Raw genomic sequence first — 70,389 nt, 5'->3', positions numbered from 1 at the left:
CTGCAGACGACTGTGGGACCTCTGGAGATGGCGATGCAAAGAAGGATTTCACATAAAACCAAGAAAATTATGGACAACCCTGACCATGTCTTCAGCCAAAAGGCTTGACTTGGACCACTACATGAGATCCTTCCTGCCCAGAGCCATCACCATCTACAGTAACTCCTTGAAAGAAATTGAATTAATATGAGCTACGACAACATTTGAGTCCAGTGTGAGGGCTTGCACAGAACCCATGAAGCAAGAAAAGATGTCTGCTGCTGCCAGACAGGAGGAAGCTTGTTTCAACAGGGAGGGCTTCATCCCTGGCCCTCAGTGGTGGGACAGGGGGGGATCATCTGTTGTGTCAACACACTGTCACCTCATCTATCCTCTGAACATCGGACTCGGAGCGCAGAGCAGCGCAGAGAGCTGGACTCCAAGTACCCAGCTTCACTCTGCCAACTGTGCTGAGGAAGCAGCTGGTATCTCTGTGCCAGCTTCCTGTAGTTAGATGAATCCACGCTGGCATGGAGGGGCAGCGGATGGGCAAAATCTGCAGACCGTGATTAGTAGCCATAACTTTGGGGAACCAGTTACTGAATGCAGATTAGCGACGTGAGTTTGTTTCTTTTTACAAGCAACACTGATTGCCTTTCCATTACAAACGTGCGCAAAACGTTGTTGATGTTGGGCCAGTGTTGAAAAAAGCCACAATTGCCGTGTTTCCATTACACAACAAATGCAGTTAAAATCACACATGAATAAGTCTGTTCACTCGATAAGCCATTAAAGAAATATGCCACGCCATCATCCACTGGATCTGTTTGCCATTTTCCTTTCAACTTCACAGTTCTCATCTGTTTTTTGTTGGACAATCACATCAGATACAGATAAAGTACATTGAAGTTTGTTGTTTATTTTTCTTAAATGACAGCATAAAATCCAGGGATAAAACCCTAAAGAAAAGGGTGTATTTGACTACATTTACCTGCAGCCTGTCTGCACCTGCTGCACCGTCTCTATGAAACCCGTATCAAAGCATGCCTCAAAAGATGGGCGACATTTGACCTCCAGTGGTCAACAGACAGAGGGGTGCCTGTGACATCAGAGGACTTCAGCCTCAGCTGCTGCTGAGCGGGGTCACACCCTCCCGTCTCCCTCCACCCCTGGAAATAGACCCTGTTGCTAAAGACGTTACATAAGTGCTGCTTTGTTGAGTGGATGATTAATGGGCTCAGAAGCCCCGAGATTTGTTTAATCTATTTCAGTGTGTCTGTTCCTGCTTGCATGAGACGTATTCTAGGAAGGAAGTGGATGTTCCATCGCTTCGCTGATGCTAGTGGCTATATTTCCATCCGTCTCTCTCAGGCGGACGGCAGCACGGATCTGTAGATAAGCAAACCGAAATGTAGAGAAATAAACACAACGCTGTTTGATTTGCCTGCACGGAAGACATGAAGGTCCGGCTGCAACAGGCTGTGTAATCCGAAACGTGACAAAAGATGGGCAGGTAGAGGGATTACGAGTTCACTAAAATGCCACATTAGTGAATTCAAATTTTTTTATATTTTCACAAAGAAGCATTGTTAATTTTAATGCCGGTTTCTCAATTGGGAAAACTCAAAATGACGTTTTGCCTCCCAATCAGCTGATTGGGTTTCAAATAAAATCCCCAAAACTATGAAACCTGAAAAAACACAAGAATCATCAGTGACATAAAATTATGCAAATTAGAATTACAAAAATCAATTTGGTTATGGAAACAGGTCAGTTTTGGATAAAAAAACAAACTAATTTTCATAAATTTTTGTAGTACAATAATGAGGTGAGTTTTTGTGGCCATAACCAAATTAGTGTTTAGTGTATCAGTGCTCACAGAAAGTCGTCTGCTTTTATACAAGCTCACTGCAAAATTATAATATATATATGTTTATGGATATTACTGCTAACAATGTCACAGCGCCACAGAACCTTTAAAACCAAAACGTCCCTTTAAGATGAGTGACATCATCTGGAATTTTCATTAAGAAAAAAACTCCAAGATAATTAGGGCCACAATATAAAAGCTGCCATGGCAACAGTGTATATAAAGAACTGGTGACTCATTTTTAGAAATTTCAAAAGTGAGACTAGATGTTTTCCTCATGGTTTATTTCCTTCCTGAAAAAAGAAACTTATTTCATCAGACTTTTTGACAGAGCAGGCCGATGGCATGAATGCAAAATAAATACAAGAGCCTCGTGTTGCTATGTTAAGAATATTTTATAGTTGAATATTTTTTTCTCTGGCAGGTGTTAGCTGTATTAGATACAGACACTGCTCTCCAGTTTTCCCTCCAGTCGGTGTGAGTCTCATCTTGATCCGTCCGGGTTAGCACAAATAGAATCTGAAACATTATATACATACGATACAAAAATAGATTTCACAAAAAGGATCATAAATCAACAGCAGGAAGCTTTATAAAATTACAAATATGTTTCTGTTACAAAAAGCCTTTTTTTTGCTTAAATTACTCTTCCAGCTCAAGTTTTGGATGAGAGAGTGGAGCCTGGGGTGTCCGTCAGGTTGATGTTAGCGATCCAAACTCGTTTTAGTTCCAGTTCTACAGAAAGCAGATTGAGAACGTCCCTGCAAGCACTTAGAGTCCAGAAAGTGTGTGTGGACCGGCTGCAGCAGCCTTCAGGGTTCTGCTGCTGTTCTCTGCAGCTGCATCTTGCTGGGCAGCTGACCAGGCGCGTTTTAACTGCTCAGCAGGGGTCCAGAAATCCACTCCCTCCCTCCGTCATGGCTACTCTCCAAGGTGACAGAGAGCTCCTGGGTCACATGCCTGGGGACAGACAGACGGACAGAGAGACACGATCAGGGATCTGAGACACCGGATCTATTCTCAGAGCGGCAGACGCTTGATTTAACAGGCTGGACGTCGTAAAGCCGTCGTTCTCTGGAGGCTGACTGCCGAGGTTATTATAGTTAACTACAGCTAACGAAATAATGAGGACTGAAATCGGGAAAACATGTTTGTTAGCTGAAGTAAATAAAAAATTGTGGATTCATGAAAAAATAATTACAGGATCAATATTGAAATATGCAGTATCGCATACCTCTAATGTCTACTGACTGGAAGGACGGACAGATTTTCCTGAATGTTCCATCTGCTCCCCTCTCTATTTTAACACAATGGTATGATTCCGTATCCTCACACGTGATTGGCCACAAGGCTGCCATGCTACCAATCACAACAAAGTTCTGCCGTGAGCAGGGCGGAGCCACTGAGAGTGAGAGCTGAGCAGTGAAAGAAAAACAAAGTTTACTCTTTGGCCTAACTCAGATTGTTTGGAACAACATTTTCGTTATTTGAATGAATATGAATACATTTGTGATTCAAATGACTCATTTTTAGAAATTTCAAAAGTTAGATGTTTTCCTTATAGTTTATTTCCTTCCTGAAAAAAGAAAACTGAACCCAAATTTGGATTTGTATATTTTAATTCCTTCTGTTGTAATTTGATGCTAGATTAAAAAAAGAAAAAGAAAAAAAACCTGAACATAAAATCACATAACCTGACCATGGTTATTATAGTTAAGTAAAACTATCAAAAGTAACAACAACTTCGAATTGCTTTCAGCAGCCAACAGGAAGGATGATGGTAGAAATGGAAAATTTATCTGTTTTTCTGGAAAATGTTGACAGTTTTTTGGAAAAATAACAGTTAAGATAAGGATCTACTTACAGTAAATCCACACAGAGACTGCCAGAAATGAGAATTGTGCTAATCATGCTAATTTCAAATGTTAGCTCTGTAATCAAGATGCCAATGTTCGGACCTAATAGTGAGATCCTGCTGAAATTCAGACTGTGTACTGCTAGTATTAATAATTCAAAATGGATCATGAGGAAAAGGCTGTTTGAGTTTCTTTATAGCTCCATATATAAAGTTGGTACCCACTGTTGATTTAAAAGGACATTGTTGAAAGAACTGAACATATTTTTTACATCTGACAAAAAATGTAAAAGGTTAGTTGTCTGTAATTTGTTTAGTAAAATGTCAAAAACATATGTTGTAATTTGTAGTTTCACTTTAAGATAGCTGGGTCTCATAAACCGATTTTACTGCAGTTATTGTGTTTCAGTGCTGCAGAGAATAACAGCTCTGCAACTGTTGTTTTATTTTACCATTAACATTTTATTGGTAAAGCAGTTTAAAATGTAACTTACTCAGAATGTTGTAAAAAGTTTAATGCTGTTATTTATAGATGAAGAGAAAACAAAATTTAGAAATCTAATATTGCTAGGTCAGAGCTTTATAACCTTAGGGACACAAGATGGAGTTACACGTGCAAACAAAAGTAGAAAAAGATCCAGGAAGCTGGAGTTGTCGCTGCTTCCTGCTAATTTCACAACGCTAGCAGTCGGGTGACAAGGTGAAAGGCGACCCTATGTCTGTGTCTGATGTAACCCAAGACGTCTGTACAGCATGCCCAAGGCCCTTCGTAATCCTGACACATCATTGTGTCTTGGAAAGCAGAGGGTAGGGCCTCCCGTGGCGCTCCGTGAGCGGTCGTTAGCATAGCTGACACGCAACTGAACGCCCACGCTAATCCCAAAGAGCGGCGGGCGCCGTGGCGCAGGGCGGCTTAATTACTCTGGTTCTGACAGACATCAACACTCACTCTCTAATGTCCGGTCCAGGTCAGCGATGAAGTCCTCCAGTTCTTTGGTGTCGCCCAGTTTGGCTGTGGTGGGGCAGGAGGGAGAACAGAAAGATGTGTGGCGTTAAAAGATGCTCCATTTATTTTCTGTGTGATTCATTACAGTGATGTTTATCTGATTGTAGAGCTTCTGAAATGTTCTAAATTGCCTCAAATTTGGATTTCTCTGGGTTTAATGAAGGGATATATGGAAGAATGAGAGGGCCAAACAAAGACCATGGCATAAATTATTTTAATATTACATCTCCATTGCTTTTGCTTTTTTCACTTAATTTAGCATTTTTTCAACATGGTATTCATGTCAAATGTTAACATTAATGGAACGATCCCATTCAGCCTTTAATTGTTTTTTTGTTTATTTTTTGACTTGTGTATCTGTGTGTGCACAAGCTAAGAAAAATATGAGAATAATAATATCTTGTCTTCTCTGTTCCTTCGCACTGTCGCCCTGTTTTTTGACATTTTGGATTTGCATTTTAACTTGAGGTGTCCTGACACATTATTTTTCACTTCTGATTTTTGCATTTTGAACTCGCTGATTCTTCCATTTATTCCTCTTTAAATCTTTGACATTGTTCTCCTTCCATAGAGAGAGGGGAACAGTGAATGCATTATAGGTGCTGAGCTCACGTTTGGGTGACATCAGAGGCGGGGAGGTTGTGGTGGGGGAGTTCAGCCTCTCGTCACTGAAGCTGAAGCTATTTCTGTTGAGCGAATCGGCACCTGTCAGGAAGACAAAAGACACACAGATTAACGTGACACCGACACGGCCGACTCTGATCTGTACCAGCGGAGCAGCTTCACTTCAGTCTGCATTCTCCGTTATTGACGGCCTTTATCTACTGCCTGTCATCTACATGCAGCGTGCGCACGTGGCCGGACTGTCTCCACAAAAGTACAGAAAAAAAAAAGTTTTTTCATGACAGAAAATCTGCAAAAGAAGATCTGTTTAACTGTTTGTTTGCTCTGCCTCGTTTACATTCATTTGGTAATCTACAAGTAGGCCTGGGTAGCTATGAGATACCTGTATTCAATAAAATCCCCATAGTTTCACAGTCTTACAGTAGACACACAAAAATGAAAACAGAAATATTTAAATTTAATACACGCACCTAAAGAAAAATACAAACTAAATTTAGAAGTAGTCATAAATAACTGAGTTATTTTTGAGAGTTTTTTTTATGCTTGCCAGCTTGAAGTAGCGTTCCTTTCCTTAGAGTAACTTTAGATCCAAACAGTTGAATTTGTTTCTCTTGTAAGTTAAAGTGAAATAAGTGAAAACTGTAGGAGCTTGCATTCTGCCAGCAGACAGACAGTGCACAGCAACACGTTGGGGAGAGATGATGCTGTTCAAAGATAAGAACATCTTCTCTTCTCATTAAAAACACTTCAAAGAGCAGAGGGACAGTAATTGTTTGCAGAGTTGACACCTTGCAATCAGAGATGAACCAATCAGGAGTTACCTAACCGATATCCAGTTGCAATTCCCCCCACCGACATGACAACTTTGTCTTTTTAACGATTGAAAGGGATAAGGGACTCATTGTGCTCCAGCATCTTTGTTTTCGGTTGGAGTAGTTTTAAACCAAACATTTATGCATAAAATCATACGCCTGCATAAGCTGCTTCAGTCTGACGGCTGTTGGTTGTTGTAAAATAAATCAAATTAATTATAAAGCCTCCAAAAACAAAACTGCCCTTCAGAAAAAGAGCTGGTTGAGACGAAAGAACCAAACTGAAGACTTTTGTCATCCAGTGTTTGGTAGAAAGAGAGAAGAGAAAAACCTATGAATTGTACAAATGGAAATTATTGAGCATGTTTTAATTACCATGCGGTTAACTGATTTACTGCTTATTGCGACAGGCCAATCGATAAGTCAAGCTGAACCTGCCTCGTTGCCATTCCTCCCCAGCTGCAAGTGAGAGGAGAAGACGAGGCAGAACTCTGCGCTCCAGACTGCAGCTTAGCAGCGAGTCAGATGTCAAGCACCTACTTACTCCCCACTCTGACCCGCCCCCAGCAGGAGACAGGGGTCACCACACACACACACACACACACACACGCACACGCACACACACACCCACACACACACACACACACACACACACACACACACACACACACACTCTCATAAACAGGGAGTTAGCATCAGTGTTTGACTTGAACTCTCCAGGCACCTCTCATATTCATCTCTGCATCGCTTCCGTCTTCAGTCCTTCTTTTTCACAGACACATCAACACGTCGGGGGAAGCAATGGGTGGGTTCTCTTCATCTATCTGCCCCTTCATCTGCACATCCATCCATCAGGCAGTGAGACAATAGGTCCTCCTTACACTGGACAGCTCTCTCTTCATTAGACTGCCCTGGAGAGGACAGGAATCTGATCCCTTCAGTAAATCCTGAGGTTCTTTAGCTCCAAAAAAAAAACAAAAAACGAGTTCAGACACCTTCCTCCTGAGCTTGTACCGCAGATATTATGCAACTGCAAGACTAAAAACAAATGAACCCAAAATGAAAGCTTGTTTGGATGATAACTGGTAGACTTTGAATATCTTCACGGTTTCCTCTACGTGTAACAGATCGTGACGCACTGCCACAGCTAAATAAAACCTTCATCTTTAATATATTAAAACAATGTAATCCATTTGTGGTAGATAGATATGCATATATATAGAAATGCACTTATGCTAACCATAATCCCCGTTTGAAATGAATTTAAGTATCATGAAAGACTAAAAAAGCAACCCTGCCGGCTCCTGCCTGTGTGCTGCGCTGCTTTCAGGAGTGAAGTAAAACTGGAGACGATGGTCTGAAGTAGAGGGAGAGAAAAGGCGAAAGACGGTATACCTACTGGAAGGCGAAGACATTTTTAGTTCAAGCCTATGAAAACGACCCTAATGTAAACGTGTTGCATTTGAACAGCAGGACATAACTTAATGTCAAGTAGGTTATCCGTTGAGACTCGATTAAATTTCCACCATCACCGTTTCAAAAAATCCCTGATCTTGAATATCCCAAAAGTCTTTTTTTCACATCCTTCATTGGAAGTCTAACGTGTGTGTGTGTGTGGGGGGGGGGCGGGGGGGGGGGGGATGGAGCATTTCCACATATGCAGGGCTGGAGGATACTTTTCTCTGTGTGTCAGCATTTGACTCTGACCCAGATGAGTATCTGGAGCCAGCTCCACAGCTGGGGTAGACAGAGTTTTTTTTTAAAAAACCACTCTATGGTCGAGTAATATCTGAATATGTGACAGTAATCTGTGGAGAAGAAGCAAGACTGGGGAAAGCTGTGCCCAAATTATGCTACGGTGGATCTAAGCTTTAGATTTGAGGGGGAAAAAATCTTCCACTGCTGTTTGTTGAACGGCAGACGTAAGCTAACCACGCTGCTGTTTAGGCACCTAATAGACGTCCACCAGGGGGCAGCAGACTTCATATCTGTAAAATGTTAACCTACTTTTACATTTACTCCAAATTTAGAACATCTTATTTTGTAATTTTTCAATTAGAATTGTGTTTAGAATTTAAAGTAATTAACTAATAGCTTCATTATGTATGTTAACAGTCACAAAGCAATATGTTTGAGGTGAAAGGATGTCCAAAAATGTCACAGTCTAACAATAATCAATAATCGGAGGAATGGAGTAATGTAGCAATAATTTATAAAATATGTATACATATGAATAATTTCTTAAATATCAGTTTAAGCAAATATTTCACTAATAAGATTATTAATTTTATTTTAAAAAAATATGTAATTATTTAGTAATTTATTGGTAACATGCAGCATCAGATGATTTATTTCATCTGTCAGACCCACCAATCAGAGCTCAGTGGGCGGGGCTACAGTTTCAGTTACTTCCTGGTGCACTGGAGCAAATGAGCTATAACACAACTGTAGAAATATTATCTTAACACTTATTACACAAACTTTTTTTATATATATTTTTTAGATGCTGTAATTTAATAATGCAAATGATACATGGCTTATATTTTATGAACTGTGAATAATTTTAATGCACTTATATTTTACACATTTATGTCTGTTTTGTTTTGTTTTTATGACCACACGTTTGCATGATTTATGTATTGCATTCTGACACGCTGCAGTGTTATTTATTAGGTATATGACGTTCCTGGTCATATTCTGTCATAGAGTGAGTTTAAACAACTTGTTATTGGCTAATTACTTACACACATCTTAAATCGCAACATATGCAGTCAGGGACGGTCAGTTAAAACAAAGAAAAATCATAAGAAAAAAAAGATTAAGTCAGTGACATAAAGACAGAAAAGGCCATATGGAAAGAAAAGCCGGTCAGGGAGGAAGCGGTAACACTCACTGTCGGTGTCGCTGATGCCGCTGTCGCTGACGCTCGCGCTGCTCCTCCTCTTCACCGTCTTCAGGTGCTCGTCGTACCTGAAGTGTCGCTTCTCCACGGGCGACGTGAAGTCTTCGATAACCGCGTCGAACTCGCACAGGACGTCGCTCAGGTCCTCCTCCTTGACGAACTTCGCTGCAAAACGGAGGAGGCAGCAGCTGTCACTTCTACAGTTTAGGTAATTATTATACATGAAACCCTCCGACCAGGTGACAGAGGAGCACGAAGCTAGAGGTTGTTTAGCTTTTATTATTACTATTTTTATTATTATTTTAAATAATAAAAATGGACCTACCTGGAGTCTTCAGTTTCGGGGACTTCATGATGCCACCAGTCGGGTTTTAGAATATCCGGAAACTTCCTAAAAACGTCCTTAAGATAAAATATCCCAGTCTGTCCCAGCGGGAAGCGGTGAAGCTCTGATGCTCTGCAAGTATACCCGCTCAGGCCGAGGACTGGCGCTTTTAAACGAGCCCGGCTCGGAGGGGGCGGCGCGTGCGTGCGTGCGTGCGTGTCTGCGTGTTCATGTTGGCGCGCGTGACTAATAAAACTTTTCCCGGTTAAACTGCACCGCCTCCCTGTGCTCCCCCCTCCCCCAAAAAGATGTTTGTAAACAACCGTGGTGTCAGCCGCCAAGAGGAGCAGTAATGCACATGTTTTTCTGATGAGGATCCAGTTGCTGTGTCACCGGGCAGACCATAATACCCAGTGACCACACGGATATACAAGAACCAGCATCATCTTCAGTCATATCTGGGGGGTTACTAAGGGATCAGGTGCTAATATCAAATGTTATAACCTGCTATTATTATCCTAGCTCGTCACGCCAGGGGGGAAGTAAAGGTAAAAACGAAGTACACTCCCTGCTGATTCCATCTAAGGGAGAAAGTAGCAGCCATGTGAAAACATCCCAATTTGTTTTGTTTTTACGTGTTCTATGAAATGTAGACCAAAAAGTTCTTTTAATACTAGGTTATGAGTCTGATTGATGGTTTCACAGTACAATTAGTTAAATTAACTACTTTGTCTAATGTTAAGATAATAAATTAGTATGTTGATAAGACTTAAATTTGTATGAGACTTGGGTTAAAGTGAACGCTTTTTATATTCTATATAAAAATATAAAAACGTAAAATAAATAGACAACATATTTTCTAATTACATTTTTACAGACAACCAACTGAACTTTTATAACTTTGTTTATACGTAGCCATGTATGTTAACTTTATGACCAATTTTCTGGTCAAAGAGTGATTGTTGAGCATAATACTAGCTTAGTAAAAGGCCAATTTTATGTCAACTAACATCAACAAACATCACTTAATTCACATTTTTTTGTCAGTAACAGTTCTCTACCTGTAGCAGAGACATGTCATACTGCAGACAGTTTGTAGAAAACTGAACAAATAAAAGGTTGAAGGCTAACAGCTAAGCTAGCTCAAGTGTTATGTTTTAGTTAATTTTAGCCAAAGAGAACAACTCAAATTCAATATTTTCTGAATACAATATGTTAATATGTGAACACTTTATCGAAGTGTGAGGCTGCATTCTCTGCCAATAAATGTCCATGTTATCATATGACATCATATTAGTTGAATTCTGTCAAAGATGTCACAGTAACAAATAGTTGAATTTCATTTTTCATGTGAAGATGCTGCCCTTGTAACCTTAGCATAATAAGACAGAAACCGTGTTAGTAAGAAAAGAGCGAGAAACTTAACTTATTTTTTAGTTGTTGTGAAGTATAAATACAAAAATGAGAATCTATTTGACTGTTTTTAATTGCGAGGATTAGATAAAATGGGTGGTTTCCTCAAACTAGCTGTTAGCCTTCCACCATGTTCTTCTATTTCCTTCAAATTCACAGCAATTTGACATCTGTCAAATAAAGATAAGAGAATGGTTATGACCTGACAGGACTTGAATTCAGAAAATCTAAGTAATTTGCGAGAAATAGAAAGCATAAAACTGTTTCCTCAGACAAACATGTTCTAAGTCTTGATGTTTTTGCAGAGTTCGTGCCTTCATTATCTCTGAGGTTGACGACAGGTTTATAATTATGAGACAGGTTTATGTACCTGGCAGGGTGTTTTGGCCAAATCTTCCAAGCAAAACCAAGCTTATACTGCCATCTGCCGGTAGAACATCAAAGCTGACAAGACCAGCAACTAAAGGACAACTTCCGAACCAAACCTGAAAATTTTAGACACAACTTCGAAGTCGAATAGTTTAAATCGAAGTTAGTCGAAGTCTGAGGTGAAATGCTGGACGCACTTAAGTCCAATGGACGGGCGTAAAAACTTTGAGACCAGTACTCATTTTACAAGCTCGTCACAATGTCTTCCGAGTTTGTTTTCATCCTCAGTTTTCTCCTACAATTTGCTAACACTCAGAGATTACTTAGTTATTTCTTAAGATGCCAACCGTGATGCGCTCCAAGTTCAGGGCTTATTCGAGTTTCACTTTGATTGACCAGTGAGGATGTCACCAAATACACAAAGCCAGTAATCATATTTATTAAAACACAATAAATTACACATCTACTTACATATGTACATTACTTCAGTTCCATTTCCTATTGCATTTGTAAGCCTAAAAATGTTATATATATTGCAAACACACAAAAAAGTGGTGTCTAATTTGTGTTATAGCTCACGAGGGAAAAAAAGACGTAACATTTACACTGACATCTAGTGGTCAGAAGAGAGATTGCAAATAACTCCCAGTCACGCTTTCTAACGAAAAATGATATAGAAGTTGGTTAAATAAAATGTAAATTATAAAAATATCTTGAAAAAGTTGTATCTGTTGTCACATGTTTATATCAGATTTATACTTTTACATTTGCTTCTCTTTCTCTATTTATTTTTATTTGAAGAAGTCAGTTTGTGGATTATCTGTTTTGGCGTTTTGGTAATCCGGTTGATCAGATCTATACATCCTGAACTACTTTGCCAGACAGTATACATTTCTTCTGGGTACTTATTCTACAGGAAGTACTTTGACATAGTGCTGAAAGATGTGCTGCACACATGTATATTACATCTACCTTGTTACATCTGGGAAGATTAACTTTTTTTTTCTTTTTAACAAACTTTTTTCTTATTTCACTGCAACAAGGACATTTCATATTAAATGCTGTATTCAGATGCAAATAAATATAAAAACCATTTATTATTTTCAATCTTATGATCTGATGATGACGAACATCTTGGTGTTGGTATGAGATCCCAATAAATTATGTTAATGTTTGTGGTTGTAAAGGGACAAAACTGTAACATGTTCCAGGGTTGGTAATAATTCTGCATGTCTGCCTCGACATTCTAGACGTTTCCTTTGTTTTCTCAAGCATGTGTCACTCAAAGTCGCAGCCTAGAAGCTCTAGTCTCATGGTGATGGAGTTCGACCAGCTTTTGGGGACGACTCGGATAAAGCGAGTGAAGATGGGAGGATAGATGTAGTTCCTCACGTGGTCGTTGTTGTTTGTGTTTCCATCAAAGACCTAGATGAATGAAAAAGAGAGAGAGAGAGAAGGAGAGAGACAGAGAGAACGTCTTTCAACATCAAGAAAAGCTTCAGTCTGAGAAAGCATACTTGTGCTCTCTACATCGGCTCACCTTTACAGTTACATCATCACTGTCCATGTAGTAGGTCCAGTGTATCCCATTGTCACTGTACTGAAGGGCAAACTTGCTGACGTACATCTCCTTCATCATAGACTTGGCTCCCTGTGTTATGATGCCTGTGATCTTCTTAATGCGAGGCAGTTCCACCTGGAGCCACTGGTTCATGTCATTGTTCTGAATAAAACACAGCACAAAGACACTTTGTGAAATAGCTGACAAATTTCCCAAGGTTTCACCTAATTTATGTCTACACAGAATTAGAACAATTTTTATTGGAAGTTTTTCCATTTTGTCACATGACAACAAGTGATTTCACTGTATTTTATTGGCACTCTATTTAAAAGACCAAAACGAAGAAGTGTACAGGTGGAAGGAAAATAATAGATGTTTGTCAAAATTCCTCCAGAGCTGAAATGTCTCCAGTGATTACTACCTTAGCTCTCCATGCGTTGATGGCACCCTGCTTGTTGAGGCGACCGAGAGAGGCTTTCCAGTTTCCATAGTACCACCTGGACTCCTGAGAGCTGGCTGTGATGCATCTGTCCTCTATCAGCCCGCTCTCCATCCCCAAAGGCACGGAGCAGCCTGAACAAAGACAAGCATAATCTTTCAATGCTTTAGCCACTAGGTTAGGACGTAGCTGGTCATGGAGTTCAAGGGGAAATCGACTATTGATTACCTTTCCTTTTTCTTTCTGTTTTTTTTTTTTTTCCTTTTGGATTGCTCAAAGTAAAACCAAGGAGAGCTTCACCTACCGTTATAGTGATTTGATTGGCGCTTCTGTCCAACAATCTGGAATCAGTGTAATTATTGCTGTAACTGCAGACCAGTGAAGCTAATGCTGTATGATGATGAGCATCATTTTGTAATTAAAAACAGAACCAATTTTTCTTCATATGTACCTGAACCCTAACATGCCTATCTCAGATATGATGTAGATAGTTGTGTTATAAAACACTCCAATCAGGCATTACATTATGACTACTGAAAAGTAAAACAAGTAACACTTATCTTTAAATCATGACACCTGCTCTGAGTGGCATAAACAAGTCATTGCTCATAAACAATGAGCAAGTCATTGTTTTTCTTGTTGTTTTTTTTGTCCACAAAAAACTAGAAGCAGGAAAAATGAGCAAGTGTAGGTTTAACAAACATCTGATTGTGATGGTTTGAATCCCGGATCACAGCATCTCCAACGTGACCCTCTTTGTTGGCTGTTCCTGTTCCTGGTCTACAGTTGTGGGTGTCTTATCAAAAGTGGTCCGAGAAAAGAACAGTGGTCAACCGGGACATTGGAAGTGTGAAGCCATCAAATAAGAAAAAAGATTTGGGTTCCTGAGTCCAGCTGTTGGAAATTACAAACCCACAGCAAACCAAACTAGTGTCTCTTTGACTTTCATCCACATTTACTTGCTAATCAAAACTCTTACCATCAAGCTCACAACCGTAGAACTCCATGCGGATTGTTGCCGCATTGTACCAGGTGATGGGGTGGAGCCTAATGAACTGTCCAATCAAAGGAGGAAAGAAGGTGTTTCTCTTTGGCTGAGAGGCTTCCTCGTTTCCTTGAAACGTCTGAGTACACAAAGACAAACGCGGGGCATAAACAAGTGATCGTGCATGTGTCCATTCTGATAGTGAACGATTCAAACTTCCCTACCTTCCAGAATTCCCTGCTGTTGCCTTTGTAAAAGATCCATTTCCGGCCATCATTGCTGTACGAGATGGAGAAATTTGTGGCATACTGGGGCTGCAATAGCTGCCAGGCTCCTTGTGTGGCCACCTGGCTGATCACAACTGGCCGCTTGAAGTTCACCTTATAGCGGAGGTCCACAGGTAATAGATTAAGTATTTTGAGTGCTTTCTTTTTGAACATAAAACGTCAGATATTCCTAGTTCCTGTTTGGAAAAGCAACAGGAATGTCCCCTGAACACTGGAAAAGTTGAGCTAGCTGGGAAATCCAGATTTTTGTATCCAGTATGGCAGCTTCCATAAGAATGTCTTTCTGACAGTTTTTATCTCATTAAACTAGTGAAAGCCAAAGTAAAATACATATCTTTGGATGTGTTCCTTTTGTGTTTAAATACAAAAAAATAGCCTTAACAATATTATTATTGGCTTGTATTGCTAATAGTAGTTAGCGCCAAGGTAAATCCCACCATTCAGAAAGTCTTTCCTGTCTAGTTCCAAGATCTGACTTCCAAATCAAACTGAATACAGCACAAGCAGGACGGAAATGTACAGGCTGAAAAATAAAGGACTCCTACCTGAATCCAGTCGCCTTTCTGGTCTGTGCTCCATGCATTGTATTTACCCTGGTTATTTAGCCTGGCAAGATCGGGCACCCAGTATCCTTAATATGTGGACAAATATTTGCATTCATATAATTTTCAAAGTGGCTGGCTGGAAGAGAATATCAGGAGGGGTATGACTACCTCTGGAGCTGCTGGCTGTGATCTGGTCATTTTTCACGCTGCCCGACTCAAGACCCATAGGATGGTAGCAGTCTTAAATATAAAAAAATAATCATGGCTAAAATACAACACATCAATGTAAGACAATTGCTTAAGGAAAAAAAAAAAGTTTTTCAACCCCAAAAATTGTTGTTGGATTGACTATATTTAAAAGATGAACAATTTATTTGCTAAATTTACAACTAATAAGCACCCTTGTCAAAACGTGTGAAAAACTCACTTCACAATAAATTTGTCTTTTATTCCAAAAGCATAACTTTAAAAAATAATAATAATAAAAAAAAAGAAATCTAGCTTTTAAATTTATACAAAACTCATATAAGGAATGATTGTGTTTAACAAAAGGAATTGATCAAAATTCTACAATTTATCAAATTTAAAGCTGTGTAACTTAAAAAAACAACATGGTTTTTACATACCTGATAAAACTGTCAATACGTCATGACATTGTAATATAACACAGATAATCTGTGAAAAAATAGTTCCTTTGCCTTCTCCCTATGGACCTTCTGTCATCTACATGAACACACCTCTGTCAGAAACAACCAATCACTGCCAGGAGGAGGGTATTAGTGCTGTCTATCACCCTTGTGTATGAGCAGGTACAAATTAAAAAATCTAAATATAACCCTTCTTGCATTTTCTATTTAAAAATATGGAATGTTTTAATTTCTATATTTAAAAAAGTTTAAAAATTATATACTTTGAATTTCAACTATTCTGATCTGTGAGTCAAAAACATTGGACACCACACACTTTAGGGCTTTTGTATGTATCTTTACCAGCAAGAGTAATAATTGTGTGGGTCACTCTACCCAAAATGTAAACTATTTGTCATTGCCAGTTTTTTAGTTTTATAATAAATTTACAACATACGACTATGCACAGCTGTACTCACCATCATCTAGAACCAGGAAGAGCGTCTGCATCCCCTTCTTTTGGTTCAGACCAACTTCCGTCTCCAGCTGCCACAGCCCAGGTTTGGATGGATGCATCTCCAGAGTTGCAAAGCTCCCTGCAAAAATCCAACAATGTTTTACAAACACAACATGGATGTTCTTTATATGAACAGGTAGAGAAGCTAATCTGTTTCTCACCAGGCAGCAGGGGAAACACAGACTGTCTGTAGCTCTTGGTCTTCACGTATTTGAACGTCTGCCCATGGAAGTAAACGCTATGAACGTCTTTGGGAGAACCCATGTTGATCAGGTGCCACCGCACAAGCTGGTTGGTGTACATCCTCAGGCCCTTAAGGCTATATATTATTCCATTGATGGCTACATAAAAAAGAAAAACACAGACAAAGCAGACAATTGGTTCCTCCAGGCTCTAACATATCTTTTAACCATCTTGTCATATCATCCTCTTCTGAAATGAATTGATACGGTTTGAGCAAGACAAAAAGGTCATGGATTGTTACAGTGGAACTTGAGGTTCTCCATGTTGTAGTCATCCCAAACTCGTTTTCGGTACTTTCTTTGCATGACCTCCTGGTTTTTATTGTGGTACCAGCTCTGAGACTCATCGAAGGTCATGAATAGCAGCACAAACTCCCTCGTGTCGAGTGGCTTGTTCTTCAGAGTGCCCTCTCGACACACCAGCAAAGGACCAATTAAGCCGGTGTGAATGTCCTTCTCCTGCAAGAAATGTTTTAGAAACACATTATTTATACAGTGTGTTGCGAAGCCTGCGTACCTCTTGAACTTGTACTTATTTTTTGATGGTGCAACTATCCAGCCACAAACCACAATGTTTTCTATTGGAATTTTGTGAGTTAGAAATATTATTGACTCGAATAATATTATAACGTTCGTTTCCAAATGAAAGTTTGGTGAGTGCTCCATGGCACACATATCGATACATTGCTACAATTGATCTGTTTTAGGCCTAAGAGTTTTGTCAGCGAACATTAGAGAACCAAGAAACACAGCAGACAGGTCAGGGAAAAGCTACGAAGGGGTTTAAATTAGGCAAGAAGCTCTGCTTGTTTATCACTGGGTATGTAGGTTAACATGACGAAACTGTGGAAGAAGGTTTCTCTGGTAAACCGCAACTACTTACGGGATTAACACCAGAGTAGTATGCCCAGGTCCGACACTCAGACTCATCCGGAGTTGGCCCAACCATAGGACTGATTTTCCATATGTATGTGTAGGTGGCGTTGGGTTGAACTTCGTTGTCATATTTATACCAGTACTTGGAGCCGTCCTCGTAGGACAGACCCTCAAACTGCTTTGTATAGAAAACCCCATTAGGGTGCAGGGAGTATGGACGGTTGGCGTTGTTCTTGAACACAATCTAAAACAAGAGACAACGATTGATTTTATCATAGAAAGGTCACAATCTACCAGAGTTATTTGTTTACTCAATTACAGCAAAAAGACAGTTTTCTTTGCTTAGCCATTAGTACAGTGGAACCCCTTCTTCTTTTTTTTTTTTCAGTGGAATGTAATTCAAAATTATGCGTATAAAATTCACCTATTAAATTTGTTCTTAGAGCATATCTAAAATATTTGACAGATAGTGCTGCTTGGGAAGTTGAAATACTGAGGTACAATGCTAAATGTCACACCATTCGCTGGTGTTTGCAAAGCAGGTACTCCAGGTGTAACCCTCTTCATTTTCGTCAATGGTGATTGACTGTAACGCCAAGAGTAGCGATAAGGATGATTGGAGACGTTACCTTCTACACTGTGCTCATTGATAAATGTCTTTTTTGTGTGTGCTAGAGCTATTAAAATAGCTATTATAAGCATTTTTAGAGGGATAATAAAGTCCTGAAGGTAAAATTTAGATGCTAACAGGAACCCTGTGCTCCAGCATTCCAAAACATAGATTTTTTCTGCAAAATAATAAAACATTTATTTCTCAAAATAACATTTTATCTTCACTTCTGGTTTGCATTGTGAATTGGTTGTTCTGAAGGCTTAACCAATGGATGCTCTTAGTTTAGTCTTAAGCTAATATTAATTAACTTAGGACTACTTTGAACTATGTAACTCTGCTTCTGCTTCCTACCTTTTCCACAAGGAGTAGGAACAGGACAGTGGATATCCTCACACTGTATCAATTTTTGAACTGTTACTAACAAACAAACACTGTGAAAACTGTAGTAAACTATAACTCTTAAGTAGACTATAACTCTTAATATTAAACAATTTTCCAATGAAGAACTTTTGTTTTGATCTAAAACTTGAAGGGTGACACTGTACACGTAGCTTACTTTTACTCTTGTGCGGTCAGTTTATTAATCTCCAAATTTGAATCATGCATGTATACAAGTGAAAAAGTAGTCAAATAAAGAATAAAATTCAAAATCCTTCTGAGAGCAGCTAACTTACCATGATGCTTTGTCCGACCTCAGCTTTGATAACAGGCCCAAGGATGCCTAGATGCTCATCCATCTCCCCGCGGAGATCAGGAGCGCTGAAGCTCGCATCCAGGTAACCTCGGAAAACAACTTTGGTGAATTTGGTCTCTAGCATGTTTTGCTGTGACTTATCCTGTCTCCTGTGGTAATAAAACAAACATCACATGAACTAAGTACTTTTTTTTTTTTTTAAATCTTCGCCTTCCCCAAAAATGCGTCCTCCATGTTCTTATTTGTGAGCTTACCTGTGTCCGTAGCCAGCATAGTCCCATTCAACTTCTTCTGCAGCAATAAAGTATGTCTTGACATCAGGACCTGATAACTTTAAGTAGTGTTTAGTAGTTTCATCCAGGTTGAGATTCTTAATGTCCTCATGGCTGCTGTAGGGGTCTTTGAACGACACATACTCATACTCATTTTGTGTCACGTCTTGTTCACTCATATCAGGTTGCTCTGGTTCATCTGCAGGGACATACAGCTGATAGTCACTGAAATCAGGTCGGGGCAAAGCAATGACTATGGGGAAGTTAATCAACTCCTCCTCTTTGGTGACAGTCTGTGGTGGATTGGGCCTTGCCCCACGGGGGGTGAACTCTGGGTTTAATCCTCGTGGGGAAAAGGGTAAACCACTCCTGGTCTGAGGCTTGTACACCTTCCTCCTCCTTGTTTTCATGCCTTCACCTTTCTTGGGTCTTTGTCTGAGGTTCACTTTTTTGTACTTTTTGGGAGGTGGAGTTGTTCGTGGTGCTTCGTTCTCAAAGTATTTTTTCATGTGATCAGGAATCTCCTCAGGTACGGTGGAGTGAGTTCCATCATAAGTCCAGTTGTGGCCTTGTGGGCTCAAGGAGACAGTTTTGATTGCCTCTGATTTGTTTTCTTTAACATAGATAAATATTTCCTCACTACTTTCTGAAGAACCCAACTCGTCAGAACTGAGCAGCTTCACTGGACCACCAGAAAGAGAATGGTTGGATGAACCTCTCGTCTCGTTAGAGAAACTTTCCATTGAAGAAGTATTGGACAACTCCCCAGGAAGAAGTTCTTTCTCGGAGCTCCTCCCTGCTGAACTTGATTTGGAGATGTTCACTGTACTGTCTTGTGATAGCTGATCTACATTTAAAAGATGTGTTGCATTCCCAAGGCTGGAATTGGCAGAAACACTCACACCTTCAGTGGCATTCATTCTTAGTCCAAGTTCTTGCTGCACAGTCATGTTTGAAGAGTTTCCGCCATTGTTTCCTGTGGTCTCCACCAACTCAAGGCTGGTGAGGTTATCTTTGACCATGCTGCTGTTGTCAACTTCCTTATCATCAAGTCCAAAAAGGGACAGTGATTGGTTTATTCCAACGGGTGGCACATCAGTTGACGTGTTATGGTCATCCTCAACTGTTGAAGTCTGTTGAAACCAGTGAGTGCTGGTTGGGTCTCTGTCGGTATCAGACGCGCGCCCTTTGTAGAAGAACACATCGCCCCGAGTGAGTTGCACCTCAGTTTCATTGGGAAAGAATATGTCCATAGAGATGTTGCTACTGCCAGATGAATTTGATTCTGTTGTTCTATCTTTGGTATTTGTTGGCAATGTAGTAGTAAGATTAGTTGTGTCTTGTGATTGTACTGGCATGGTCTGATTGGTGGACTCTTGTTTCTCTGTGGGTTGACTGGCTATCTGTAGTGCCCCCGTAGTAATAGAGGTGGGTTGTTTGGATGAAGTGGAAAGGTTGACAATGTCTGCAGAGGCATTCCCATGAGCTGTTGAACCTGTACCATTGAGAAGTGTTGAGTTCAATGTCCCAGCAACTGTAATACTAGCATTATTTGGACTTCCTGCAACCACAGAAACAGTCCTGTTGGTGGTTGCTGTGCTTTGATTGCTCAGTGAATCACTGTTGCTGTTGAGAACAGTTGTGTCATAGTCAAGGAATGACTGAGTCCTATTCTTCTGTACAGCTGTTGCATGTTTACTAATGCTGCTGTTGTGCAAGTTATGTTCTGTAACATTTTGGTTGACTACAGATTTCCATTGAGTATCATTCATTGCAGTCTGATTTGAAAAGAACTCAGTTTTATTCTTTGTGTCCTTTACATTAGGACTAGCATCGTTGACCGTAGGAGCAAAATCAAAATCATCATACTTCAAATCATAGTCAAATAAACTCAAGTCCAGTATCTCCAGATCAGAGTTACTGGACTGGTTCCTCAGCGACCGCAGACCTAACTCGTCTGCAAACATGTCCGTGTAGATATCGATCTCCACTGGTTCTGTGGGTACAGATTTTGATACCTCCTTTTCTTTTTCGATATCCTCAAAAGTTGGGGGCTTCCACTGAGTAAATTCATCAACTCTGTTCTTGTCATTGTCCTCATACTCATATTGGAAATCACGGTAGCACTCAACATCTTGAAACTTCACACGCATTCCCTTTGTTGTTTCGTGAGTATTCAACGATGCCAAGAGCCAGACACCTGTTGTGAAACAAATACAAATACAAATGTTTGGTAAACAAGATTTACGGATTAAACAAAGTGATAAAAAAAGTGACTTTGTAGATGGCTGTTGTCACCTATGTTGTCCATGGTTATCTTGATGGTTTCTCCAGTCATTGGATAGAGGCTGAGAATGTCTTCAGTTCTGTGATTCAGCTCGAACGAATGGCCATAGAAAGTAGCTGTCTGAATGTAGTCCTGTGCTCCAATGCTGGACACATGCCACGTTGGAACCTCACCGTTGCAGAAGCCCAAATCAGGGCCACTCTCAAACACATAACCATTTATTGCTGTAAGTTGAAAGAAGATGGAAATCAGATGTCTGAGAAACAGCTGGAAGAAATACACAAGAAGTCCCTACAATTAAAGAGTACATGTGGATACAGATAAATATTGCATTGGGCTAAAAGGAATGTTTTGGATGATGACTTTATCTCCTTTTCATCGGTACCGTTATCATGACCGGTGCTGTTAACTGAACTGTGGTAGCAGTGAGACTCACTGTGCATGACATTGGACTTATAAAAGTCTTGGTCGGCTTTGTTGACTTTGGATTGATCATAGCAACGCCGAATGTTTTCGTCCAGATACCAGCTCTTGTTCTCATCGAACACTGAAAACACAGCATGCTGTTCCTTGTCCGCTTTCAGCTGCAAAAACAAAGGGAAGTTTTTTCTCAGTTACTTCTTAGCTCATCTTTGAAGAACATGTCACAGGGTTATGAATATGTTAAAGGTCTTTTCTTCTGCACATCTTTCTTTAGATGACGTAACTGAAGGATTCTTCAGTTATGTCAAAATCCAGTTGAACCAAAATTTTGATGATGATCCAGGATCCTGGATTTGGATTGTAACTATTAGTTCCTTAAAGCCCAGAGAACACTTCTGATGTAATTTGGAGCTAGATGAATAAACCAAACAGGAAATCGCATAACCTGACCAAAGTTATTATATTTAACAACAATATATATATATATATATATATATATATATATATATTATATATAATATATATATATATATATATATATATATATATATATATATATATATATATATACATATATATATATATATATATATATATATATTATATTATATATATATATAATATATATATATATTATATATATATATTATATATATATATATATATATATATATATATATATATATATATATATATATATATATATATATATATATATATATATATATATATATATATATATATATATATATATATATTTATTTATTTTTTTTAATTTTTTTTAATTTTATTTTTTTTAAATGGTATTACCAAATGGATGCATACATATAACACTTTGACTTTTTTGAACTCTGCACCTAAAGGTAAGGTAAGGTGATTTTATTCATATAGCACATTTTCAGCAACAAGGCAATTCAAAGTGCTTTATATATGGGAATATGTAAAGCACTTTGAAAAAATTAACAAAAGTTAACAAAAGTACAAAAAAATTAAACCTACTGCTATAACTAATAAAAACTAAACCAAAATAGAAAAAATATTTAACTAATAATAAAAAGTAGCCAACACACTCTAAAAACTAATTAAACCTGAATTAGACAAACAAAAAGTCACATCCAAATAAAACTAAACTATAATGAAAAACCCACAACGATCATGACCCTGGTCCTGACCTGTACGTTCCTGACGTCAAGAGATTGACTCTTGCAGATGAGCATGGGTCCTATCAGGCCTGACGCGATGTCCCGCGTCGTGTCCACGGCGCTGTGATACATCCGTGTCAGGCATCGGGAATCTCCGTCAAGAGGCTCGTTCTCCTCCAGAACCTTCCACACGTAGGTGCGCGTTTCACCTGGCTGAACGGCATGGCTCTGGTTTCCTGGTTGATTATGTCGCAAGCAACTCCGTCACTTCACGTATTTAAAATCTGTTATGTTTTGTTTGAAGCCTTATCTGGGGAATAGTCTATACCTCCTTCTGGATAGCTGACTCCCTCCTCTGACTTTTCGACAGTCAGGCCATGTGGGTAGATACTGTAAGGCCTTGAGGCCAAATTCTTAAAAACAATCTGTGAAAGAGGAAGAAAGTGCATCAAGCCACAATCTAATCTGGCATAAAATGATCACACAGTTCCTGCTATTATGTTTAATATTGTGCCAGGACCAAATTTAGGAATATAAGTGTTTGGCTTTGGCATTTATCTTTATACATCCTATTTCCTAAGTTTAAGGTTTTCCGCTCTGTTACAGTCTTACTGTGATCATGTCTCGGATTTGCGCTCTGATCACTGGACCCAAGATGCCCAGCTCATTCTTCCTGTGCTCATTTTCCACCTTTTCAGTGAATGATTCATTTTTGTACTGAGTGTACACCGCCTTCTTGTACTTTGCTCCGATGCGGCGTGCCGACTGTGTCAGGTACTGGAGCTTGAAGTCTCTAAACAGAGAGAAAACTCATATTTAGTCCAGCTCTGAGATAGCGAGTTTTCATGTTTCATGTCTTTGTGGGGAATGATAACTTGACCCCATTTATCCCCCTATAATAACACCAAGTCAACTTGAGTTTAAATCAAAGACCAGATTTAAACCAGATTGAAATTCTGGGACATGACTTTGAAGGGGCAGCATTACGTGTTTTCCAGTCACATAATATCATTTTAGAACAAAATCAAGTAATAATGTTAATGTCACTTGTGATAAAAAATAATATATCAAATATGACTTAAAAGAAATTTGACTCACTAATTTAACGCCTTGAAATTGGGCCTCTGTCTCTTTAAAAACTGCTGCTCTTTCTGAAACTCCGCCTTCAGGAAGTCATCACAACATAGCTCCTCTATTAAACCTTTAACAACGTTTTTACCAGCGTTGCACTGAGAAGTAGCTCATATAATGAGCTCAGCAGATGTTCCATCAGGTGTTTGCTAATTGCTGCTGGCTAGTCTGAAGGAGCTGAGTGGGGGAGTTATGGGCTCTGTGAGGCGGAAGCTTGGAAACTTGGAAATTGCAGCTGCATCTTGATGGTGGCGCTGGGTCCACCATGTTTTACACAGCTGAATGGTTGCCACGGGACATTAAATGATTTTCAAACATGCATGTAAGAATCAAGGCAACACCACATGCATGTTTTTGATAGCATTAGAACATAAGTAAAGCTCAAAAAGGTTGATTTTGCATAATACTGCCCCTTTAAATACACCAGCGACGCTCAAAAGCCTTCCAATGTGGTGAAAATAGTGAAGTTTCATTTAAATCCCGATGCACTGATCTTAAACTCCCATTGTCGGTTATAATGTTGACAATCTATACGTCAAAATAAAGTTGCTCACTGATCAATGTGTTTGTCGCTGTCCTTTGAATAGTCCCAGACTATTTCCTCCGCAGCAATGTAATACTTCCACTCATTGCTGTGTCGTTGCTGGTAGATTGTCATCTTTCTCACGGGCTCCTTAAACTCTTCACACTTCCTCACGTCCACAAAGCCGTGCATGCCAGCTGCAAACCGATCAGACGCATTCAAGTTGTTTCGGCGGGAAAGAAAATGGAAACTCTGTTGGTTTAAATGTTCAGGTCCACCCACCTTCCATGTGCTTGGTGGTGAAGGAGGAGAGCAGCCAGCGGCCTGCGTAGGCAGAAACCAGGCTGGCGGTGGCTGAGGAGCCGCTGATCAGCCCCACTGACGACACTTTGTGGCCGCTGTGAGTCAGGACCTGGCCGTTCATGTGAACTGAGAAGACCTCGGGTTCTGAGCTCATGCCCACCAGGTGCAGGCTCACCGGGGCGTGGGCACATAAACTTACGCCTTGGAGCAGAAACATAAAAGTTTTAATTAGAATTGAGGCAAAACAAGACATTTTTCACTCATTGAACAACAGACTAGCAGTTATTCTAAATTTCATAAATATCGTCAACATTACACTACAGTATATCTGTCTCTGCATTATGTGGTGACGGTGTGGTATGAGACATATTCTGTGAAGAAAATCAAGCTCCTCTGCGTTCACCCAGTCCTGTTTAGAAACAACCAATCAGAGCTAAGAGGCAGGGCTTACTGCTGTCAATCACCCTCGCTCATCCCGCCCTCTACTTCACTCTACTACAGCTTTGTTCCTAATAGCCTGCTAGCTAATATAGCCACCAATGACTGCGGATAAATGGTTTTCCTGTAATGTGAGTTGTTTATCCACCTTTAGCACATACAGCAGCAAGTACATCAGAATGATTGGCAGCACTAGGACCCTCCTTGCTCTGATTGGTTGTTTTTGATTGGGAGCAGAGTATTTCTTCAAACGACAGTTGTAGCTCAGGGAGGAGATCGAGTTTTTCACAAATGATCTGTCTCATAACATACTGTTGGGACATGATGACAGTTTTTTCAAATATGTGTAATTTTTTTTTAAGTTTGCTTCTATCGCTCAGATACTGATTTTTTAAGCTAACACTGTACACTTTAGAATACTTTGTCTACCAGCTAAGTCAGACTGCCACAAAATGTGTCTCAACTCAGGGATGATAAAGGTTTACGCCGATACCAACACTTTTTATTATTTCAGCTTGATATACTGATATATTGTTTCTGTGGTTTTTCCTTTGAATTATTCGGCTAAACCATTGGATAGAATTTGAACGACATTTATAAGTGCCTATGAAATACTTTAATAACATATTAACATGATAAATAGAAACAATAGTAAAACAGAGCGTGAATTTTTTCCTCTAAAACAAAGTGCAAGAAATCAAAACAAAATCTTTTTTGAGGTAGAGCTGTACAAAAATAAAATACAATTTCAAGAGGTAATCTGAAACTAAAGTATCAGTCTTAGTAGCTTAGCTAGAATCAATCCGATATTGATACCGACTTGGTATCGATATCAACATTTTGGATCAGTTCCTAGTATATGCCAAATGTAATTGCGCCCTCAATTCAAAAGTTGCGATAATGACCCAATACACTGACCAGGCAAGGATCCCCGTGTGTATCCGTTGATGGTGTATTTGACGTGGTCATCTGAAGAGCGTCCACTTGGAGTGTACAAACTTTGTTTCTCGTCAAAGACCCCAAAGAGAAACACAAACTCATTGTGGATGCCCTTCTGCTGTCCCGATTCGTCCAAGACGCCTTCAATCAGAAGGAAGACCAAAGAGGCATTAAATCCAATTTTTAATTCTGACAAAACAGAAAGAAGTTATCAACACACAACACTGACCGTTCTTGCAGACGAGCAAAGCACCGATGAGGCCAGAGTTGTAGTCCTGCACCACGTTTTGGTGGGAGATGTAGGTGTAGGTGAGACAGTCGGGATCGTCGGGCAGCGGGGAAACGTCTGTCGTCACCTCCCAGGTGTAAACATGTTCACCATTAGGCTGCACGATGTCGTCCTCTTTTTCCTTCTGTGACGTGTTGTCAAAGTAGTTGGCTCCTGTGGAAAAATAAATAAATAAATAAATAAGAACCTTTTCTTTCACTTACATGCTAATTTCTACGTCGAAGCTAGCTTAAGAGCTTGCTTAGCTAGTTTAGAGTAAAGGTGAGGATTTCAAACCAGAGATGGCCACAAAAGCATCTTCTGCTTGGAGGACTAGTTCCAATCATCCTGGGCAGTTAGAACATTTCCACGGCTGGGTTTGGATAAAACAAGCTAACGTCCAACTTCTGAATTACCCCTGATCTCAAAATACACTGTGATGCTCAAGTAGCTACAGAATAGTTTTTCGTTGGCATAAATCCTGCCCGACATTTTGTAGAGTAAGACCATGAACGGGATTTAAATACCATATTCTTTTTGGAAAATATTTTTTGAAATAATTTGTCATTGTCTCAAAAACACATAAACTAGCTTACAAGTAACTTCTCAGCGAGATATAGCAGCTTGCTTAAAGTCAATAATTCCTTAATTTTGATGATAAGGTATTTGGTCCACTGCCAGATTATTTCACTCATAACATGAGAAAAATGTCTTGTTTTAAGTTAAACATCTGCCAGTACAACTATTATTTATTTATTTTATTATTTTACCAGTAATAAGAAATGATTTTCTTGAAGGAAACTTCTATATCTAACATAGAAGTTAGTTTAGTTTTATTCAAAGATATATGAACCAGAAACAAACCAAAAGGACTTGCTAAGATTTTGTGTTTTTGCCACTTTTTTTTTTTTAACATGACAAAAACCTGGGATGTTAGAATTTTGAGGACCATGATATAAATATTTGTTCCTGTACAACATTGACCAAGTTTAGATCAGAGGAAATCTGCAGTAAATTCAAACTTGTGAACACAGCAGGCCTGTTTTCTAAAGTCCTTGCAGCTGTGTGTCATATCCTGCCTGGAAAAAAAGGAACGGTTATGAGTAGGATGTTTATGTCAGTGATGAGAGGATTGACACACAGCTGCTAACCCAAATGGTTAGCAGTGAGATGAATAACATCCCTGTGGTGTGCAAACGTCTCAGTAGATTATTGGCCAACTCTGAAATTCCTTAAAACGAATGAAGAGGAAATAAACTCCTTCCTGTAAACAGTTCTTTAATTAACATTTCCTCTGTGGATTCAGTTTAATCACAGAGGAATTAATTTGAAATTAAGCAGCAACTGTATTTTTTTTATTTCCAAAAATACTCTATTTGTCTCAGCTGTTTTCCCATGCATATGAACACACACTGCAAAAACACAAAATCTAATTTCTGTTGTAAACATCTTAGTAGAATTGAAGTAAGACAAAACTAACAAGTCACTGTTATTTAAATCAATAATTCCTTAATATCGATGAAAAAATATTAGTTTTATTCGCACATGATGTCACTTAATAATCTACCAATTATTAAGTGAAATAATAATTAAGTGAAATTAATAACATGTCTTGTTATTTCACTTTTATTGTCCAAACAAGCAAAACAGCACATATTTTTACTGTGTAAGTAAAATGATCTTCCCTTTAAACAAATACTTTTTCCATCAATATTAAGGAATTATTGATTTATAACAATCTCCTACTCCTTGTTGAAGGGTTTCTTGTAAGTTAGTTTAGTCTTATTTCAAGTGTACTAAGACATTTGTACACTTGAAATAAGTGTACAACAAACACTTGGTAATATTTTGTGTTTTTACATTGCGGACAGTGATTTCCAAAGGCTTCAGGTCTTCTTCCTGTTGGACTTCAGAACCGTCTGCCTTGATAACCTGCCTGTCCTGGTTAATATGTTAGAAGAAGACAAACAGTTTTGTTTGCTATATTGGCCAACGCTGCGTGAGCGATGAAGGGTCTAACATCAGGGACGCCTGGAGCGACCCGAATCCAGTGTGTGGCGTTCAGGGTTGGCCCCCTCAGTTGGGACACTGTCTCTGTGTGTCTTGATTAATGCCCCACTCACCCTCCGACTGCTTCCCGTAAGCCACTCCGTGTGGGTGGATGCTGTACGCGCCGTAAGCCATGTTTCTGAAAGTGACGACGATGGTCTCGCCCTCCTCGGCCCTCAGCGTGGGCCCCAGCAGACCTGCAGGGAGAGGCACAGGATCCAGTTTCTTTATTTGGACTTTGTGTGCGAGCAGTTCTGGGATTTGAAGCAACGTGAAAACACACCGGGGGCAAGTTTGGGACCCCTCTCTTGCTTTCTGGGTAATTATTAAATATGTGACTGTGGTGGAACAGTGTGAAAGTGAGTTCTGTATTTTATTTTTTTTCATCATCACAGACCAGGAGTCTGCAAGCTTCACAATCCAGAGAGCATTTTATTTGTCCTCAGTTCATCAACAAAAAAAAAAACAGTTTAGACACATTTTCTATAATAACAAAAAAAAAAAAAAAGTAAGCCTGCAGAATGTTATTTTATTAAAAAGAAAAAGTTTTATACATATTTTTGAACCTATTTTGAAATGCTAGCTAGACCTAACATTTGTGAGAGGCACGCACACAGTCATGATTGTCAGCGCTAAGACCCGCCTCCTGACTCTCATTGGTTGTTTGTAGTTAGAACTGGGTGAAGGCAGAGAAGCTCTTCTTTTTTCTTTTTTTTTTTTTTTTTTACAGATTATCTGCGCCATGTCATACTGTCACATCATAGTGACACTTTCAACAAATATTTAATAAATCTATATTATTAAATCTATATTATTATATATAGATTATAAAGGTTACACACTGCAGCTTTAATAATTGAAAAAATATTTTTTCAGCTTGTTTTTGAAATTGTTCTCCATCTGATATAAAACAAATTGGATGATCTAAAACATTTAAGTTTGACCGACAATATTTTAAAATAAATATTTGTTCCCAGCCTGGTTCCAGATGGTCGTAGGAGTACCAGGATGATTCGATGCCCTTCCTCTATGGAAAATTGTTTAAAAAAAATAAATATTTCTGCTGTGGGAATCGACTTTGAGGCAGAGTTTCTACATGATCAGAGCCGGGCCATTGGCTTGTTTACCTCCAACCGCACTCACCTAACCAGGGCGGATGAGTCTTAGCCCGGCTGAAGGTTTCGTCATATTCCCGAAAAACCACTTTCTTGTAGGTGGGATCCTGCCTGAGGAATGGTGGGAAAATACAAAACATCAATCAGCAAGCCAGCAGGACGGGAATCTCCTCGTCTAGTCATGGTAAAAACAAACAACTCCGCCTCAAAAGTAAAGGAAATGAGTTAGTATTTAAGATCTGTGTGGTCAAGACAGGCTGTGATGACGGTCATGTGACACCATATGCAAAATTACTGTCTGGTTTCACACAAGTAAAGCATGTGTGTGATTTGATTGAACAGTCAACGGCCTGCGGAATCACTTTTAGCTGAAATCTTGAAGATCGCATGTGGGTTTTGGTCAAACATCTCCACTTTGTCTGAAGCATGTTGTTCAGGAAGTCACTTGGGCAAATTCAACTTTACAGATGTAGGTTGCGTTTCTGTGCTTTCCTTTTTTTAGTTAAATAACTTTCCTTTCACAGGCATTTGAAATATTCAATACTCGTCTAATATACTATCCTGAACATCAACATCATCCATGTTACGTTTGACTTGTATATTCTATGACAGTGGCGTTACAGTTTGACAGTAAAAATCCAGCAATTAAATATTATTGGGTCTACAATATTTATTGTGCTAAATAAGTGCTAGTTACATAAGTGCGTTTAGAACTTATGTACCAAATTATTATGTGGTTATAAATTCGGTCATTACCAAATTACTACAATTTACTTAGAGGTCAGTTCCTCGTGTATCACTACACATTGTGCTAACAGGAAATTACACTTATGTTGGCAATTTCACGGCAATACCTTCTTATTACACAGCTGAAGTTGGAGGCACTTCCTGAAACTAACTTTATGCATACATAATTATATTATATGTCTGATTTGCAACATTATCTTCCTCTCCCATTTGTGCTTTAATGCCTGGAAATTACCAAATGATTAGCAAAACTGCAGAAATGTAAACCACACTACTTTATTTTTCCCTTTGTTCCTGGATATGTTTGATACAAAATAACTTTTTTTTAAATCAAAACTTAGATGGTAACTGATAAGTTTGTGTAATACAATGGAATATTAGGGCCATCGTAGATATAGAAAAAATAAGAGTACATTTCAGCCAAATAATTCTGAAATTTCGGGAGTAGTCTCAAAAATCCTCAGGAAAAGAACGAGAACATTTCTAATTGTGAAATGTTGACAATTTTCTATTTAAAAAAAAAAGACAAAGAAAAACTCAGAAATTTTGAGGGGAAACATTTTGGACATTTCTGTCTTCCACAAGCCAAAAAGAGTTTCAAAGCTCTACATTTTTCGACTTTTGAAATTTCAAAAAAAAATTTCTAGAATTTTTTTCACCTATGACAAGAAAAATGTGTCACTTTTCAAACTCAAAAATTTTTGTTTGTTTTTTTTCCTGACATTTTTGGATATTTTTCAGAGGAAATGTACTCCTCTCTTTTTCTCTACCTACTGTGGTCATACAACACTGGCATAATGTAAAGTTTGTTCCAAACGAACAAAGAAAAAAAATGATTAAAAATGCTGAAAGAAACAAAGGCGAATTGAGCTGTTTCAGTAAAAAACTAAATTAACAGTTTATAGTTAATGTAAACTATATTAACAGTTTTGTTTACACACTTAACACACAACTATCATCCAGACAAACAAGCAAAGAGACACCATTCTTGCTGTTTCATATACATTTCTAGCCAACCTGTTTGTATCATTGCCAGAATAATTCCAGTTGATCTCCACAGCAGCGATGTAGTAGCGTCTCTCCTTGGATCTCTGCAGGTCCGCTTTAATGACCAGCGCTGCCAGGAGAAGCAGGATGGGCAGGAGATGGTGAGCTCCTATCCCAGGACAGAGCTTCATGTCTGGGATCAATCCTCCAGGTGAAATGCTGCTCGGTTCCACAAGACTGTGATCTGGACAGAGAGCTGCGCTGTGTGTGTTATCTGTCACTGATACACACACGTGTCTGTTTCCAAACAGTATGTACCGGGGCAATGAACTGTGCCTCAGTGTATTTTTGTTTTTTCTTTCTTGGTCTTGTAATTGAAGTCATATGTCCTTTATCTTGAGTCATCCCTGAGGTTGTACCCAGTCCCATCTTTACTGAAAACGTCTCGTAGGAATAAGTGTTGAAGTATTTATCTGACCTCAGAATGTCCCTGGAAAGTCAGCCATGCAAAAATACACATGCTGTAAATCTAGACTGGGACATTTGGTGGAAACGTGGAGCCATAAAACACTCACGTGGATTGGTCTTCTGGGAAATAAACAACCGAATCAACTCTGACTGTGCCTATTCATACAAATAAATATGAAACAGCTCTCAAAGTATGTTTTCCTCAACGACTAAGGCAGATCACTGCAAAAGCACAAAATATTACAGAGTATTTCTGTAGTTTCTGGTGCAAATATCTTAGTACTCTTGAAATAAGACAAACCAAACTAATAAGTAACTTTTCAACAAGCCATATGGGCTTCTTTTAAATCCTTAATATTGATGAAAAAGTACTAGTTCCACTGGCAGATCTTGCTATATCTTGTTATAAGTGAAATAATCTGCCAGTGGAACTAGTAATACTGCTGAAAGTCTAAAATACACATTTCCAAAACATTCTTAATTAAAAAACAAAACAAAAAAAAAACAACCCATCATAATCATGGTTGTCATTTGTTCGAATTAACAAATTTAAACATTGAAATGAACAGTGGAAATGAATATTGTAACATGTAAGTCTGACAGTGGATTCAGCATGACAACAGGTCAAAATTAAACATAAGAACATTTTGCAGCACCTGGGAAGTATGTGGACAAAAGGCTGAAAACGATGCACAAATGAAATGCACTAATAATTTAGAAGGTCCTTACCTATTTCACCTCTTAATTAGTTTTAACTATGGGTAACTTCCTGTTTGATTCGTGGTGCTTTTAGTTTGAAGGGGCAATTTCCGGTTTAACTGTTGGAGCAAAGTTAGCTTAACGGCAACCAGAAGACGTAACGGAGAGTATAAAATGTCTATATTTTTTCAGCACCCTCTTGATAGAGACAAAAGGTATGTTTATAAAACATGTAAATAAGTACATGTTTCAAATATTGTGTGACTTAAACCGTAAAATTACATAAAGATGTATTTTTTTAAAACAGCTTTTACTTAATCATCTTTGTATTTAAAAACACTACTGAATTCTAAGTCGTTTTGGCCATTAAAATAAAGAGCCGTAGCAGAAATGAAATGCAGTTAAGTAAATAACTATAATCAATATTTGTGAATGCTCAAAGTAGCAAGTTATGTTTTAGAGTAAAAGCAAATCCACTGGGGTTTCCAACAGAAAAAATGTCTTTATGATGAATATATTCAATGTTATCCCTAACTCAGTTCCATCAAATGCAGCAAAGCGTATCTAAGAGTTCCTACGAATGGCTACGTTCGGCAGCGCGTGAGTCCTCGCTGCATGACGTCACCGCGCCAGCTGCGTCGTGAACGCGTACGATTCCTAACAAGGAAGTCGTCGGTTTGTGTTGACGGAATAAGAAGCTTCAGCTATGCTTTGGATAAAAGCAGCAATAAGTGGTACGTCGCTGTAAAAACGGAGACATCTTTCAGTTCGTACTGGTTGAACTGCTACAGAAAATATTACTTTATTTTAATATAGAACCACAGCTGTTGTCATGCTATGTTAATGCTAACTAAACGGTGAGCAGCTGGTACAAAGAGAAAGGAGAGAACAGAAAAACGCCCACTATTATTTCTGGTTTGCATGATTAGACGGGCGTTATTCCCTTAATTATGTTAAAGCTGTTTTTGTAAAATTCTATTAAATGTGATTATTCTTTCATAGATTTATTGGCTTTAAATGTAGATTGAGAATGGCTACCTGTCTCTGTCAAAACTCAAAGCTAAACTTGACTGTGTAGTCTTGGGTCTTCAACCAGGGGTGTCCACAGTGCGGGGCGGGGGCCATTTGAGGCCCTTACAATAATGTAATGTTGATAAATAGCAGACCTAAAAGTTTGTCTTAAGCAAATGTCATGACATTGTGTGACATCAGTTCAATTCAATCGAATTCAATTAAAAAGATGCTTTGTTAAACTCGGAAGGAAATTAAATGTTGTTGTAACTCATCCAAGTTTCTTCAAAGACTGGACTCCAAAGACTTGCCATGGTCCCATGAACTGTCTGGTAAAGAACCACCAGTCTGGCAGTGTTTCAGTTATTTAAAACAAAAAAACTCAATAACTATTGATATCGACTGATATGAAACTCTCATGTCTTGATGAGTTCTTTAGCCATACCATCTAGCCCTATTACCACATAATCCCTCTCTCATTTGTTCCAGCTGCTCTGACAAGTTGTGACCAGTTGAATTTTATCTTCAGTGTTGCAGTCACAATCCAGCAGCCTGATTGTTTGTGTGACAGGTCTGAAGAGCTGAACCCAGAGCAGCTTCCCGCGCCCCAGCCAGCCAGAGCCATGGTGAGCTGCTGCCCCCGCCCCAGGCTCTGCTCCCGCTCCTCGGCCTACACGCTCGCTCTCGGCCTGGGCTTCGTTACCTTGGGGACGAGTCGCATCGTGCTGCTCAAGTTCTCAGCAAACGCCGGTGAGCGACAGGATGTACATTTTTAAACATAACATTGAATGACAATAAACTCTCTGTCAATATATGAGGTGGTTGTCTCCAGCAGGGGTATCCACAAAAAAGATTGGCTCTCTTTCATAAGTAATACATCTTGCTGCTTTTTTTTTTTTTTCTACTTTATTTTCAGAAAACAAGTATGACTTCCTCCCTGCATCTGTGAACCTGTTCGCTGAAGCTCTGAAGCTGCTCTTCTGTCTGGTTATGTCAGTCAGAGTGATAGTCAGAGGTAAAAACATCACTGTCATGGTATTTACTAGAGATGCACCGATCAATATCGATATTTGTATCGGTCCAGATATTGAAAAAAATTCCAAATGGACTATCACTGACAATGTTAAAAAAAACAAAAAAACATTTTGTTTAAAAATAGAAATATTTTGAAACAACAATTTGAGTAATCAATTCAGCAATATCGATATGTAATAGATCGGTATCAACAGATACTTAACCTCAGGTATCGGTATGGAAAGTGTAAAGAGTGGATTGGTGCATCTTCAGTATTTACAGTGGAGAACAGAAGTTTACATTCACTGAATAAAAAGACACACACTGCTTTCTTCTAACTGTCGAAAGTTAAATCAAACCAAACTTCTCTTGATTCGGGACAGAATCATCAAAATTTCTTCTGTGTACAAAAAGCCACAATAATGAGTGAAAGAATCTGCCAGAGATTCATAAATTAAGACATTTTCTTCTGCTTTTCTACTGTGTGTGTGGGTTTTCCTGCCATTTTTATCACCAGTCTCACTGTTCACTTTTCTTGTCACCTGTCACATCTGATGAGTGTCACTTTGACTGTAATTATATAAGTTCTATAGGAGTTGTTTCTACTTTTGTGCTCCATTTCAAGTCCAGAACATTTTGACACTCTGACATTTGTTTGACTCATCATCTCCGTCACATATCTCATAGACTCATTGTGAGGGTTTGGCATGTTTTTATCATGTTTCAGTTCATCAGTTTATTCCAGTCTGTCTGGCTTGATTCTGCTTATGGAGACGCTTTCAGCAGATTTCTGTGTCTGAGAACAGATAACAGCCTAAAACTCACCATGTTTTCAGTCAGCTAATTATTAGCGACCAGGTGAGTTCTTATTACATTTGCTTGTTTGTTCTTTAAAGAAATAGAATCAGATAGGCAAATATGAAGATTATTATTGTTGTTTGAGTCAGTAGGGACGCAGCAATCCACTTTTTTCACTTCCAATACGATAACTGAAGTTTAGTATCAGCTGATACCGATCCAATACAGACAAACATCACTGTATTGACTCATTTTTTTTATAAGCAGCACACATAAATGTACTGAATTACAAATTTATTTGATAACTTTGCACCACTACAGCACACTGAATTACACCAAACGCTTCACAAGTCACATATGAAAAAACATCACAACTGTAATTTGTTCAGTCAGTGCAATGAAGAGTTTAAGATGGACAGATATAATGTGAAATAAATAACTATAAAGTATGATGTCACTCAGACCACAAAGCATAGAATTATACTGACTAGATCTGTGCTTATGGATTGGAAGCATTACTAACAATTTGAGCTTTTTAAAAATATACGTCCCAATATTTTAAAAATATAGGTGCAGCTCAAGTTAAAAGTAAAAATGTTGCAGTAAAAATGTTGCATTTTAAAAATATAAAATATAAATATATACAAATATAAAATTCATAGAATTTTTACTGCATGTGTGTGTGTGTGTGTGTGTGTGTGTGTGCGTGCCTGTGTGCGTTTGTGTGTGTGTCCTCAGAGGGACGATCATGCAGCGAACTGGGCTGCGCCTCCAGCTCCTCCTTCCTGATCTCCCTGAAGTGGGCCGTTCCGGCGTTCCTCTACTTTCTGGACAACCTCATCATCTTCTACGTGATGACCTACCTGCAGCCGGTGGGTAAACGGTCAGATCAGGATCCTCATCACACACTCTCAGGGCCTCATCTGACCTCAACACACACTCTCAGGACTGGACTTACAGGGATGTGGGGCCCTGAGCGGGAGCCACTTTTGGTACCCCATAAGCAAATTTGTCTACTATTAAAAATTACAGCACAACAATACGTAATTCTATACATTAACTAATGCATGGTTGGTTTAATATGTCCCCTGAACAGTAGCTCCATATAGTCCTAAAAAATACTTTAACTTCACAATTTTCAAATACTTGAGGATTGTTTATATTTGTAAAATTCCCAGACTTTGACTACAATTCAAATGGTTGTAGAATCATTTGATATGGTTCTACAACTTTTATATAAAGTTATAAAGTACAATACAAAACACATATTCATGTAAACAAAAATTTAAAAAGTGTTTGGTGCCCCCAAGAACACATCGCCCTGAGCTACTGCCCATGTAAGCCCTTTCTAATGTCTGGCTCAGCACACCGTGCCTTCCCAATTTTATTTTATTTTTTTTACTGTGTGTATTTTATTTTATTTTGTTTGGTTTTGTTTTATTTTGTGTATTTTATCTTTTAATTTTATTTTGTGTATTTTATCTTTTAATTTTATTTTGTGTATTTTATTTGAGTTGTTGAGCTTTACTACAGCGGAAGGAAAACAATATATTGCTTTTCTACAATAAAAATCTTTAAAGTCTGATGTCTCTTTTTAGCCAGTCCCCTTTTACGCCAACATCCCAAAATAAAATGAATTTCATCCAATTGGCCTCAGAGATATGTAAAGCCAGTTGTGTATGTTTTAATCTCTGTAAATCCAGCTGTTCTGTTTCTGAACTCTGAGGTTTTTTAGAGAACATTAGTGAACAAACGGCATTATAGAGGCCAAGGAACCTTTTCTCAGGTATTCAATGTGATTATTTGTGGAGTAAAGCCAGAGTTCCTCCTGTATGTCAGACCTCAATCCTTCATTCTTTTCTCTCTAAAGGTGTTGATTTTTCATTTTCTGACTCTGCTGTTTCTCTTGTTGTTCCAGGCCATGGCAGTGCTGTTCTCCAACTTTGTCATCCTGACCACAGCTGTTCTCTTTAGACTTGTTTTAAAGTAAGTGGCTCAACTCAGCATTTCCCTGTTTGTTCCTACCCTAAGATGTGGCTATTAATGCAGAGACAAAAGGCATTCTTGCATTCATGTACTATTGGTGACCTATACAAGGTGTCTGCACAGCCTTAAAAAGTCTTAAATTCATGTGTCTAAATTTACGGCCTTCAAAACCTCCTAAATTCATTAAAAAATGTAAGTTGTCAGGCAAAAGTAGTTGCTAACATACCATTGATAGCTAGCTAGCTGTTTTGCGCCTGTCATGCGTATTTGCAGCTTTATCACCATTTGACTGGATGACATTCATTTTTACCACTAGCTCAGTTCTGTTCACATCCCCATATGGGGTTAGGCACATTCTGCACAAAAGAAAAATAACTTTTCAGCCAGGCACTATGGGGATAAGGCTATGGAGCCATATGCAGCATGAAAAAGACAAATCCGCTGCCAAGAGCCACAAACCCCAGAAATGTCTGTTTTTAGTAGTACGATTGTAATACAGCAGAATCTCCCAATCATCCCTTATATTTATAGTTTTTTCTGTCTTAAATTTCAAGGTGGCACTAAAAAGGTTTTAAAAAGTCTTAAATTTGACTGAACCTGCAGATACCATGTAGCTAGCTTGCTAGATTATTTGTGTCTATTGTATATAAGGGCAACTTTATCCAGAAACAACACAGTTTTGGTGCCCTGGTGTGGCTAAAGCTCCCTAGAAAATGATCTGATATTTTCTTTTGCACATTTCTGTCACAATACAGGTATTAAATTCCATTCATAACAGCCTTAAAAAGGTCTTAAAAAGTCTTAAATTAGAGCTAGTGAAGCCTGATCTCACCAGTCTGCAGCATGAAGGGTGCTATAGATTTTTCTTAGTCTTGTGTTGAGCATCTTCAGACTGACCAGCTCGTCCCAGTGTAATTAAACCATTATGATGGACAGCTTCAGGATCAGACGGACATGTTTGATTTTTCCTTCAGGAGACGCCTGTCCTGGGTTCAATGGGCTTCTTTAGTTATCCTCTTCCTGGCCATCGTCTCCTTGACAACAGAATCGGGGGGCAGCCAGAACTCCGCAGCAGTGCCAGGCCTTCACTCAAACCCGCTCTCCACCCCGTCCAACTCCTGCATCCTCTACACACAGCTCCTGGAGCAGATGAAAAACAGCAGGTAACTTCACTCTGGAGGGCCACCAGGCTTTACTTGCCCCCCTGCCAGGCATTTGTTTATTTTAAATAGGAGTTTTTACACACCAGGAACATCGACAGTAAAGACACATTAGGCTGGTTTTATAGTTGACATACCATCCCTGCATCTGCCTGTTGGCTTCACACACTATTTCAAAATTACAATTCCTCCTTATGTGACTCAGAATTTTGTAACTTTTAACATTTTATTAACACAAAAACCTCAAGAGCCCTCACCACCGGGCTTAGCAGGTGTTCTGAGGGAGACTCTGGCAGCCGTCATAGATTGACCAGTACATGGATCGTTTCTTGACTGACAAAAGACCCGACAGAGCCTGGGCCGCTGTCTCCAGAGCTCGTACTCCTGTGGTGAGAGTGTTTGTTGGTTGTTCGGCAGCGCCTCCGAGTCGTGGACGTCGTCTCTGCCCGGTCAGGCCTGGAAGGAGCGGGTGGTGGAGAAGCTTCAGTCGCTGGGCGTGGGTCACGTCCTGCTGCTGCTGCAGTGCTTCATTTCCGCCATGGCCAACATCTACAACGAGAAGATCCTGAAAGAGGGAGACCAGCTGACAGAGAGCATCTTCATTCAGAACAGCAAACTGTGAGGAAACGCTGAAGCAGCAGGAACACGGTGTGTGTTATGGTGTGTGTGTGTGTGTTGTGGTGGTCTCACCGGGCCGCCTGCTGTCTGCAGGTATGTGTTTGGTGTGGTGTTCAACGCTCTGACTCTGGGGCTCAGCAGCGAGGCGAGAGGACTCACCATCCACTGTGGCCTCCTCCATGGACACAACGTCTACTCCCTGGCCCTGGTGCTGGTCACTGGTGAGGACTGATGGGCGGTGCTGCTACTGCTGCAGCGCCAACGAGCAGAGATACTGACCTGCCAGTGTCTACAGATTCAATTCTGATTCTTAGGCTCACAATTCAACTCAAACAAGTTTTAATTCAGAAACAATTTTCGATTCAGAAGCTATTTTTATTTCAGAAACCAATTTTTCCGTTCTTGAGATTCTGTTTAAATTATGTGACTGACAGGAGTGTGAACAAATAGAAAACAGTTATTGTTATGTCAGTTGTACGAAATTTCATCAGTTTATATTTAACCAAAAATAAAGTTCTGTAAATTAATTGACCATTATTAGTTTAGTTTAGCTTCATGGCTTTTTCTTAAATGGAAAACTATAAAAGAATTATTCCTCTTCCTCTCTCAGCCGCTCTGGGCTTGTCTGTCGCCTTCATCCTGAAGTTCAGAGACAACATGTTCCACGTGCTGACGGGGCAGATCACCACCGTTCTGGTCACCGGCTTCTCCCTCTTCCTGTTCGACTTCCGGCCGTCGCTGGACTTCTTCCTGCAGGCGCCCATGGTCCTGCTGTCCATCTTCATCTACAACGCCAGCCGGCCCAGGGACCCTGAGTACAGCCTGCAGCAGGAGAAGCTGCGGGTCATCAACGGAGAGGTGTTCGAGAGGTCCAGAGGGGTAAGCGGCTCGGCTCAGGTCAGCAGGCAGCGGCACGCTCAAACACTGTGAGCTAAAGCATTTCACAACTGAGTGGAGTCTGAGCAATTAGCCAGGAGAAAGGTCTAAAACATACAGAGAATAAAGTTTTACACCTTTACCAACATGTTTTAGACACTTGTTTTTAATGGTAAAAACTTTGTTAAAGGGTTAATAGAGGAGCCATGTTGCCATGACTTCCTGAAGGCTTCAGAAAGAGCAGGGACTTCTTAAAGAGACAGAGTCCCAATTTAGTTATTTTTTTCCTTTTCCCTCAATAGTTTATGCACTGAACTGTACAGAATAAGTCAGATTAAAAGGGTAAAAGTTTTTGAAATGATTCATCAGGGAAACCGCTGCATAGTTTACGGCGTGTGGATCCAGTGGGATGCTTGTCTAAACACATCCTGTCCTCTGTGTGTTCCTGCTGCTGTAGGACGGCGAGGAGCTGGAGCTCCTCACCAAAACCAACACAGACAGCGAGTCTGACGAAGACTCTCTGTAATAATCCCGAGTTCAGAGGATAAACCACTGCTAAAGCTGAAGTCTGAACCTCGTCACCCGGCATTTGAACTGACTAACGGTGAGAAACGGCGCTGAAGGCAAGGTTCTAATTCACATTCTGAAACGTGCCTGCTTGTGCATGAATGCTGCTGTTTGTGTTGTGACAGAGGAGTGACGATTAAAAAAAAAATCGGACAGCACTTAAGGATCGTTAAGAGTTTTTCTGTGTAAATAATCCTGCAATGCCTCCAGCTGTTGAGCCGATCTTGAGCTGGGATTGGGATCCTATAAGACTTTGGACTTTTGACATATGAAAAGGTTATTTGATAATCTCTGGTTTTATCCTGCAATGTACATCGTAGGTTTTAATCAGTTCATGCTGAGTCGAGTCATTGGTGGCTCTGTAGGGAATCGCAAAAAGGGAAAAAAAGGGAAGCCAAAAACAGGAAGTTCTATATTTTTCATCAGATGGCCATCTTGCTTTGTTTGCCGGCCTAATGAAACCATGCGTCATGTGGGTCTAAATGTGAAGAACTGAAGGGGACTTGGTGGAACATCAAGTTTGCCCCACTTTTTACATTTTCTGTCTTGAATTTTCTGAATAATCAGTGTGTATATTGGGATCAAAGGTGTGGAATTTGGATTTCTACTGCGTCAGGATGGGGCCCCTTTCTGTTCCCGCGATGTGACTATATGATTAAGAATCAACTATTTATTAGGAAATTCTATTTTGTTGTGCTGTGAGTGCCCAAATGTTCAAATTCATTGGCAGTTTAATTAGAAATTAAGGACAAGCTGCCAATTTTACTTTGTTTCCAGTATTTGTTATGCTGAGGCGAGTGAATATTTATCAAAACAGACATCAGAAAATGCTATCACTGTGACAAGTTGGACGAAAAAAGAGCTCGTTTATCAATAAAAGCACAAAAACTTTCCTGTTCCCAAGAATTGGGAACAGGAACATGAAGCAAAAGCGTTTCGGTTCATCAAATCTCTGTGTGCGAATATGTGGAGCAGACCTCCACGTTTACATCGTTTACATTTCATGTATATTTAATGGTGCGTCTGATCTGAGAGCATTGAACGAATCTGCTTCAAATCTGTTGCAGCTTGATCATTAATGTTCATTTGGTGGATTAAATTGTGAAATTCCATAAAATGTATCTTTCTCTTAACATTGTTGATGCCTTTGAAATATGTACGCCGTTTATTGTGAACTGACTTTTTTCTATTAAAAGAAACTTACTGAAGCACAGTGGGCATTTTTGTGTTAATTATTTTTCTAAAGAAAAAAGAATCAGTTTCATGTTTGAAGAACAAACAAAACAATCTTCTCGACCACGGTTCATAATTAGATAAATTATTTTAAGCATTTTAATTGGCTCACAGCTTTCAGATTTTCCCTTTTGCGCCTTACCAAATCAAGCCAGTAGGGGGAGGTACTATTTAAGACATTGCTACACAGCTCACCCAGAAAAGCTTCAGTAATTCATGACCACGATTCATCACTTTATAAATTGTGAGCTAAAATTACAGTCACTAAATTATTAAGTTTCATGTCCTTCAATTGCTCCTTTGATGCATAAAGAGTTCAGTTGTTTTTCTAACCTTCTCTGCTCAATATTCATATTACTGAAGCGATATAAATCAGTTAGGATGCTACTTTTACATTAAAAAACCAACTTTTAAACCAAGTTGCTCTCAACCAGGCAGTAAATGACTCAGCTAAACATGGTGGCTTCCTGCTTCCAAAACATCCACAAACCCTTTTCCTGCCCTCTACTTTGCAGTTGGGATTGCTACCTCTGGTCATTATGGCCAAACAATTTGTTGTCATTTGAGTTTCGTCAGATCACAGGACACAAGATTGAGGCTTTTCTTAAATCTGGTTTTTCATGGTTAGATGGCTTCCTCTTTGATGCTCAGGGTTAGGTACAAAATTCATTTCACTGCCGGTGGATAATGAAGCTCTTTCCAGCTTCAGGCAGCATCCTCAACAAGGTCATCTGGTTTCATCTTGAGGTCAATTCGCACATCTTGACATGTTTACATTAAACAAATTTGTTTTCTTAATTCCAATTTGTGCAATTATATGGCCAACGGACACACAGTTAGTGATGGTGAATACCAGATAATCCTTGTGTGTGAGTGAAAACATGTTTTCTAAAAGTCATTCAGTTTACTGCACCAGTAGTAAAAACATTTTTATTCATCATATTTGCTAGCATGATATAAATAGGAACATTGTAGAGCAACGTAGACTTTACAGAAGGGAAATAATGTAACAGATCTGAACAAAGGTCGGTAATTGCACTTTAGATGCCACAGATTTCCAATAAATACATATTCAAGCTCATTATCTACAAAAAAAAATAGATTTGTCCTGAAAATGTGAAAATGTAAATTCGACAAAGCAAGTAAAGGTGGTAGGTGGTTATACACGCTTGATGCTGGAAAGTAACAAATACAAAAAAACTCCAACCTGTGACTGGATAAAAGCCCACGACCTGCACCTCGTGGTACGATGTGCTGCACATGAAGGGAGCTCAGGAGTTTCCTTTAAGTGCTACAAAATATTTCAAAAGACTACATCCCTGACTACCATGTGGAGGATGGCTATAAAACTTCATGACAGGATATCAGAGGACCAGTTAACACGATTGTCGTTAATGGGCTTAATATCCGTAACCCTGGTGATAGCCTTCCTGGTAACCGTGTTGATGGTAGCCGTATCCGCCGTACTCGTCTTCCGGGCAGCGCATGCCGAGCGACTGCTGGATGGCCATCTCCTGCCTGCGAAGCTGCATGGAGTCCACCAGGTCGTAGATGATAGCCATGGACCACATGGGTGAGGGGTACCAGGACTTCACGTTGCCGTCTTTCCCCACAAGCAGCATGGAGAAGTACTCCGGGCTGATTTGGAAGTAGTTCCTCATGTCCTTCACCAGGGTGGCAGAGAGCCCTTCACGCTCCACTGTGGCACTGCCTGGGCAGAGGAAACACCCAAAGAACAGTTTGACGGTATCTAGAGGAGGGTTTCTTTGAACAGAGCAGAGTCCAAAGACATTATTATCTTTAGAGTTAGACTTTTCAGACTTCTAGACTTTATTCTCCCCAAGGGGAAATTCTTTTCCACAAACCCCTGCACTCCCAACGCTAACAACTAAGTAGACAATAACATACAGTATGAAATGAAACATAACATAAAATCATCACACAGCTCATTCTTTAGGGAGGCTATAACTGCGGGCATCAGGTGTTTCCCTTGGAGATTTTACAGACTCCTTTGACATTTGCTGGACCTTCAACTTATCCAGGACTCCAGCAGGCAAAATTCTGACTTTAGTATTTAAAGAAAATGGTCTCTCTAAAATTGCATTTCACTTTATCAAGGCCAGAGGACGGCAAAGAGCTTCACATTACATTCACACACACATTCACACTGATGGTGGCAAGCTACTGGATAGTAGCCACAGCCTCCCTGGTGCAGTCTGACTGAAACGAGTTTTCCAGGCCACTGGTGCCTCTGAAAATGGAAAACCAAGGTTACTACTCAATTGGCACCGCTAGCAAGGGGTGCCGCTTATGACACATTGTGCTACGTATGTTGCATGTGTTTTGGGATGAAGAGTGTAAAGTTTAGTGTACTATTGTAGTAAGTTGATACTCAATTAGCACCACTGGAAAGGCGGGTGAGGTGTCTCACAGTACATGTATGGCAGTGCATGTGACTTTTTCATCATCATCAATCATGGACAATAACTTGGAATCAATTAAAGCTGAGGTAGCAGTTTAGTAGAAGCAAGATATACTGCCACCCGAAGGTGGGAGTTAGCATCATTTAAACCCAGGGTTTTTCACCATCGTGGAAAATTTGTAATAAACTGACAAGTACGCATTAGTGCGAAAAAGTGAGTCGGTTTGTCGATTTTGCGTCAATTTGCGTGATCGTGGAATCACAAAAAACAGTTGAGACTGACTGACATAATTTGGCTCTGTACTGACAAAAACTGCTTTGGTTTGATTGATGCAGTAATATTTAAGCAGACATCTGCTATCTCGAATTCTCTGCTAATTATGTGGCCCGCTGGAGTCTAGAGGACCACATAAAAAGCTCTGAATGGCATTCTTTGGCCCCCGGGCCGTGAGTTTGACGCATGTTCTCAAAAGGTTTAAAAGCATTAGCAGCACTTTGTACCCTCTCAGTTTTGTTCCACTGATCTGTTCTGTCTTGGAGCACATCAGTGTGTGCGACTCATCCAGTGTGTGCTATCTGAGAGTAATGGTGTGGATCAAGTGTGGCCCGTTCAGGGCCGGTTTCTCCTCCAGACCATGTGGAATCGGTTTATCAGACACTACAGGCCCTACGCCCAGGTACACTTTCACTATTATTTAAGTCCAAAACATTCTGTGGCAGATCTGGTTCTGTGTTTGGTATTGTTATCATTTTCTCACATTTAACCTGAAAACCTTTTCCAGTTGTGTTGCCTTAAATCTGAAGTTTCTAATAAATCAACCGAGAGCTCCTGTACATAAAACATACTGCACTTTTCTAGAATTGCTGCTCTCTCAATGTGCTTTTGTGCTACATTTAACCCATTCTCTCTCTCTCTCTCTCTCTCTCTCTCAAAAAAAAAAAAAAAAATCTGGGAATGGCAGCCAGATCCAATGTCGTCCTTAATGTGGTGCGAGCTTCAATTAGACTGTCGTCAACTATTCCCATAAAGTCTTTTAGAACTGAAGTGTTGTAGAGATGAATGTGAGACCAGCTAGCAAAGAGAGGAAGCTCCAACCAAACTGAGCACCAAGTTGTGGATCCTCTCACACAGAGAAAACTTTGAACAAAAGTGTTCAGACAAAAAGGACTCTTACATCTGCCATTTAAAGCCACTCTGGCAGATCTGCTGTAGCCCTGCAGCTTCTGTATGCAGTTGTTTAATGGTTTGGGTTCAAGTTCATTTAAGCATTTGAAGATCAATTTAAGAACAATTAAATCGATAAGCTTGGAAAAGCCTAGAGTAACAAACTTAGCAGAAATATTACGATGATGAAATCTAACTGGCTTTTGGTATAAAACCTCCAAAGCCTAATATTTAGGAAAAGTTATTCCTAAATATTTTTTTCTGTGACTGTTGTTCAGTATAATCCCTATTTATTCCAATATGTAATATTGGGCCGTTTGCCACACTAAATCTGCTGTTTCAACGGCCCATTGAAACATTTATTAAAAGTTATTACAGAAATCTACTTTTATTTCTGCAAAATGACTTGCAACCGAGTGAGTTTCTGTCAGATAACGTGAATTTTCTCGTATCTCTATTAGTTTCTGTGGATGATGACTGTACTTTGTCATATTCTCCAACAACAAAAAGCATGTGAGGACCATGTTGTTACGAAAATGTCATTTTAAACAATAAAGCTCTTACCATTGATGGGATAAAGTTCCAGGACTCCGCCCATGTCCGGCAGCTCCGTACCGACCAGCTTCAGGACGGCGATGTGCCTCAGACCTGAAACATCACGGTAAACACAGCACCAATAAATGCAACATAAGGAGTGAGGGAGAAGCTGCATCCAGCTGCGTCGTGTCCATCCGCCTTCTTGCTGATGTGAACCGACGGCTCCTGGAACGAAGCCCGAAACGGCCGTTCTGTACGTGAAGGGAGGAGAACTCGGAGGTGGTCTGGAAAATCCTGCCAACAAATTGTTTCCTCTAAAGTGGGAGAGCCGCGAGAGAATGCTGGCTTCACTTGGTGAGCGCCAACGCTAAACGGCAGGAGGAAACCTCCCAGGAGAGGTGGAGGTAGTCTGGAGGTGGGGTGGGGGAAGAGAACCGCTCCGGGTTCCAACATGGCCAAGATCAACACACGAGGAAGGAAAAAGTCCTGGTGTGGCTGAGCAGGATAACACGCCACGTGTGGTTTTTCTTTAATCACACATCATGTTTTTCAGTGATATTGCCATGAAGCAACAACACGCCTAGAAGAAATGCTCTGAACCTTTAAGACAACCTTGAAACAGATAATTCTGCATTGCAGCAGTGAGTATCTACTGTAGGTAACATTCTTCACGACTTCGTTTGTAAGAAACATGGGACTGTTCTTTAAATCTTAACAGACAGCTTAGACCAAGAGTCTGCAACGTTTACCGCCCAAACAGCCATTCTCACCCCTCAGTAGTTTCTGTTCACCGTAAAAATGCGCCAATTGGAATCATCTTTTAATGCATTTCAAATATTGTCTAAAAAACTTAAAGGACCTACACTGAGAATGTGCCGATTTTTCTCCATCTCTGATTAATCAATTATTTGTCCAAATATTTGATAGATTAATCAATAACTAAAGTAAGCATCACCACTGACTGCTGGTTATAAGGTTACTGGGATCAGAACCAAAATCGACACAAAACACTTAAGAAAACTCCACACAAATAAACGGCATTTCACAGAAGATTCAGGATTTTTTTTAAGCCTTTTTACCTTTATGCTTCATCAAATTATACCAAAATAAATCCAGCAGTATAGAATGGCTCCTACAGTGGTGACATTAATGGACCCTTTCAGACTCTCTGCCTCAATAAAAACTGTTTTATTCTAACTTACCTTTGGTTCTAAATATAGCTGTAGAAATTTCCCCCACAATAAATCTTTCAAGTTGTACAGGAGTTCTGTTTGGACTAAACATAAACCGTACTAAAAGTAATAAAAGTGATAAAATGATTGATGATCTGACTTCACTTATGTATCATAGAAATAATAATAAAAAAAAGAGAAAGTTGAGGGTTAATGACACGACTCTTAAATTTTCATAAGAGTTGAAGCGACTAGGGTGTGAAACCCTGAATATCTGTTTTTACAGACAAGCGGAGCTGTCCAAGGGTCTGTCCGGTTTACATTTATCAGCCATATTTCTGTCAGACCCGTCAAAATTGTTCACATTTGCAAAGTTTTGACATAAACGGCAGTAATAACTTTTAAACTGCAGTGGAAACGTTGAGCAACAGGCGTCCTGCCAGAGGAAGGGAGAAAAAAAAAGACTTGTAAGCATTAGAGAAAAGAAGAGAACAGCTCGGTGCCAATTTCATCATCTGGGATCTTTCTGCGAGCGAATACGTTAACACACACACACACACACCCACACACACACACACACACATCCACCAGAAATATGGGCTTCATATCTGAGATTTACAACAAACAGAAAAAGTTTGTGTCATTCATTTTTCACACATGAGGAATTTATTCGTACATTTATAAGAGTCCATAAGACTTTGGCAGAGTGTGACCACACACATTGCTGGATGAGGTAAATCATACCAGGAAGCAAAAAAGTGTTTCTGATTAAATTTCACCATTTGGATTTAATAAATAACCTCATCCTTTCTATTTAAGTGGATAGATGAGCTTGAAAAACTTCAGACATGTCCATAAATTTCAGCATTTTTAATAACTTATTGTTGCGTGCTACTAAGGAATGCAGTAAAGAAAAGACAGATTGAAGCAAACCAACTGCTGTGATTATATTGCTGTAAATGTGAGTGTATCCATGGAAGAAAATAAAAGATAAATCTTTGTTTCCGGTTTGAATTTAATCTCGGCTTGAACTTTCTCTTCCTCTGAAAGCACAGATCGTACATAGGAGCTGGAAACGCTAACAGCTAGCAAACGTGGCGGAAAACTAAAGAAAAAACTCTTTGTTGGTGTTGATTCACTGCAGTCCATTGGTTTCTGACTAGGAAACAAAATTATCTTTTTTATATCTCATTTCAAAATGGCTCTGAATCTTCAGGTCCTCAGGGAGGCGGGGAAAAATAAAAGTTATCTAGCATTCTTAGTTAAGTCATTAGCAAGGTTCCAGAACAGCGAATCTGTTTCCATTTGTTTCTGAGGAATACCTGGTACTTCAGCGTGAACTGTGATGTCACCATGTGGGCCGGTCATACTGAAGACACAACAAACATGGCGGAAAACAGAGAGGCACAAAGCAGCCGCCATCTTGCTACTACGATCTTCTGCCCCGTTGTGTAGCTGTTGATGACGCTTTGTTTCCAAAGCGGATGAAAGCAGGCGTTTGCTCTCAACAATTTGTTGGTAAAACTTACCCACTTATTCAAGTCAGGAAAGAAATGCACTGCCTGACAAACACTCGTAACGTCGTGCACATTTTTTCTGACTTCTGACAGTTGTGTAAGTAAACTAAGGAGCTAAATTAGGGCCATAAAGTTTGTTTGAAAGAAAGAAGAAATTAAAACTGACAAAAAAAAAAAGATTTGAAATTGAAAGATAATCTTGAAATTGAAAAAAAAAGTTTATAAAGTTTTGAAACTGAATAAAAGTGTTCTGTAACAGAAAAAAATGAAACTGAAAATACAGATTTGAATGTTTTAAAAAAAATCCTAAAAAAAAATGTTCAAAACTACTTTTCAGATTGAAGGTTTTTTATTTTTTTCCCCAGCTTCAATTTATTTTTCCCTTTGAACAAACTTCATGGCCCCTATTTAGAGGTTCTGATTGTTTTTTCCTCCTCCTGTTTTAACCATAAACTCGTGAGCTGACCTCAGAGCGCTGAGCGAACTGGTCAGACACTGCTTGCTGACGCGACAGGTTGCTTTCGGACGGCTCACCCAGATTGCACGCCTGGCTGCTCAGGGCGTACAGCTGCTGCTGATAGGACCACTCCTCGTCGCTGGGGGCGGAGATGATGAACAGCCGACGTCTCCATCTGAACCTGCAATCAAGGAGAAATTTCCGCCTGAATCTAAGTGGCACTTTGGTGCAGCAGTGAAAGCTCGGTGCCAAGACAAGCAGTTTATGCATGTACTCTGCATATTCCCATACAATTACTTCCAGAAGGGCGACAACCCCAAATTATGGTTGAGAACCTGCCACATCACAGCAGTCGGGAAACCAATATTCTCCACGGTCGCCATGGGAACAAAAGACGGCCTTACTGCTTCAGACGTCTCGTGAAAATATGTGACAGCATTGATTTAGCCTCGACAAACTGCAGGGGTTTGTGCTACTTTTAACGGCTGCAGGACCCGTACAGAGAGGCAGCTGCTGTCTGCCGTGTTCTGACCACAGCACCCATAAAATCTGGTCCCACTTGTGGCTCAGAGAAAAAACAGGAGCAACACGATCGGACCACTCAGGATCTCACATTCAGCTTCTTAGACCAACTGTCTTTGCGTCTTATCTGTGCGTCAGGATGATAAACTGCTGATGCAGCAACAGTCATAAATAAAGTTTTTATTATTGGTTGAAATCTCTTCTTCCATTCTCCCACATAACTTTGGATAAAAACTATTAATACATAAATCATATTCAGGTTATTGCTTTCATAAGAATAGTATGAACTCCTACAACTGCCCTTTGACCTGAGCTCAACGCTTCGTTTGGAGTGGGCCAAAACATTTTTATTCTTTATCTAGATCTAGATGTGTGTGTGTGTGTGTGTGTGTGCGTATTATAGGCACAGAGTCTGAATGGTTTCTGTGTCAAACAAGAGCTTCTGCATCCATCTAAGTCAGTATTAGCTTGATGTGTCCCTTCCCTCTTGGCTGTGGCGTCTCTTCATTTTCTAATACTTGGAGTGATATCAAGAAAAACTTGATCTTTCGTGACGTCGGGGAAACAGATCAGTTCACGCTAATGGTTTTGTTTAAGTTTAGTTTACCATAGAAGTGTCTAGAACAGGGGTCTCCAACCTTTGTCCTCAATATTTTCCATTCTTCTGGTTTTAGATGCTGCTCCAACACACCTGAATTGAACAACTGAATTATCCCCACAGACTTCGATAGATGAATCGGAGTTTTGAAGCCAGCTGATCCACAGATCAGCTGGCTTCAATCTCTACATGGTCATTTGAGAGTTGTCTAAAATTTCCAGGCATCACCCTCTGATCAGAGGTAAGACAGATGATTGTCCTACCCTTGTTTTGAAGGCAGCTGACCTTCTTGGACTTCGGCTGTTTAATTAAACATTTCCTCCATCAAATCTTTTAAATATAATCATCATAATACATGTTCTTTCTCGTTCGTAAATTCACAAAAAGAAAGACTTTCCAAGTTCTCTTCTGATTCTAAGCCGTGCATCGGAGAATTAACAACAAACAGAGCCAGAAATAAATTTGCCAAACTTATATTAGGTCATCAAACTAGTTTTATATCAAACAGATTATCATTATTTGTTTTTGAGGCATATGGTCACATTTTATAGCACAATCAAGTAAATGTTACCTTCAGTTATTATAAAAAGACTATATATCTCAAATATGACTTCGTAATTTAAAGGCATAAAATTGGGCCTCTGTCTCTTTAAGAAACTCCTGCTCTTTCTGAAACTCCGCCTTCAGGAAGACGTCACAACATGGCTCCTCTATTAACCCTTTAGCAGCATTTTTACCAAAGTTGCAGTGAGAAGTAACTCATATAAAGAGCTCAGGCTCCACCAGGTGTTTGCTAATTGGTGCTGACTAGCAACAATCAGCATGATGCAAAGCTCAAAAGAGCAGATATTACAAAATACTGCCCTTTTAAGTTTAGGAGGTAATTACTTTTCACACTGTGGCATGTTGGTCAGGACAGACTTTTTCACCCAATGAATGGTTATGAGATGTTATTTCAAAACATCTTTTTTGTTTTCCCTCTGAGACTATTCAAAAAGAGATGAAATCTGTAAAACGGTTATGTGGTGCGCTCTGCGTTGTTGAATCCCACCTGGACAGAAAGTTTTCCAAAGACCGGGGTTTGTCCTCTTTCTTACAGACGACTCCGTCTCTCTTCTGCTGCTCCATCTCCCGGATTCGAGAGGAGAAGGTGTCAATGTAGTCGAACACCGCTTTCATGGCGATGGGGACCTCATAGGACTGCTGCTTAAAAAAACCCCAAACAGAAGACATACACAAAAATGAGAACGTTAGAAGTCGAATGAATGAAATAAAACATGTTTTCTGAGGCGGTTTGAGAAACGGGAAGTGTGTTTGTGACTTTGCAGTGAGCTTTGCCACCTTCCAAACATTCGCCGCAGTAACTTCTGGGAAGCAGCGAAAACACCGAAGATTTGGTGAACAACGTGTGTGTAGAAAAATGCGGCGACTCTTGCGCCTCCGCGGATGTGCTGAACTCGCGGCGCGGCGCGTTCTCCTTCGCACCTTTTTCCTGTCTCTCTCTCTCTCCGCCTCGCTCTGTCTCCCTTGCACGCCCACGGCCGTGTACGCTCACAGGCGGCCCTGTCTCTGTCAGCAGAGGATGCGAACACTGGCCTCTTTGATGGGTCTGTCCAAAAACAGCCAGCTGGTTTACTCTGGCACACACACATCCACGCACACACACACAGCTGCTGAGCAAATGTCATGCTGTGTGAATTAAAACAGTGTGTGAGTGGAGCTACTGTGCCAGCAGCGTGAGGCCAGGTCACCTTCAAAGAAAAAAGCGGGGAAATGGAAGCAGATGAGAGGCGAACATGCGGACTGAGAGCGTTCACACGTCCACAACTGTTCTCACTTTTCCAAGTTACAACTTCAAACTTAGACGTGTCGATCATTCAGTCAAGTTTATTTTCTTAGCACGTTTTTAATCAACGCAGCAGTTCAGAGTGCTGCACATCATAACAATTTAAAAAACATCAAATAGACAACAGAAACTCAGAAAGTAGAAATAATGCAAAAATAATCTCATAATTCTAAGATTATAATGTCATAATATTGCAAGAGAAGTTGTACAATTTAATGGTTCCAGTCCTTTCCTGTCAAGAAACTCATTCATTCATCAGATCAAAATTCACAGACGCCCCAAAGTACAAATGGCCAATTAAGAAAAAAAAACTAAATTCATAATAGAATTGGATTGTGTTAATCTGCTCTCAGGTAGTTTCCCATCATGTCATGTTGGAGTATCTGTGCTGAAGAAAACATGAAGATAGAAAACAGGTTTTTTTGTGAAACTTTTAATGTATCTAAAGTTTTCTGATGTAAAATTTACAGAATTTACAATATCTTGTGATGGTTTCAGGCTGAATATTCAGCTTTTGGTCTCCCCAAGTCATCTAGTAGTGATTTACTGAATTAAACAGAAAACATCCTCCATGATGTCACTGTGGAAACAACCTGCTGCTTGCAGGTTCCTAGCAGAGCGGGCTCTCACCTTGACTCTCATGTCGGTGTCGGTGAGGACCATGTAGAACTCATCGTACGTCATCCCGAACTCCTTCCTCAGCTCTGTGATCAGCTCCTGGTTGACCAGGTCCTCCTGACGGAGACCCTTCATGGGTTTGTCGTTCTCTGAAGAGCGGGATGACAGATTCTGTGAGCTTCCGGGGTTTCTTAGAGACACTTCACTGAATTTTATTGGAATTTAACGGGACGCCGCAACATACATTTGGGCATAAATATGAATTTGACGGTAAAAGATTCACACGATTCAAAATGATCTTCAAAGATAAGTCTGGAAGGTGTGGCATTCCTTTGTACCCATCTGGTCCACTATTTTTCAAAGTGGGGGAGTTTTGAAAACTCATCGTTCCACTTTGTGTTGGTCCATCGCATGAAATCCCAATTAAACATATCGAAGTTTGTGACAAACTGAAAATGCGAAAGTGGTGTCAATACTTTTCAGATTACAGGCAAAAGATGTAAAATGACTTGGCATTTCGACACACCCCAAAAACAGTACATCTCCCACTGCTGACTTTAAAACAAAGTTGCAGTAAAGCATGTATCTGCCTGGAGCGGCCAGATGGGAGGCTGCGGCGTAAATCACACGCTAACTCCACAGAGAGTGGCTTTCATTCTGTGGGATCCGTCTGGATTAGATGAAGAGGACTGCATCTGGCATGCTGCGGGCCGGTGAAGCAAAGTAAAGGCCTCTAATCAGCCGTCCCGTCCCAGATGTGCGCATGAGACGCAGACCACAGAACGCCGTGTTTTGATGAGTGGCTGAGCCGCTCTCTGTTGGGCAGTGAGCAATCCCAACAGGAGTCCAGACTCTGTGGACCAAAGTCCAGAGGACACACACCTAAAAGATAAAACCTTTGTTTTTGATAAAAAGGTTTTGGCATTAGAAACACTTTTTTCACATCATATGAGTCACATGATCCACAACATCCAGGAAGACGACAGGAAGTGTTTGGAAGATCATGATGTGGGATGCTTTTCATGACTTAACTGTGACAAATATGCAGGTTTTCCAAACAAAGAAAATATAAGCTGAGTAATGCTGTTGGATGCAGATAATGTTAGCTAACTGGCTTTGTTCCATTGGTCATACAGTTGAGCGAAATGGAATTACGAAAATAAATTAGCTTAATGGAAACATGCCAATTAAAAATACTTCAAGTTATTCAATAAAACGTTTTGCGTTTCAACAAAGTGGTTTTTCAGCCGTATCAAAATTCGTGTAGTTTGTATAACTGCAGCAGAAACGCTTTTTTCGCATCACACCAGTCACATGATCAACAATCACAAGTTACTACTGGCGGAAAACATGAAGAAGACAACAGGAAGTGGTATGAGGGTGACGGCACAGCATGTTTTTTCATGACTTATTGAATGAACAGACATGTACATGCTTGATTTTAATTGGGTTTCTTATTTAATGGAAACATAAAATTTAGCTTTTTTTTGACATTAGTGGAATATTGACAAAGGTTTGTGCACATTTGTAATGGGAAAGCAGCTAAAGGAGCTCGTTCTAAGTCAATAAAAAGTTCCAGTTCAACTGGCAGATTATTTTACGTATAACCTGGGAATGATGCCTTGTCATGAGTGAATTAATCTGCCAGTGGAATAAGTACTTTTTAAAGAATTAATATTAAGAAATTATTGGCTTAAAACTAGCTCCTATATCTTGTTGAAAAATTACTTGAGCTAGTTTCATCTTATTTCAAGTGTATTACGATGTTTGTGCTGAAAACTAGAAACATGTGGCCTCAGGAGATATTAGATTACCATGACTTGTGTCTGGTTTTAATCCTGACGTTTTAAAAACAACATTAAAAGGTGATTTTTTTTTTTTTTCCTTTCCAAAAATAGCTGCATGAACAGATGCAAGTCTTGAGAACACGGCTGTTCCAAAACAACACGGCGAGACTCTGGGCTGGAAGAGGAAGGAGGGAAGTGCGGCTAAGCTGAATCAGTGGCGGGGGCGGAGGATGACGTGAGCACATTCCATCTGGATGAAAACCTCGCCGACAAGAGGAGAGACAGACTCGTAAAGCGGCTTCGCTCCTCGTGAAACAAACGCAGAGCGACCGACTCCGAGGGTTTGGGACGACTGGGGTTTCCCAAGCTCCAGTGACACAGCACATCCCTCCAAACCAGCCTTCATCGGTTTTCCACCTCAAAACAAAGTTTTGATAGTTTATAGGACAGTTTGCGTTACGCCGCTGAAAGGATTTCTGGGAAAGCTGGCTGGTTCGCTCCACAGGACCAGACACCTGCGGTTTGGGTGTGATTGGATCACTGATGCCTGGCTTGGCTCACTTCTAACGTCTGGACTCGACGTAGTTACATCCCGGCAATACCAGAACTTCAGAAACCCGTCCACCAAAGTCTCACACTGTTAGTTAAAGTTCATGAAGTGATATAGAAGCTGTGTGACTTGCTGTTAAATTTGCTCCAAACTCTAATCAGAACCAGGATCCCATTTCGAGGAGCTCACCTATCTGATAGTGGTCGATCTTCATGGTGGAGTTGGTCAGGGAGCCAAAGATGGTGATGATGGAAACTTTCCTGATGGCCATCTCACACACAGACTCCAGGTACTCGTCCCTCTGCTGGACATACATTCTGTTCTCCTCACTGGGGGAGGTGATCAACTGGAGGAAAGGAGGGAAGGTTAGGGTAACATATACGTGCCATAAACACACATGCAGCCTGTGCTGCAGAGGAGATGCTTACATTAACCTGCATGAAGTGGGAGAACATTTTCCCACCCTGCTGAGAGCAGCGCTGCGATAAGGAATCCGTACCGGCTACCAAACGGAGACATGAAGTCTGCTAGCACTCTGCTGTGCAGCCCAGGCTGCAGCAGGAGAATTTATGGACAAACTTTGGAGCAATTGTGAAGCTTTAGAACTTCAGAAGTGCAAAAGAGTGGATAATCTAATCCCCGTGGCGCCCAGAGGTGTTTCCTGCTCCCCCGCAGTCAGTAAAAGGTAATTACACTGTAAAAACAAATATTTGCATATTCAACAGTGGAAAACAGTAAAATTGTGGCAGGTAAAATCTGTGAACTATAAAATGATTTAAAAACAAAACTGAAGTCGGCAGAAAATAGTGACCAGGCCTGAAATCTGGGTATGGTGATGGACACAGAACTGAACCTTCAGAGAAACATAAAGACAGTCACAAAGTCAGCCTTCTATCACCTGAAGAACATTTCTAGGATTAAAGGACTGATGTCGGAGCAAGAGCTAGAGAAACTCATCCATTTGTTTAGTCGCACTGATTACTGCAACAACGTCTCCTCAGGTCTGACTGAAAACATTAATCCTCCTTAACGGTTTTCACGGTTGTTGGCAGCATGTTGTGCTCATGATGTTCGTATGTTTTCATGGTGTAAAACACTTTGAACTGCCTTGCTGCCGAAATGTGCTAAACAAATATACTTGATTGATTGATTGAAACTGTTGATTTGATGTGAATTGCTGATGAAAACAGTGCATTTTACATCTGTTCATTTTTGGGAAAAACATTGTTTATTTTTCCTGCAGTTAAAGCACTTTAATTTACAGTGAAACACCGACTCCAGCATCGTTAACAGTAATCTTGTTGTTGCCCAACCCAAAAAAACATCAATCTTAAATTGTTAAAAACATAAATCATACATCACCTCTAAGTCACTTTCTCAAGCTGACTTGCTCTCATACCGCTACGCTCCGCTCATCACTCTGGCACTTTCATAAAATACAAAAGATGACAAAAAGGCTTCTGCATCCCACCTTGAAGGGTTCTGAGAAAAGAACTGCTGGGGGTGTTTCCCAACTGTTTATTGAATTTCTTTAAACTGAGGCTGATGTGTTGCTTTTTGCAATCTTACTATATATCTGTTGTTATTTTTGTCTAATGTTCAAACTTGCAGTAAATGCTTATTTTACCAGATCAGCACATTTAAAAGGACAGTATTGTGTATTTTCCAGCCCATTTTAGAATTAAAACAATCGCATATTGCAATACACCCATGAGCTTGTGTGTTGTGTCATTTTTCCACTCAGGATGAAAGAACAGCTCAGATGTAACAGCTCAAACTCCAAATGGCCGTCATGCCCATGGTCAGTGGATGCTATCGTCTGTTTCTGCTAGAGGCCACTTCCTCAGCCGTCATTTACTGACTCAACACAGGTACTTAATCACAGGGCTACTCGTGGTTATGAAATTAATTTTGGAGGTGAATTTAAGCTTATTTTGTTTTCTCTTGGCAAACAGGACAACAGCAGTGGGTGTTAGCTGTAATGAACGACACGATAAACCAAACAGAGAAGGCCCAAAGATGTTGAGAAAAGATACATGCAGGTAGCAAAATGTTGATGGACATAGAGTAATATCTATGTGCAATATGTTCCCCTGTCATTAGGGCCTGGAGGGGAGGTAATGTACTATTACTGGACTGTAAATGTTGTGTCGTGCTCTCACCAGCAGCCGCCTCCTGTTCTCAAAGTAGTCCAGGAAGGAGGCCAGGGCGCCCTTGGGAGGGGGCGTTGGCTTCTTTGTGGGTTTCGGGTAGTCCTGCCTTTCTGGGTACTTTGTCAGCTTCCTCACATTTTTCCTCTTCTCCTCTTTCCGGGGTTTCTCTCCTCTCCTGTCAGGTTTCTTGATGTTCTTGATGCCATTCTTTCTCTTCTTCTTATCGTGCTTACTTTTGACTTTTTTAGTCGGACTGGGATCCGGGACAGATTCTGTCTCCTCTGGGCCGCTCGTAATCGGCTGGCCGGGTTCGTAGTTGTCCTCGTAGTCTTTAGGTGGCACCTGCAGGCGGAATCATGCTGTTACCATGACGATAGCCATAAAGATAACTTACCCAGTTTGAGGATGGAAAAATCAAAAGCCTGCCCAGAACTTGAGCCCAGAAGCATGGATAGTGACGGTAGCCAAGGTGAGCAGATCAATTACATCTGAACACATTCTATTTATTCACACAGATTAGCTTAACGGTCTGAATATGCCCGCGGTCACTTTAAGAGGCTGCCTACGGTCAGTAGGTGACCCAGTGGAAGCAGCTGAGGAAATTGAGATCAATTGACAAATCTCAATCCAATCAGGCATCTGTGGGACACTCTGGTCAAACAAGTTGAATCCAACTTACAATACTTAAAGGATCTGCTCCAAAACCACCTTCAGGGGTTTTAGTGGAGGTTATACATCAACAGGTCAGAGTTGTTTTGCTAGTCTAAGCTGCACCAACTCACTAGTAAGCAGATGGTTGCAATATTATGCTCAATTGGTTGCTGAAAAGCGGCATATAAATTTGCAGCAAACTGCCTTGTTCCATGGAAAACAGGCTCATTTTTGGCTCTTTGGGCTCAAATTCTTCCCATAAAATACAAAATGGCTTCTTTGAATCAAGAAAGAGAGTCTGTTTGTGTCTAGTTAGAAAAAACCCACAACCAAATAAAACAATCGCATATTGCAATAAATCCATGCACTTGTGTGTCATGTCATTTTTCCACTGAGGTTGTAAGAACAGCTCAGATATAACAGCTCATATTCCATATGGCCGTCATGCCCATCCATGGTCAGTGGATGCTATCGTCTGTTTCTGCTAGAGGCCACTTCCTCAGCCGTCACTTACTGACTCAACACAGGTACTTAATCACAGGGCTACTCGTGGTTATGAAATTAATTTTGGAGGTGAATTTAAGCTTATTTTGTTTTGACAAAAAGGACAAAAGCAGTTTCTCGTTTTTGTGCTACATGAGAGCAATTTGTGCTTTTATGACAACACAAACAACACGTCACAATTTTTGTTCTTTTAGAAAATACAAACACGCGAGTTTGGCGCATGTTTAATAATTAATGTTTAATAACTATCTCCATAATGTATAAATATATTTAAATAGAAAGAAAACTGCTGTAAACACTCTTCGGGTGTCATTTCACCCGAACAAGGACGTGGAACCGTTAAACTGTTACCGACAGTTAGCTATGCTATGTTGCTAACTGATGTAGCATTACCTTCTCCGCCTCGTTCTTCTTGGCGGACTTCGTCTTGGTGGGTTTGTGTGAAACAGGAACCAGCTTGTGGCTGTGAGAGTCTCTGTTGTCCTTGTCGGTGCGGTTGTCTCCGGTCGGGGTGGTTTTAGCTGGGTACCTCTCGCTGTGGTTGTCATCGTAAGGATCAGCTGTTGTTCTGGAAGGCGGGAGCCACACGGCTGTGGTCTGGGCTCGGGTCTGCCTCTGGGTGGTGGTGGTGGTTCTCCTGGTTGTAGTGGTGGTAGGTTTGGTGGTGGTTGTGGTTGTGGGTCTGGTTGTGGTTGGTGTTGGTGCTGTCGTGGGCCGTGTGGTGGTGGTGGTGGTAGCAGCTGTGGTTGAGGCCTGTGTGGGCTTTCTGGGGAACTTCTTCATTGGTTTTCTCTGTACAGGAGGAGCAGGAGCTATTCGACAGACAAACCGAGATAACCTTTAACTTTAAGGAAAGTATTCTTACAAGTACTATATTAATACAAAATATTGTATTAAAATATCTACCCAATTATGATCATGTAAAAAATGTTTTTGAGTGTTTTGAAAATGTATTTAAAACAGAAAAAAATATTCAATTTACACAAATATTCACAGACTTTGCTTAACACCTTGTTGGTGAAACTCAAAATGAATCTCTTTCCACTGGTCTTTGTTCCAACAGCTTAGAGCAGGTATTTTACAAAAATAGATTTTTTTACACATTTCTTAAAAATGTCACCATGAAATGACAGTACGGTATGAAATGTGAAAAGAGCAAGCTCCTCCAATATGAGTCAGACTGTAGATATGGTCATGTTTAGGCAAGAACCCCCCACATCTGGTCACCCAATAATTCTTTTGGCTTGGTTTTTAAGACTAAGAAGTCTAAAAAGTGTGGACTTGCCTGTCTGTGTTACGTCCTCCACCTGACCCTCCACACCTGCTGCTTTACACTTCTGGACAAAGCCCTTCTGACGCAGCTTCTCCAGCTTCCTCATGGGTGACTGGTCAATGACCTCATACATGGCCTCCAGTCTGACTGGGTAGGGGTACTTCTCCTCCACCTGCAGGGTTTTCTTCAGTAGCACCATTCCAAACTTACCTGGAGGTCAAAGAAAAGTAGAATGAAGTAAAGAAGAAATGTGTGGCCCACATTGATACTTCCCATTTAATCTTACCATCCTAAATATTACTGACTACAACACAGAGTCTGCAGAAACCACTTAGTAAGCAGTACACATGTGTTTTAATCTCATTAACCATAAAATTGCATGAATTGTAAATGTGAAAATAAATTTGCAAAGTAATGGAAACACCCCAATTTCTGACCCCCAAAAAAATCGCTCTTCTAAACTAGAAAAGCCCTAAATTAGCTAGAAAAAAAAACCCTCCGAAATATTTAGATTAATCGAAAATGTTCGACTTTTGAATAACTTTTACGAAGTGTCCAAGTTTTTGTAGAAACTTTCTGAGATTTATGTCAAATTTCTGAGGATTTTATTTTTTTCTCGCACATCTTCGACTTTTGGAGCTCAGAACTTTCCTTGCCTTTTCTAGACAATGTTATACAAGAGTCGCATAAAAAAATGTATATGAACTTCTGGGGGAAGTTTACTCCTCACTTTTTTCAATGGCCATCGTATTGTATAAAACATGCATTGAACTCGGTGGTTGTAATGTGAAAATAATATGATAAAGTTCCAGGGTTACCGATACTTTCGCCAGGCATTGCACACCTGTAAAGTCAACACTTCCAATTGCTGCATCGATCTTTCACACCTTACCCTTCTCCAGTTTGAGGAAGCTCATCAGCCTGGGGATGAGCGCCGTGTCCAGCGGCTCCTGCAGGATCTTCCCCTCGGCGGTGATCCTCCTCACCTTGCCCCCCATCTCGCCCTCCTGATGGAACATCACGATCTGGTGGACGTGCCTCTCGGCCAGTTCGCAGTAGACGTCCGTCTTGAGGAGAGACATCATGAGCCGGTAGTAGCCCTCGGACTCGTGGGGCGCTGAGATAACCAGAACCCGGTTCTTCCCCGCGAAGCTGGCCAGCAGGTTGGGTGACCCCGCACTGTTGGGCATCCTGGAGATCCTGGCCCTCGCTCCCGGAGTGCCCTCATCCTGCAGCATGTCCGACCGCTGCGGCAAGCCGATCTGCCCGGCGCCCCCTCTCCGTGGCCGTAACCCCCCACCTCCCGCTCTTCTGTCCTTCGACGCCCCTGTCCTGACGGGAACACGGGCCCCCTCATCTGACTGTACATTTCCGCCGCCCGTTGAGCTCTGTGAAGTGATCGCGGATCCAAATTCCGGGCGCAGACGCCCGACGAAGCCCTCCTTGTCGGTTGCGCGCGGCTGGGCACGTCCGGTCTTTACGCGTCGGCGGAGTGGCATCCTCTTCAGATGAGTTTGTTTGTCGGCTTCGGTCCAGGTGATCAAATAAATCAGAGCCAAACTGACACAAACAAACGCCCTCATTGTGGATCCTTCAAGTAAAGCAAACCCACCCAAAAGGAAAAAAAACAAAAGAAGGGGAAAAAAAGATCCAGCAGCGGAGCTTCGGTGATGTTCTGTAGTTTCCTCACAGCATTTGGTGTCTTATTAACTCCAGATGAAGACAGACAGAGGACAGGACGCGCAGTTGTTCAGAGGGATCGCGTTCAGAGCGCGCCCTCCGCTGCGGGAGGAAACCAAACCGCACGAAAACAGGCCGAACGGGCTGTGCGTAAAGTTTAAATCCACCAGTTCATCCCAGAAACACGCGGGGTCCCGCCGAAGAATTCATAGCCAAGAAGAAAGCTGCTCAACCCGCCGAGAGAGAAGTTTTAGACGACGTCGATTAAATGCCGAACTTCTCCCTAAACCTCCGGCATTGTCCGTTTCCAGAGAGAGAGAAACTTCCTGATGAATGAAGGAGAGGAAGAATTCCAGTTTGAGGCTTTGCAGAGAAAGAGAGAGAGACAGAGACAGACTGCACAGGGAAAACTCGGTTCTACCTCTTTCAAGGTCCTCCTCTGGCAGCTGGGAGCAGTGGAGCTTTGTCCACACAAACCTCAGCCTCCGGACTGTTGGCAGTGCGCAGTCAGGAGGAGCTGGCCCAGGACGCGCAGCTGCCACTTCACTCTGCAAACACACTCCTTTCTTCCCCCAAATGTAAAACAGAGGCGTCTTCCTGTACGGTTTAAAGGGGCAGTATTATGTAAAAATCAACTTTTTAAACATGTCATATTATAATGTTATACACTCAAAACAAATCTACCTGCATTGTTGCTTCGATTCTTTCTTGCATGTTAGAGAAATTCTTTAATCTCCATGGTAACCATTCAGCTGTCCAAAAACGTCTGGGTGGACCTAGCCCCGCCTTCTAGGATGAAGCTCCTTCTTGGAGCTGCAGAGGTTAAGCTTCCGCCTTACAGCACCGCCCTCCCCACTCAGCTCCTTCAGACTAGCCTGCAGCAATTAGCAAACACCTCTGCTGAGCTCGTTATAGGAGCTACTTCTCAGAGCAATGCTGGTAAAAACATTAAAGGGTTAATAGAGGAGCCATGTTGTAATGACTTCCTGAAGGTGGAGTTTCAGAAAGAGCAGGAGTTTCTTAAAGAGACAGAGGCCCAATCTGAATGCATTAAATTACAAAGTCAAATTTCCTTTAAGTCTTGTTTGATATATATATAATCGCCCATTTCGAGCGAGCTAAACACCAGAGCAATAGAGGCTCAGATCTACCACACCAGACAAGACCCAAGGTGTAGGTTGTGCAAGGAGGCCTCTGAGACAGTCCAGCACATAACAGCAGGGTGCAAGATGCTGGCAGGGAAAGCGTACATGGAACGACATAACCAAGTGGGGGCATAGTGTACAGGAACATCTGTGCAGAATATGGACTGGAAGCCCCGAAGTCAAAGTGGGGAACACCCCCAAAGGTGGTGGAGAATGACCGAGCTAAGATCCTGTGGGACTTCCAGATCCAGACAGACAAGATGGTAATGGCGAACCAACCGGACATTGTGGTGGTGGATAAAGAGCAGAGGAAAGCCGTTGTGGTGGATGTAGCAATACCAAGTGACCACAACATCAGGAAAAAGGAGCACGAGAAACTGGAGAAATACCAGGGCCTCAGAGAGGAACTGGAGAAGGCCTGGAAGGTGAAGACCACAGTGGTGCCTGTGGTCATCGGTGCCCTCGGGGCAGTCACCCCCAAACTGGAGCAGTGGCTCAAACAGATCCCAGGAACAACATCAGACATCTCAGTCCAGAAATGTGCAGTTCTAGGCACAGCCAAGATACTGCGCAGAACCCTCAAGCTCCCAGGCCTCTGGTAGAGGACCCGAGCTCAGAGGATGAGAGAGAGAGAGAGACCACCCGCGGAGGGTGAGAAGGGAATTTTTTTATATATATAATTTTTGTATCAATTGAAGGTAACGTAGCTACTTGATAGTTCTATTAAATGGCATTATGTGCCTGGAAAACACATAATACTGCCCCTTTAAAATATTAGGAGGAAACATGGATGTCAAATATTAGTATATATATATATATATATATATATTTACAAAAAATTCATGACAGTCAAAGTATTGACTAGAAGGTCACCAGACATGTCCATAATAAAACACCCTTTACTCTTACAGTGCCTTACAAAAGTATTCACTCCCCTGGACAATTTTTACATGTCGCCTTAAGATTATTAACTTCAACGTATTTTATTAGACTTTGGTGCAATTGATTAAATGATTTTCAAAAATCGTTTACAAATAAAATTCTAAAAGTGCCACTATTGTGTCGAGCCACCTTTCAATTCCACTGGATGTACACAGGCACTGCCTTCTGTTTCAAGGTGCAAACAGTTTCATGCTTTCCATCGATTCTTTGCCATTAAGTTGTGTGACGTCCCAGTTCCAAGCAACACCAACAACCATCAGGCCTCAAAAGACAATATGTCTTTTAAAAAGGCAATTAAAATTAAGATTTCATCGCTGCCATGTTCTCAAAAACCTGGATTGTTAAATATTGTAATGCATCATTCATTTTTAAATGTTTGAGAGGTGAGGCTCCTCTGGTGCTCATTGACCTTGTGGTTCCTCTTCAGTGTGGAAGTTTAGTGTTAGTAACTCATGGTGCATTCTGCAACAACTACTTTTTTTGCACAACATATTTTTTTCTGTGCAAGCCATGACTGTGTGAAGTTCCTTACCCGAGGACTTGAAGCCTTTTCCAGACTGGCACATTTTTAGATTAAGACTGAAGGAGTTTGTTAAAGTGGAGCAGGTTTAGGTTTACAGTCATGGTTAACAGTCAGCCTATGATGCCTATTGTTTCACTGTGGTCTGTTTTAAGTTAATTTTAGCATTTATGTTATGTATAACATTTTATCTAGGGTATGCAGTTTTATTGTCTATTAAACTGTTTTATGTTGTGAAAACAGCTTAATGGAGACAAGCGTTGCAAATTAGTTAAGACTATAAATGTTAGTGTTCTGTTTTTGTTTATGCCTAACACGTGTCCACGTGCAAACAATAGAAAGGCATTTATATTACTCAACTAGTGTTTTTACATACGCAGACTGACATTTTTCACCCAGTCTTTGCCAAACAGCTCCGGCTCTCACAGACTCAGACTGGATAAGGAACATCTGTAAAGAAGGTCGTCGTAGTCCGAGAAGGCAGGAAAGATGGCAGCAGCCAACATTGTTGGGAACAACAGTAAAGAATGTTCTGAAGCACAATTTCAGTTTTAACTTTTTGATAAGGGTCCCTACAGGAGAGCCGATCATCAATCAAAACCCTAAGGTACTTGTAACAAGGCAGCATGTCGATAGTGTTCTCTCGTAAGGAGAGAAGCCTTAGAGGGGTCTTGAAAAAAGAGAAATTGTTAGAAACATTTAAAATTAGTTTCAAATCTATAAGATGACATTCCACAACATTACAAGCAGTCTTTAAGCCTCAGTAGTACATGACTGTATCGTCAGCATAGAGGATGACTTTAGCATCAGGTACATGTCTCCCTTGTCTCCACGTAAATACTGAACAAAGTTGGGCCCAAAAATAGAGCCCTGAGGCTTACCAGAAGATATACTTTTGTTATTAATAATAAGATACAGGTCTGCACTTTCACTAGGTCATTCTAAGATATGAATCTGCTTTGAGCTGAACCATTTCCGTGTTGCTCTGGGTCGCTGCTGAAAGGTCCGTCTTCACCCTGATGTTAGATTTGTTGGAGCTGCTAACAAAGTTACCCAACATTTAGCTCCATCCGTCTTCCATTAAAATCTGCATACTACACATTTTATATATTTATTCATAAAAATGAAATTATTTTTTCCCTCTTTCACTTCACAACTATGCACTGCTTTTCTGTAGCTCTGTTACAAAAAACAAAACATAAAACATTTGTTTGTGGTTATAATATGAAGGAACTGTAGGGCGGGAGTGTTAAAATGTGTGTGTGTGTGTGTGAGGGACTGTGTGTTTTTCTGTAAAGTTGCTGGTGCTTCTTGGTGTGAGAAAGCTCTAAAATAGTGACATGAATTACAATTGTGTTCCCTGCTTGTCCACAATTTCTGAGAAAGTGAGTGTTGTAAGTCACGTTTGTTGCTGTAACAACACAATGAATCTCTGTGCTGTTTTAATGGCTTGTTCAGGGCATGTTTTATCATTTCCTCAGCGAATGTCTCCCAGTTTAGTTTGTAATTAAGGCCTATGTAAAGAAAAGTCAACCACTTAGTCTGCGTTGTCTCAAAGCAAAGGAATGTTGCGCTTCTGCGCCAGCTTACAGCTGCTGCTGCTGCTGCAGTGGGCTCCATGCAAAATTCATCAAAAGAGATACATATCTTAGGCTCTTTTTTTTAGGACTCATTTCTGACTCACACAATTATATTTGTTGAAGACGATTGCTAATGCTTGGTGCAACATTGGATTTGTTCTCCATCCACATCCAGTTTACTTTTATCCTCTTCGTCAGACGTTTTTCCTCCCGAACACCAGCAGGAAAACGAAGAATTCGGCTGTTTATTTACAACGCCTTGCGAGGAGGGAGCAAGTTTGCAGCGACATGCCACGAAAACAATGATGCTCCATCTTTTGTGGCGTAGCGAGCAAGTTTCTGTCAGGAGAGGAGGCGACAAAAATATAAGTAAAGCAAGACAAAACAAAATTACAGAGCATCAAGGACAGAAATAACCAAGACACCCTCTCAACAACAGAAGATAAACAGGAATAAAGAAATGAATAGTTGGCAAAAGGGATCAATCAATAAATCACTGTGCATATGGACAGCCAGGTAAATACATAAACTAATTTTATAAAGAGAAAGGAAAAGTTTAGGAAGACAAATATCAAAAAAACAATTTTAGAAAACAAACATTTTACAATATAACAAAGCCAACATGAATTAGAGGATTAAATGCAGAAAAAAGTCCAGAAATCACAAAGTATTCCACAAAATCAAGAAAGCAAACAAAACAAGAATTTATTAATACAAGTATGAAGCTGAAGCGATCTGCACCATCTCAGTAGGCAAGTTGATGCACAATGCAGACCCATGGCTTTGAGACCGACAAAAAGAAAACATGTGGACACTTAACCAACGTGTGAGAGAAAGATACACAAACAAAATGGCTACTGTCGGGATCGACCCATAACTACCTGGTGAACATGAAGAGTGCTGATGTTTGACCGAGTTAGTCAACCTGTTGCTTTCATCAGTTTCAGTTTCTTTATTGTTTATTTTTACACTGGCTGTTCTACTCCTGATTGCACTGACTGAACAAATGAAAGTTGTTTTTACATGTTTGACCAAGATTGAGAAGCTTTCGGTGTATTTAAGTGCTCTGTAGTGGCGCAGAGTTGGAAAATACATTTGAAGTTCAGTGCTGTTTAAAGAAAATGTAGCGTTTTAAGTCACTTCAGCTGTTTCTCTGTGTCGAATCAGCCGATACTAAACCTCAGATATCGGTATCGGTGTTGAAAGTGAAAGAAGTGGATGGGTGCGACCCTAGCAGGGAGCAGTTGGCTGCACATCGTGAAGGAAGCTGGTCTTCCTCCATGTGACGGCTTCGATTCACCAGGGCAGGGTCAGAAACGTGTTTTATTTCACTGACAGGTTTACACAGAACTCCGGCGTTCGCCAGAGTAGCTTTCCAAAGCGTCCTCATAGGTCTCCATGATTTACTCGGTGGTCCCAGCTGTTGTTCAGGAGACCGCTGCATTCCTCTCACCAGCGCCGTCAAATCACTCCCAGACCCGCTAAGTCGTGTTCTACCTCCACCAAGATGGTCGCCCGTGACAACTCCTGCTTTAACTTTCCGTGACAGTTTCCATGAGGCCTGCGCAACCTCTTGCTCCGGCTGTACCCTCCTCCTGTGAAACCTCGACTCCCATCAGAGGATCCCGCCCTTCTGGGTCTCACATGCTCTTGTTCAAAATTTTGTTTTGGGGGAGTGGCACAGGACTCTCTGAGAGTCAGAGCCGCCCGGCTCCTGATCGTTCTCATGTGGGCCATAAAAACAGTGAGCAGTGTGCAGTTTGCTGGCAGCCTGCTACATCTGTAGCTTAAAGACAGACAGGCTTCACTGGATGGGGCCACACCCCAGAATGTCCCCCTGAACTCCATTTGCAGCTGGAATGATCCTCTGTTGACACGTTGTATGTTATTGTTTACATCAGGAAATTTCGGGCATGCGCACAACGCTGGAGGACAGAAAGACGATTCTTTTACTTTCCATCCGTAGCCACAGTAGAACAATTCCATTAAGAGAATTAAGCATGGAGATCTAGGCGTTATTAATTTAGTGCAGTGGCCCATTGCAAAAGGAAAATAACGCAGAAAAAAAATGTTAAACAAAAATGTTAAACGACTCAAAAACGCTTGTTTTCTTCTTTTTGTCGGCTACGCTACACGCTTGCTGGCTGACTTAGCAACTGACTGACAAAAGCTCCAGTAGTGTATCAGGATTCCAAACCAGAAAAACACGCAAACGCTTTCCACACCAGGAACAGAACATCCAGTCCGTTACAGTTTTATGTTTTCAGGCTTGATGTTGAGTTTGCAATTATTAATAAGTGCTTATCTGAACGCAGCTGTGGTTGATTAGATAATTTAAACTCCTGCTGTGCTGAGCATCTGTCAGAGAGTCGGTGTGTTGGTTGCCTCATTTATTTATTTTATTTTTGGTTAACTGAACCGAAACACATTGAATTCTGCATAACTGACCGACTTTCCACCTTCCCTATTTTTTTAATTAAAACTTTTTTCTGACTTTGCTTTCTAGTTGTCGCAGTGTTGACAACAAAGCCCTGTGTCCCTTTTTCTGTTATACATCACATACATCTAAGATTTAGCACTTTACGTTGACAAATTGACAGATAAAACCAGCGGTGGTCAAAATCTGCTAGCAGTTTTTTGCGTCCTCTGGCTTTGTGATGGAAGGCAAAAAACATTGATTTTAGCTGACAAGTTGGCAACACAGCACGCTAAATCTTAAATGTACACTGGATATATGAAAGAGAAAAGGTATCCAGAGCTTTGCTGCTAAGTGTCAACACTACAACAACTAGATATTAAGGTCCAAGGTTAACACATTTCACAGGTCACGAAAAAGTTTTGATTAAAAAAAGAAGTGAGAAAGGCTAAGCTAGCTTGACTTTGACAACCTGAACATGTGAAGCTGCTTAGCTTCACACCGTGTGTTTTGGTTCAGTAAAAAAAAAAAAGAAGAAGCCGACCCACACGCCGACTCTCTGACAGGTCCTCAGCGCAGCAGGAGTTTAAATTATCTAATCAACCACAGCTGCGTTCAGATAACCACTTATTAATAATCACAAAATAAACATCAAGCCTGAAAACATAAGACTGTGATGGACTGAATGTTCTGTTCTTTGTGTGGGATTTTTGGTGTTGAATCCTGATATGCTACTGGAGCTGTTGTCAGCTGTTGCCATGGCAACTGGTCTGTGTGTACCGTAGGTGACGAAGAAGAGCACCTACGTTCTTGAATTGTTCTTCAACTGTGTTTCTGCGTTATTTTTTCCCTTACTGCGCTAAATTAATAATACTTACATCTCCAGGCTTCATCAGTTAATGGAACTGTCCCACTGTGGCAAAGCAGATTTATGGACGGCGTGTAAAATAAGTGCACAAAATTTCCAGCTGTAAACGCATTCACTTTCAACGTGTCGACCTTTGACCTCACCTGTCGGCCTTCGAGCTCGCCCGTCGTTTTTATTAGCCCCATCTGCAGGTCAAAGGGGGGGGAGATATTTCACAGGTCCCACCCATATGCAGGACAAACGGCTACGCAGACTCAATAAAAACCCAGTCCCACAGGAAGTGCTCTTTATGAGCGAGAAATTATGGAGGCTCAGCAAAGAGAGCAAGATATTTACTAACTATTAAAAGGTACGGGAGGAAATATGTCTGCCGAGGAAAGAAAGAAAGGAAGCAGAATTCAGAGGCAGCTGAAAGGTTTGTTGGAGTGTAGAAAGAGGGCCTGATCAGGAGATAAAGGATGGTCCTTATGTAACCCCTACAGCCTAATGATTCCCATATGGGTCTGATTAGTGGGGCATGCAGGAGACAAAAAACATCTAAGCAGCTTCACAGCAGCTGTACGTGTGTATATATGGAATCTGTTTCTGAGTGTGTGTTGTGGGTGTGGACTTTAGCCCCGCCCACACCAGAGACCCCAGCCAACGCTCCTCGGTACACCGATTGGAAACAGAGCAGAACAAGAAGCCAGAGGAGATCTGACATCTGACGGCCGTTTCACTGAGTTTCTTGAACCAGTTGAGAGAAAATGTGTCAATTTGAAAAGTCTAGCTACAGACAAAGACCTAATCTTCCTCCCTATTCCTTACACTGCAAAAGCACAAAATATTACCATGCTTCTAGATTCTGGTGCAAAAAAAATAAAATAAGAAAGACAAAATTAACCTACAAGTACTTTTTCAGAAGCTTGTGTTAAGCCAATAATTCATCAATATTTATTTTTTAAAAAGTACTAGTTCCACTTGAAACAATAATTTTTTTCATGATATTAGTGAAATGTATATATCAAATATGAGCTAAAAGAAATTTGACTTCATAACTTAATGCCTTAAAATTGGACCTCTGTCTCTTTAAGAAGTCCCTGCTTTCTGAAGCTCCGCCTTCATGAAGTCATCACAACATGGCTCCTCTATTAACCCTTTAAACAACGTTTTTACCAGTGTTGCTCTGAGAAGCAGCTCCTGTAATCAGGGAATAACATTATAACTACACAAAGCTCAAAAACGTCGACTGTACATAACACTGCCCCATTAATGAAGACCAAGTCTGTGTAATAGCAAATGCATTTTATTTCAGTGACTCAGAATGACTTCGAGGACAAAGTCAGGCTCACTACATCCCTACAGTCTGACTGGACGAGCAGCCATTCGGATCTGGCACGAAGTCAGACTGCAGCCTGCAAATGGACAAACCTTCTGAGGCAAATAAAAAAAAAAGAGAGAAAACTGAAAATATAATATTGCAGAAAACTTCCGGTGTTCTTTGTTGTAAAACTCAATCCTCTACATCCCGCTCTTTGCTGATTTAGCTAAACAAAACTGAACATTTTACTGTTCTGCTTCAAGGAACTCATCTGCTGGACATTAACGGACCTTAAAAAGTATAGAATCAAAAATTCAATTTACCCCAGTTTGGAAAAGGTTAAAGTTACCTTAATGGACAATATGTCCCTTGACACGTCATTCTTTTTCTTTCTTTCTTTTTCGGTAGCCTCCGAGTGGGTTCAGCTGCTGGTCCTCTGCCTGTGTGTCTGTGCCGTGATTAGGCCCATGTGTGCGCCCTGCCTGGACCGTTGGCCTCCTGGACGTGACTCCATTTCCCAGAGCGCTTCACCGTGAGGCAGAGGCCATTCATCATGTCAGCGAGAAGGCCTT

At 40.5% G+C, this 70,389-nt stretch overlaps 4 protein-coding genes across 7 annotated transcripts; 1 reads left to right on the top strand and 3 right to left on the bottom strand.

The window, feature by feature from the left end:
• Positions 1-2,225: 2,225 nt before the first annotated feature.
• On the bottom strand, positions 2,226-9,540 carry rgcc (regulator of cell cycle). 2 transcript variants are annotated; one of them, XM_014986762.2, is made up of 5 exons: positions 9,374-9,536; positions 9,040-9,213; positions 5,323-5,415; positions 4,654-4,716; positions 2,226-2,809 (listed from the first exon to the last, which is right to left on the bottom strand). In XM_014986762.2, exons 1-5 carry the CDS (start codon positions 9,399-9,401, stop codon positions 2,802-2,804), a joined length of 366 nt encoding a protein of 121 aa, XP_014842248.1. In that variant the 5' UTR covers positions 9,402-9,536; the 3' UTR covers positions 2,226-2,801. The 2 variants fall into 2 exon arrangements, with proteins under 2 accessions (XP_014842248.1, XP_014842247.1); XM_014986761.2 differs by lacking the exon at positions 2,226-2,809 and having other exon boundaries at positions 4,643-4,716; positions 9,374-9,540.
• Positions 9,541-11,578: 2,038 nt separating this feature from the next.
• f5 (coagulation factor V) lies at positions 11,579-31,785 on the bottom strand. Its single transcript, XM_014986760.2, has 25 exons — positions 31,195-31,785; positions 29,459-29,541; positions 28,390-28,512; positions 26,228-26,440; positions 25,978-26,139; positions 24,601-24,822; positions 24,350-24,515; positions 23,277-23,457; positions 22,993-23,089; positions 22,695-22,900; positions 21,536-21,683; positions 21,111-21,323; positions 18,795-21,012; positions 18,521-18,689; positions 17,241-17,477; positions 16,600-16,816; positions 16,277-16,456; positions 16,078-16,194; positions 15,141-15,212; positions 14,973-15,058; positions 14,365-14,520; positions 14,135-14,279; positions 13,138-13,289; positions 12,696-12,878; positions 11,579-12,580 (listed from the first exon to the last, which is right to left on the bottom strand). Exons 1-25 carry the CDS (start codon positions 31,353-31,355, stop codon positions 12,434-12,436), a joined length of 6,054 nt encoding a protein of 2,017 aa, XP_014842246.2. The 5' UTR covers positions 31,356-31,785; the 3' UTR covers positions 11,579-12,433.
• A 1,159-nt stretch (positions 31,786-32,944) lies between these two features.
• slc35a5 (solute carrier family 35 member A5) lies at positions 32,945-41,574 on the top strand. Its single transcript, XM_014967325.2, has 10 exons — positions 32,945-33,065; positions 33,914-34,092; positions 34,259-34,357; positions 35,893-36,026; positions 37,073-37,140; positions 38,115-38,303; positions 38,718-38,918; positions 39,012-39,139; positions 39,529-39,797; positions 40,252-41,574. The coding sequence occupies exons 1-10, from the start codon at positions 32,947-32,949 to the stop codon at positions 40,318-40,320; spliced, it is 1,455 nt and encodes a 484-aa protein (XP_014822811.2). The 5' UTR covers positions 32,945-32,946; the 3' UTR covers positions 40,321-41,574.
• Positions 41,575-42,510: 936 nt separating this feature from the next.
• ccdc80 (coiled-coil domain containing 80) lies at positions 42,511-61,604 on the bottom strand. 3 transcript variants are annotated; one of them, XM_014967324.2, is made up of 11 exons: positions 61,468-61,602; positions 60,259-61,372; positions 59,379-59,576; positions 58,487-58,905; positions 56,948-57,280; positions 54,975-55,131; positions 52,461-52,597; positions 51,036-51,187; positions 48,942-49,045; positions 45,746-45,829; positions 42,511-43,305 (listed from the first exon to the last, which is right to left on the bottom strand). In XM_014967324.2, exons 2-11 carry the CDS (start codon positions 60,947-60,949, stop codon positions 42,995-42,997), a joined length of 2,586 nt encoding a protein of 861 aa, XP_014822810.2. In that variant the 5' UTR covers positions 60,950-61,372; positions 61,468-61,602; the 3' UTR covers positions 42,511-42,994. The 3 variants fall into 3 exon arrangements, 2 of the variants coding, with proteins under 2 accessions (XP_014822810.2, XP_014822808.2); XM_014967322.2 differs by having other exon boundaries at positions 60,259-61,596; XR_015765137.1 differs by lacking the exons at positions 42,511-43,305; positions 45,746-45,829 and adding an exon at positions 51,470-51,735 and having other exon boundaries at positions 48,954-49,045; positions 60,259-61,604.
• Between the last annotated feature and the right edge of the window lie 8,785 nt (positions 61,605-70,389).

Source organism: Poecilia mexicana, unplaced genomic scaffold (assembly GCF_051168715.1).
Source record: "Poecilia mexicana isolate PSO_F unplaced genomic scaffold, ASM5116871v1 scaffold_2, whole genome shotgun sequence".
NCBI classification, from domain to species: Eukaryota; Metazoa; Chordata; class Actinopteri; order Cyprinodontiformes; family Poeciliidae; genus Poecilia; species Poecilia mexicana.
The sequence above is the reverse complement of the archived record's forward strand: the minus strand, read 5'-3'. Positions and strand labels throughout refer to the sequence as shown.

What these genes read in the sequence shown, in the direction of transcription:
- rgcc (XM_014986761.2), bottom strand. Translation starts at nt 9,401, where the DNA reads ATGAAGTCCCCGAAACTGAAGACTCCAG. An exon ending in CCCGAAACTGAAGACTCCAG is followed by an intron (nt 9,214 to 9,373) that starts GTAGGTCCATTT and finishes TCCGTTTTGCAG; the next exon opens with CGAAGTTCGTCAAGGAGGAG. An exon ending in CGGCATCAGCGACACCGACA is followed by an intron (nt 5,416 to 9,039) that starts GTGAGTGTTACC and finishes TCTTCCTGACAG; the next exon opens with GTGCCGATTCGCTCAACAGA.
- f5 (XM_014986760.2), bottom strand. Translation starts at nt 31,355, where the DNA reads ATGAAGCTCTGTCCTGGGATAGGAGCTCACCATCTCCTGCCCATCCTG. An exon ending in GACTCATCCGCCCTGGTTAG is followed by an intron (nt 28,513 to 29,458) that starts GTGAGTGCGGTT and finishes CTCTCCCTGCAG; the next exon opens with GTCTGCTGGGGCCCACGCTG. An exon ending in TTTGCTCGTCTGCAAGAACG is followed by an intron (nt 26,140 to 26,227) that starts GTCAGTGTTGTG and finishes TTCTGATTGAAG; the next exon opens with GCGTCTTGGACGAATCGGGA.
- slc35a5 (XM_014967325.2), top strand. Translation starts at nt 32,947, where the DNA reads ATGACGTCACCGCGCCAGCTGCGTCGTGAACGCGTACGATTCCTAACA. An exon ending in AGTCAGAGTGATAGTCAGAG is followed by an intron (nt 34,358 to 35,892) that starts GTAAAAACATCA and finishes GTGTGTCCTCAG; the next exon opens with AGGGACGATCATGCAGCGAA. An exon ending in GGCCCTGGTGCTGGTCACTG is followed by an intron (nt 39,140 to 39,528) that starts GTGAGGACTGAT and finishes TTCCTCTCTCAG; the next exon opens with CCGCTCTGGGCTTGTCTGTC.
- ccdc80 (XM_014967324.2), bottom strand. Translation starts at nt 60,949, where the DNA reads ATGAGGGCGTTTGTTTGTGTCAGTTTGGCTCTGATTTATTTGATCACC. An exon ending in GGAGGACGTAACACAGACAG is followed by an intron (nt 58,906 to 59,378) that starts GCAAGTCCACAC and finishes TCTGTCGAATAG; the next exon opens with CTCCTGCTCCTCCTGTACAG. An exon ending in AGAACAGGAGGCGGCTGCTG is followed by an intron (nt 55,132 to 56,947) that starts GTGAGAGCACGA and finishes CCTTTCCTCCAG; the next exon opens with TTGATCACCTCCCCCAGTGA.